Below are 72089 nucleotides of genomic sequence, written 5' to 3'. Positions count from 1 at the left end.
GCAAATAAGCTGGGAGAGGGTGGTTTCGGACCCGTTTACAAGGTAATTTTTCAGTCCCTATTGTAAAATAGAAAGTGTTCTTGAGGATATTGTTCTTTCATATGGGACTGCTTCAAATGGATTCATGGACGATCGCTTGTACTTACACAAGTATTGTTGATCTTCAGGGTAAGTTAAACAAGGGACTAGAAGTAGCTGTGAAAAGGCTTTCTCAATGATTCAGTCAGGGGTTAGAAGAGTTCAAAACTGAGATTATGCTCCTCACCAGGCTCCAACATATGAATCATGGTCGGCTTTTGGGTTGCTGCATTGAAGAAGAAGAAAAGATCCTAGTCTATGAGTACACGCCGAACAAAAGCTTGGATACCTTCATTTTTGCTTAGTTCACTTCTCTTTTAACTATTTCCATAACTGAGTTATATGCTTGAGCATGGTCAAAAATTCAGTGGATCATAATATTTGTTTGTATTTGTACATTTTTATTAAAAATATGGAACTAGATCTGGCAAAATGGAAGTTGTTGGACTGGGGAAAATGCATGCGAATCATTAATGGGATTGCTCAGGGGCTTCTGTATCTTCACAAGTACTCGAGATTGGGAATTATTCATAGAGATCTAAAAGCCAGTAATATTCTTCTGGACTTTGAAATGAACCCCAAAATATCAGATTTCGGCTTGGCAAGATGATGAGGACATCACTTCACGCACACCCTTGTATACGTATCAAAGGTAGGCCACACCGATTTCCCTGTGGCTAGGTGAGTATCCGTGATCGTGCTAAAGACCCTATGTGCATGTGCGAGCATTTAGAAGACCCCGCACTGGAAAAATGCACATAGGTTGCTTTATAGAGTGATTCAAACCGTTAGATTGGAGGGACGTGACGATTGGGCCGTTGGATCACATGATCGGGTCATTGATCGTGTAGTTTTCTTAGATTTTATCAGCATTATAGGATTTAGTTTTGTTTATGTTATGTTTGGACACCACTATGAGTGTTTTAGTTGATTTTAGTTAATCTAGGATTATTTTAGTCAAATTAACAAAACAGGGTGTTAATTGTAAATTTTTAACTTTCTTAAAGCTATAAAAAGAGGGTGGGCGTGTGACCCTCTACTCATTAGGTTTTTGTGGGAAAAAAAAAAGAAGAAGAAGAAGAGAAAAGCTCTTGCTTTCTTCTTCAATCTTCAAGGGAATTGAATTGAAGATACTTTCATGTGATTTGGAAAGGAGATTGGTGTAAGGCTAATTTTCATCAGTGGAGTTGCGAGGTCTCCATCTATCCCACATCGTCTTTTCTTTTCCCTTCCATCTAGTTATTGTCTCCAAGTTCTTTATCCTCGCATCCCAGATCTTCGTCTTCTTCTAAACCTTACTTTCCCATCCCAATCAATAATCCAAACCCTAACCCTACTTCCTATATATCTCAATTTCTGTAACCCTACTTCCTATATATCTCAATCCCTTTAATCCTAATTCACCTTAGGTTGTATTAGGCCCTCTACCATGACATAGACTATATCATATGCTAATTGGATGTCCCTACATCTATTAGATCCTAGTCACATTTTATTTAATAATCTTGTGTGATAATGTGGGTAACTTAAGCTAGGATTATGCATAATCTCTTTTTAGTTTTCATGATATTTGTGGTGGTTGAGGCAATGCTTGTGTTTTATATATATATATATATATATATATATATATATATATATATATATATATATATATATATATATATATATATATATATATAAAATTGTCTTAATTATGTTACTTGATCTCACAAGTTATTTGATTCATGCATCGGTCCTGTATCACAAGTATTCAGACAGAATGAATCCGAAGCGAAAAACAAAACAGGTTGTTGGGACATGGTAAGTATAATTTATTTCTTTTACTGTGGCCAAGCACATTCATGCATTTATTTAACGATCTGCTTTCTTCTTCTTCTTTTTTTCCACCTCCTTCTTTATATGGTTGAATGCAGTGGTTATATGCCTCCAGAGTACGCCATGGGAGGACTATTCTCAGAGAAATCCAATGTCTATAGCGTTGGAGTCTTGCTGCTAGAGATTGTTAGTGGCAACAAGAATACTAGCCGCCTTTATCATTTCGATGGAACACTGAACCTGTTAGTGGCAACAAGAATACTAGCCGCCTTTATCATTTCGATGGAACTCTGAACCTTCTAGGATATGTGAGTTACTGAAATGAATTTACTGTGTATGGTTCTGTCTTGACAGCCAAGAAAAGAAAATAATTATATTCTATATAAACAGGATTTTGGTGGGGCCCACTGTACCCCATGTGATCGACGACGGGTGAAGATGGTTGGATAATTAGAAGCAACCATCCTATGGGCAATATTCTGAATGGCCTATGGTCCAATAATCGCGCTGAAAAAAAGAAGGAAAGATTGTGACCAACAATGATTCATCGAGTTGAAATATGGGCACACAAGTTCAACCGTGCAAATCATCACCCGGTCAAGGGTTCAGAAATCACAAGATGCATCCACATGGGGACTTTTGTGTATTCAAGAAAGTGCGAAGGATCGGCCCACCATTTCGAATGCTTAGCAATGAAACTGCACCTCTGCCTACTCCAAAACGACCCACATTACCTTTAGGGAAAATTTTATCCACAATTACTCCAGGATCTTATTCAGTTAAATCTGATGACGATTTCTGTGATGGAAGCAAGGTAAAGGTCCGATTTATTTTTAAAAGACATTTTCTTTTTGACCGCAACTAAAACTACTTCACTTTGTTCGACTGTGATGTGATTGCAAATGGCAGGACTAAACAATATCGTCTTGTCAAGGTAATCCTATATCTTTTCCCAGTGGATTTCACATGTCCAAACAACCCATATTATGTCGCCCCCGAGGTACTATGCAAGCAGTTATGGGCCTGAAGCAGATGTTTGGACAGCAAGGGTTATACCATACATTTTGTTTAGTCGCGTACCACGTTTTTGGACAGGCATGGATTGATATACTCTTCTTATTCTTTCTTTTATTATTATTATTATTATTTCTTTTTTCTTTTAGCCGGTCATCTGCCATCCATCTTGTATACTCAAAACATTCTATGCTGACTGTACGCTTCGTTTTCAATGCTGGTACATTCTCGACGGACTAGATCGATGAGTTTTGATTGCGACCCTATTTTAGTACCGCAATACCTTGATACTTGTACCCTAGCGACTATGCGGGTGCTATGATTCCAACGCGGCGCGACACACCCTATTGCGATACCCAAATTAGAAGTTATAGTTTTTGGCGTAATGCAAGGTGGACCACGGAACATATGCGTATCGCGGGCCCTACTTGCACATATCTCAATGTTGTCAAATCAATCAATACATCAATCAACTCATCCATTAACTATGTCACACTCTCTCCCCATTAGTCAAAAAAGCTCATGCAACTCATACCCTGATGTTAGCCATCATTCCTTCTTTATTTTTCTCTCCATTTTACCACCCTTTTCATGATTTCCTATTTACCACAAAAACTCTCAAACCTCTCTCATTTCCCCAAAATCTTCCTAGCAAATGTGAGTGAGAAGAAAAGATGGGAGATTAGAGAGAGAGAAGAGATTATGGAGAAAAGAAGATATTAGAGAGAGAAGAGAAAGTGTTTAGATTAGAGGTTGACGGAAGGTGAGAGGAGTTTAGGGGAAGAACTTCACCATCCGAGCCGTTCAATCGACGATACGGCCCAATTCAACCATTCATCCACCATCGTAAGTGCAAGGGAGGACAAACTCTCCATTTTTCTTTGCTTGCTTTCATTCTCATGGGCCCACAAGGGTAAGACCCACCTTGTTTATGAGGTAGATGTGTATGGTGGACCCCATAGTGGCGAGGGGCCACCCCGATGGCCAAATCTCCTTCTATTGCTTTTTTTTTTTCATTCCCTTTCTCCCTTTTTTTTTTCTTATTTTTGATGGTGTTGTGGGGCCCACAAGTGGACCGCGCTGTTGGAAAGCATGTCTTGCACGCTATCACGACGTGGACCACTTTGTGTGGCTATAGTGATGTTTATTATCCATCTAACTCATGACTTAGTATACATATTTTGAATGGTGGAAAGGGCATCAAAATCAGTTGATTTAAAGCTCCTTGGGGCCGTCTTAAGCTAGCCAACTTGATAGATGGTTTGGATCTTGAAAAGGAGAGCTTGAGAAGTCCTGTTGAGGGGGGGGGGGGAGGGGGGGTGTAAGCTAAATAATAAATATTGCCTTAGTATTGAAACGTTGATTCTAACTGATTCGTATGACAACCTTCACCCAAACAAGCTTAGGTAGGACAATCTTATTTCATGAATGTGATTAGAATCAAAACCCCAAACTAAGCAAGAGTAAATAAAATAAATATTACAATCCTTCACCACTTGTACTGAAATGAAATTACAACCATTCACCATAAAAATAATAAAAGCATTCACTACAAATACCAAGAATTATAATGGTTCAGTATGTCAACAACTATTCTCAAACAACCACACCTATTCCACTCCCAAAATTGCTCTCTACGTAATCTTGGCTTTCATTATGAATAAGGTTTTCTCAGTATCACCTTAAAACTTAATACAGTTGTGATTTTACCGGGCTATCACAAACAAAGACCCTCACTGAGATTTACCAGCAATCTCAGAAAAACCAACACTGAGATTTTCTAGCTATCTCAGAAAAACCAAATACAGAAAGTAAACAGATGTATAATTATCTTCACCGTAAAAGAAGTTGTAGCCGAAGAACTTCTTTTCTTGAATGTCGAATGTTCAATGTTCAGTTTGATAGAAAAGGTCCAGGGTTCTATTAATTTTAATTAAGATTAAACCAATGATTACTTGTATTAATTCTTTTAAATCTCAATAAGAAAAGTAATATCCACTCTCTTTAGAATCAGAATGATAGAGTCCGAGATTAAGAAATTAAACAAAAAGCTATAAAAAGTAATTTATAAATACCGTTCAAATAGCTTGAATATAAATGGACCCTCTCTCACACTTGCAGATGGATTTAGATAGTCTTGAATTGAATTTTCGGATTGAGAGAGAACCTCAATATATATGCAAAGAAGTTGGTTTTCGACTAGCCTAAGGCAGTCTTCAACTGGCTCAAGCACCAGATTCTATTCCAACAGATTTCTGGATTTGAGCGGGATAAGATTTAACAAACCTTCGACTAGTCGAAGGCCCTTCGACTGGTCGAAGGAGCCAAAATCCGAACGGATTCAGTTGCTGAACTTCGAACCGAGAAACTCTAGACTGGTCGAAGATTGTCCTTCGACTGGTCAAGCAGACCACTCGACTGGTCGAAGGTGCAACAAAATTTTTGATTAACTCGATTTGTACTAGGACTAGTCGAGAAAATCTTAGGCTGATCGAAACTCAACCAAATATAAGCATAAAAACTCAATTTTAAATAGATTTTGAAAGCACCTGAACCTAAGGTCTTTCTAGGGTTTATAATACATGTATGGACTGAACTTCATTATCTTAAAGTAGATTAGATACTTGAACTTCTCTAAGGAGCTTGATCTTCTACTAGAACATTAGTAGATCTTGACTTCATGTTGTCTTTCGAGCTTGATCTTCAACTTGATCTTGAGCTTGATCTTCTACTAGATCTTGAACTTGTTTTGAACATTGATCGTGAATCATACTTGAAGATCACTGGATAATATGTTTTGACTAAACGAAATTTGACAAATAAAGTGTGAAATGTGTTTTAAACATTATAGCACTTACAGATCTCCCATGCGGACCAACTACATGTCTAATTCAAAAAAAAAAAAAAAAGAGATGGGGGCTGGATGTTCTCAGTGTCAGAGACGCCGGAACTATCCAGCGTCCAAACACCTTGGAGTTTTAGGGGAAGGGTGAGCTTTCACTTGTGGGTCCCACCAATAATGTATATGTTTGATCTATATCGTCCATTTATTTTTCCAACTTATTTTGACCGTTGGGTCTAAAAATGAAGCCAAATCGTATCTTAGATGGGCCACACCACAAGCATCGAGGGGTTGGGAGTGGGTTTCCGCTCGTGGGACCCACATTGATATATTTCTTAGATCCATACCATCCATCTGTCTCTCGGTGCATGTTATCCGTGGAGCCAAAGAATCAAGTTGATCCAACCATTAGGTGGACCGCACCAGAGGCAATGGTGGGGGAGCTGGAAGCACCCCCTCACGTCAGTCGGACGTGGGGTGGGGGAGTCTGAGCTGTGGGCCCCACCTTGATGTATATATTTAATCCATGCCATCCACCAATTTCTCCTGATTATTTTAGGTCATGGGTCAAAATTTTAGGTGGATCCGAGTCTTAAGTGGACCACAGTTAGGCAAATAAAGTCCCGATGTTGAAACCTTCCAAGGCTTGATGTAGATGACGATTGATCATAGCATACGCCTTTCGGCTTGAGATACGCCTTTTCGCCCATGACACTCACGATCATGCCAATGCTCCAGTTTTCCTAGTGGCTGGTAGCACGTCTGTATGCCCGTTTCGGTTACCTGCTCGCAGGCAAACTTCACGCCCATTATAGTATCTTGGTACCCCATATCTTTTCAGTGCATGAGTGTGCATCTTCCGAAGCCTCGGAGCGAGACTTGGATGGTCCATGCGCACTATGCATTCAGGTGACCCAAACCTCGAGACCTTGAAACCCTTGCCATATTGACTAGCATGTCACCCCGATCACGGAGGTACCATCGTGCGACATTCCGTTTGCGAGATATGCCGCTTAAAACGCAAGTGACTGAGCGTAGTACACACCTAGGTGACCTAAACCTTGAGACTTGAAACTCCCGCCATATCAATCGACATTTTGCCTTGATTGCGAAGGTATCATCATCCGTTCGTCTGTGCAATACTTTGTTTGTAAGATACGTTGACTGATGCAAAGATCTATTCACACACAGACCTCATATGGGCTTGGGCCCATAGCCCATGGCCCACTTAGAAAGCTCATTTCATGCCTTAGTGGAATATGTTAACACTCTTTATTCACTTAATCCCCACATCACCATGATTTCATGGTTCATTCATTACTAGGGGTGTACACGAACCAAGCTAGCTCGGTTAGCTTGCTCGACTCGACTCGGTTCGAAGCTGAGTTCGAGCCGAGTCAAGCTGATTTTTTGAGCTTGAAAATGAGTTCAAGCCGAGTTCGAGCAGGCCCCAACTCGAGTCGAACTCGGATCGAACCAGTTTGGTGACTCGGTTACTTTGCCACTGATGTTGCTCACCAACTGTTTGATAAAATGAGTCAACAAAATGTGGTTGGTGGCAAGGAAGGTACGTACATGAAACAAATACCCTTTTTCTCTTTGTTTTTCTTGGTTTTTATATTGCTTAGGTGTTTGATAAAATACCTGTAAAATCATTGCCTCTGTTTGTAAAACACTAGGATTTTGAAGTTGCAGTTTAGGTGTGTGTGGAAATGCCTCAATGGCGAACTCGGCTCGAACTCGGCCCGAGCTGCTGATCGAACTGAGCCGAGCTGGCCAATCAGGCTCGAGGACCGAGTCGAGCCGAGTTCGAGCTGAGGTCAACTAGTGGCCGAGCTGAGTTAAGCTGAGGCCAACTCGACTCGATGTACACCCCTACTCATTACACATGCATCATATACACAACACCAAACCCCACCCACACCACATGCACATTCTCCATGTGATATATCACCTCACTCACACCACATGCATATTCTCCTTGTGATACATTACCCTCCCATGCGTGAGTTATGACTATGCAATGTCAACATACCTTACTAACTAGCTAACCTAAGTGAACTAACTCTCCTCTCCTAACTTAGGGTTATCTTTCTACACAAAAAGAGGGCTAACCAAGTGGTTAGCCATTTCTAGCAAATTCTAGAGAAATGAGAGAAAAAGTGAGAGAAAAAGAGAGGTGGACCACTATTAGGAGAGGAAGATCCAAGCCATTCAACTTGTAGATTACTTTATTTATTCTTTTCTTTTCTTTTTGTATGTTAAAGTGGGCCCCACCATGATATTATGCTGGTGTTTGGGTGGTTGAAAACCATATCTAAGTAGGCCACCTCTTTGAGAATGTATGAAGATGAAATCCAACATTGAATCCCATGGAGGCCTACTTTTGTGTATGTGTTTCTACGAGATTGTTTTTTTTTTTTTTTTTAATAGTGTTTGTGGGGCCCAAGTTTCATGTGATGATAATATACTCGATAGAGAATTTATATACTAAATTTGAGGTCAATCTGATCAATCTAACTCTTTCATTTGATTTATGCAATTCAGACTAGGTTTGCGGTTTAGTGTAGTGATCAATACTGACACCAATTTGAACGGATTAGATTAGTGGGCCAACATATATCTGATAAATTCTAAATTTTGTGGGATGATAGTAGATTTGATGAACCACGTTTGTACTAAATTTAGAGTCAATCCGATTCATCTAACTCCTTTATCCGATTAATGTAGTTTGGACCAAATTTGTTGTCTAGTGCAATGGTCAGCATTGACACTCTCATGAATGGCTTAGATTTATTGTGTCCACATATATTTAATTAGTTTCAAATTTTATGTGATGATAATAGACTTGATAGAGAACATAAGCACCAAATTTTGGGTCAATTCGACTGGGCTAACCCTTCGTTTGATTTATGCAATTCAAACCAGATTTGTTGTTCAGTGCGGTGGTTATCACTGATACCTTTTTGAATGACTAAGATTTGTGGGGTCCACATATATTCAGTTAATCCCAAATTTTGTATGATGGATGCATACTTAATCTTTTTGTAGGACCCACTGACCGTGGACCCCACTGTGATGTTCATATGCCATCCGAACGTTTATATAGTTATTTCTTCCAAGCGGGACTGAAAACACAAATACTAGTTTGATCCAAAACTTCGTGGGCCACGTCGTGAAACCTACTTGGTGGTTGGTTCAACTTTGGGACCCACCTTGATTGTTATGCTTGGGCAGTGATGCCCACATTCATGTATGTGATCATGCTTGTGTGGCCCATAATCACGAGTCTCATTTTGATAAGATGGTGGGTCAATGTGCTAATTCTGACGTACATAATGGAACCGTTGATGTGGATCCTATCACTGGATGCATGTCAACCGTTGAATCGGCCCATTCAAGTAAGACATGTAGGTGCTAATTTTTGGACCACACTTTACATCCGGACTGGCTGCATAGTTGTTCGATGTGATAATGATGATGTTCGGTTATGTTGATGTGAGGTTATGATGATGTGTGATTATGATGATAATGATGGTTGTGATTTTATAGTTCATTCGGCCCATTTGACGTGTTGTAATGTAATAATTATGTATATAGTTAATTAATAATTATTTATTGGGCTTTAGAAGAGCCCACTTGCCTATTGGGCATTGTGAAAGCCCATTTGCTTATCAAGCCTTGTGAAGAAAGCCCACTTTTTCATGGGCCTTGTGACAGCCCACTTTGTTCATGGGACCTAAAAATGGGCCCACCAAGGTTTCAATAGTGGGTGTTCATTTCCACTACTTCTTGTAGGTGTTGTCCATTGAGCTTGGATCTAAGCCCGCCCACCTATTAGGCTGCTTAGATGGGTGGATGGCGTGGAGTCATTAACACCACATGTGGGCCTGACTGATCAATGGCCCACTCGTGAAATCAGCTAGATAATGGACAAGCAGCGTGGGCCCAACCTATGTAAAGTACTGGATAGGTTGCTATTCAAGAGGGTTTGAATGGTAGGTGTCATTATCCTACTGTTCTTAGGGTGGCGCTCATCATCATCATTCCCTGATGGTAAGGTCCACCTGAGACTAGATCTCCTATATTTCTCGGCAGCAGAAATGATGGAAGGTGTGGGTGGAACACACATCTTGGTGGGTCCAACGGCTGTCCCAAAACATATGGACAGTGAAGGTGGACAGATACATTACGGTGGCTACACCCTCTGCCCAGTTCGGTTGGGGCGGATATAAAACACATCCATCATAGGTGGGGTCCATCGAGATTTAGATCTGCTTCACTCTTAAATGGGCTGCCAAAAGGATGGACAGTGCAAGTAAAACCAGCACCATGTAGGCTCAAGTAAAGTTTCAACGGTGGGCAGTCAACCCCACTATTTACTGTGGTGTGGTCCACCTGAGATCAGGGTCTGTCCTACTTTTAGGCTTAAGGTCTAAAATGATCTCGCAAAATACGCATACATCAGAGTGGGCCTAAGGTGGTTGTCCGCCTCTCACGGACTCTTCCAAGAAGGTTTTCAACTGTGGGCCTCAATCCCCACCGTTTGTCATGGTGCGGCCCACCTGAGATCAGCCTCTACCTCAAATTTGGGCCCTGGCCCTAAAATGATACGGTAAAATAGATGGGTGGCATGGATGAGACACATACATCGTTGTGGATCCTACGAGTGGACCACTTGTTTTGTCACTGTCAGGCTTGTATCATCTCCTTGGAAAACTCACCTGGCAACCCCCGAAACCCACTTTCTTTTCTGACCAAGCCGGAACAAACCGTCATAGTCACGACATGTCGTTGATATTGATTGAGTTGGAGGTCCGATCCTTTCTCGGAAACTGATAGAAGAAATTCTGTAAGGGAAGAAAAGCGGGCCAGTTCCAGTTAGAGAGGAACGGCGTGAACGTGCAATTTTTATTTTTCTTCTAGACGAGTACGATGGCATCGTAGACACGGTCGGGAGAACAAGCATAGCTAGGAGCTACCCGTAGTGAAGAAGAAGTTAAAAAGCCATTGCCCGTTTCAGCTTTCCTTTGTCCGGTTACAGATCCTCTAGTTGCAGGGGCGGAGGCGTGGGAATCTGCCGAACAGTTCGGGCCAGTATTATCGAAGGTGGATTAGCAACTCTTAGTGGTTAAAGGAAGAACAACAAACCACGCATCCCACACAGAAAGAAAGAGCGCGGAGCCCCCGCCCGACCTGTAGGTCCGCTAACGTAAAGCGAGGTTATTGCTTTAGGCAACTATCGCTACTACTATCGCTACCATTGGAACACCTTTTCCTATAGCTTCACGTTGACGGTTGCACCCGACGCCCCCATAGTAGGTGGTTTTCAATGGTGGACATTTTTATCTCAATTGTTTCTTATAGTGTGGCCCACCTGAGATCTAGGTCAGGCTGATTTTTGGGACCAAGGCCTATAATGGCATGGCGAAACAGATGAATGGTGTGGATTCTCACAAAGCGGTGGATCCAGGTAGTATGGTATTAACTAGATATTTGTCTTTTCACTTTACACTGTCGTACGATGACCTTATTATTAGATTAAATGACAATAAATGTCATGGCTCTACGAGGGTTTCAATGGTGGGCGTCACTGTTTCATATGGTGTGGGTGGTCGGAATCTGCCTCATATTTGCCCCCGGGCCATAAAATGATTTGGCAAAGAGGATTTGAAGGTAGGTTTACAAGTGAAAAACCCCACTCACCCCATTGATGTAGACATCATCTCTTTGCATGCAATGTCATTGACGGTGACTTTCTATTTTATTTTTATTCCAAATACATAGGTGATGTCATACATGGGTGATGGACTCCATCCACCAGGTTGGCCAGCTCATGGTGGACCCAATGAGCTTCATATATCCATCAAAACAAAAGAAAAGAGAGAAATGGAACGGGAAAAGAAAATAGGAGATTATGGTCGTTGAATGGGCTTCTCCCACCATGGGGCTCATATACATAAATCACATGCACATCAAGGTGGACCATACGTTGGACAATGTGGACAGGTAGGTCTCACTTTCTGGCAAAATAGAAAGATGACATGGATATCAATATATACGTCAAAATGGAGTTCATTTGATAGGCTCGACATTAAGACAATGGGTAAATGACCCGTGCACTCACCTCAATAGTTGAATTAGAGACGAGGTGCACACAAATGGTTGAAATCGACTCTCCTTTTTCCTAACCTCCTCTAATTCCAACTTAACTCCCTTCCTTAATCTAACGTAATTTTCTTTCTCTGTATTCTTTCTTTCCTTCTCACATTGATTTCTTTCATGTAGGAGTGCAACAGAGTTGACGAGATGGATATGAGCAAGATAAATGGGTGAGGACGGTATGGTCATCGTTGAAAAGAGGGACGAGAAAATGTGGGAGGGAAATTTGATATGATTTTAATATGCAGGATGATTTTGAAGTCTTGGCCGAATATGTGCCAAAATGGATGATTTAAAGCCTTAAGAAGAACAAGTGAAGAATTGAAGTTTGGAGCCTTAAAGTGAAGATCTCAAGAGCTAAAGTACAAAAGTGGAGAATGGAAGCTTAAGTGTGATGAAGAACGTTGAAGAAGATCAACAATTATCGACAAGAGTTCAATCCCATTGACAAACCTTTGATAGGACTTGATGAGATCGAATCACATATTGAAAATTTTCATATTTTTTCAGACAGTTGATGGACAGTTTCTTTGATCTCATCAAACAACTCTAAATTTCAAAAGTTGGTTGTTAGACAATTATTTTTTTTTACTCGAGAAGAATTTCTTCAAGAACTCCCGAGTCATCCTAGCCCATGTGCCGATAGATCTAGGCCTGAGAGAGTAGAGCCATGATTTAGCCCTCTCATATAGAAAGAAGGGGAAGAGTTTTAGTTGAATTATATCTAGAGAGATGTTATTGTAATGCAGGGTCACAACTATCTCATCAAATTCTTTAAGATGCAAATATGAACTTTCATAATCAAGTCCATAAAACTTAGGGAGCATTGGATCACACCTGGTTTAAAATTAATATTACCTACATTAACTGGAAAAACCATGCAAGATGGTGTGGTTGTCCTTGCATGTTGTAGAAAATCTCTTAATGTTCTAACTGGAGGAACCTAATGTGCCTTGCTCTCATCATGTATAGTCTTAGTCGGTGATGTATCATGTTCAACATTCTCATCAAAGTGTAGCTCTTGCTTAGCCATGTTTGGCACATTCACGGGCGTAGTTTCAGATGGCTCAGGAGTACTCAGATACTTCCTAACTCGTCGATGGATGACCCATCGACTAAACCACATTCGCTTAAAAGCAGTTGTGTGTGATCACGAACCCACTTGGGCATGAACCTCGCACACAGAAAATAAGTTTTGAACCCAACCTAAAAATAAAAATTCTACTGCAAAAGTAGAAATCCTACAACAAATCAATTAACTGAAAAGGAATAAGAGAGGGACAAAGTTATCAAATTGGAAGAACTAGAGTTAGGGATGCTATAAAATAAAAAACAAAGTAACGTTAGTATTCTAGAAAAAAATCTGAAAAACTCTAACTTAAAGTTCTAGAATTAAAAACCCTAGAAAAACAAAAACCCTTGGTTAGAACTAGAATTCAGAAAATAAAACTCCTAATATAAACCTAAGTATTCGCAACACGAATTCCTTGGCAACGGTGCCAAAAACCTGATCAAACCCAAGAGTGCAATTATGAAGTATTCATTCATTCGTTTCACTAACACCCAGAATTCTTGGGCACGAATATGTTCTCAAGCTGCGAAAATTTGGGTCGTTACTCATCTCGATTGATTTGAATATGTGAACAATTGTCTCGGTTGTTTCCTCTAATGCCGACTTATGGTGGTATATCTTGACTTATTCTTTCCTTGAAAAGATGAATTAGAGGTGCTGAGAGTTGGCCCTCGGACCATTAGGTTTTAATTTGATATCGCCCCTGAGATTCTCATCATCGGGTGCATCTTGTTGGATACGGTGGAGGATTTGTGAAAATCCAAAACCGTATAGGGATCTTTTGAGCTAGTTGTGCATACCGTGTATGCTAACTGTGAGATTTTTCCTGTGAGATTTTTCTAAGTTTAGAATATTAGTTGGGTGAAGATAAACAGTAGATATTTTCTGGATTCTTTTCTTTCTTTAGCTGCCCCTAAGATGAATCTAGACAGGGATAAATTAGTCATTTCATAGAATAAGAAAGCCTATAAAAGGCAGCAGTGTAATACGTTTTCAATTCATTCCAATACAGCAGCAGTTCTCTCTTCTTCTTCTTTCAAAAGTTCCAGTTTTTGTTTCATGGCGGTTGCAGCCACACATCAGCAGGAAGTTGGGTTTTAGACCTAACAAAGTGGTATCAGAGCCCTTGATCCTTGGGCCTCATCAGCCATGAGAGCCTCATCAGACGTGAGAAGGAGCTGCTGATCCGTGAGAAGGAGGTCCTGCACCTCTACCTGTTTTGGGTGTCTACAAATACCCAACAACAAAACAAGCAGAAAAGTTCAAGCAAAAAGTTTTCCAACAAGTTTTCGGCCACAACAGGATTTTTTTTTCAAAAAAAATCTGTTTTGAAAAAAAATCAGATTGCAACAGCAAAAAAAAAAAAAAAAAAAAAAAAAAAAAAAAATGTTTTTAAAAAATCAGCTTGCCAAGCCAACGGATTGTTTTCTTTCAAAAAAAAAAAAAAAAATCAGAGTTTAAGCAAAAAAAAAAAAGTCAGATTTGAGAAGATTTTTTTTCTTTTGTTTTTCAAAAAAAACAAAATTTGTTCTTCTAGTCCATCCCTCTCTTTTATAAAAATAGAAAAAGATGGCTAGCACAATCCAGCCGCAGGTTCCTAAGTTGTCAAAGGACAACTATGAAAAATGGTACATCCAAATGAAGGCGTTGTTCGGGTCGCAAGAATTATGGGAGATCGTCACCGATGGGTATGAAGAACCTACTATGGAAGAAGAAGCCGCCTACACCAATGAAGAAAAGACTGCTCTCAAAAATCAAAGGAAGAGAGACAATAAGGCGTTGTTTCTCCTCTATCAAGGGTTGGATGAATCCACCTTCGAAAAAATTACCGAAGCAATATCAAGCAAGCAAGCATGGGATACCCTTGGCACCATCTTCAAGGGTATAGATCGAGTGAAGCGCGTTCGCCTTCAAACATTAAGAGCCGAGTTTGAAGTGACTCATATGAAGGAAGGTGAGAATATTACTGATTATTTTTCACGTTTGCTTGTAATTGTCAATAATTTGAAAAGAAATGGTGAAAAGATTGAAGATGTCCGAGTTATTGAAAAGATACTTCGATCCCTCACAACCAAGTTTGAGCATGTGGTTGTGGCGATCGAAGAATCAAAAGATATTAAGAAACTCTCCATTAAGGAGTTGATGGGATCGTTGCAAGTTCATGAGCAACGAATGCAGAAGAATGCCAGTTCCATGCCGATTTAACAAGCTTTAAAGTCAAGATTGACTCTGAATAATAACAATGGTGGACGTGGAAGTTTACAACGTGGTGGACGTTTTGCTAACAATCGCACAAGAGGTAGAGGGTGCGGATACCAACAAAGCCATGACCAAAACCAGCAGAAAAATACTAATTTCCATGGAAGAGGAAATGGTAGAGGTAGATCTATGCATGGACGAGGAAGTACAAAGAACATCCAATGCTACAATTGCAACAAGCTTGGCCACTATGCATCTGATTGCTGGAGTAAGCTGGTGACTCAAGACGAGCTATCCAACTATGCCGAAGCATCAGGCCATGAACAAGAAAGCTCCACACTTCTCCTTGCACAAGAGAAAGGAAGTGATCAGCAGGATGTATGGTATCTCGACACAGGTGCAAGTAATCATATGTGCGGCGACAAGAAACTCTTTGTGGAACTCACAGAAGGAGTTCATGGCGATGTAACATTTGGAGACTCATCAAAAACGCCTGTGAAAGGTAAAGGTAAAATCCAAATCTTTCAGAAGAATGGTGTTCCAAACTATATCTCCAATGTGTACTACGTGCCTAACATGAAAAGTAACATACTGAGTCTCGGACAACTCCTCAAAAAAGGGTATGTCATACACATGGAGAACTCTTTTCTTTCCATTAGAGATATGCATGGACATTTGATTATAAAAGTCCAGATGGCGAAGAATCGTATGTTTCCTCTCCATATAAACACAATGCTTGAGAAGTGTTTTTATGGAAAAGCAAAGAATGATTCCTGGATGTGGCATCTTCGCTTTGGCCATCTAAATTTCAGTGGCCTGAAACTTCTGTCCTCATCAAGCATGGTGCATGACTTGCCTACTATTGAAGCTCCAGAACATGTGTGTGAGGCGTGCACACTTGGGAAACAACAAAGGAACTCCTTTCCCGAGTGGAGTATCCCGAAGAGCAAGAGAACCGTTGCAGTTGGTTCACACTGATATCTGTGGACCATTAGATCCAATCTCTCTTGGAGGTAATAAATACTTTATTACCTTCATTGACGATTTCAGTAGAAAATTATGGGTGTATGTAATCAAAGAGAAGTCTGCTGCTTTTATTATTTTTAAAAATTTTAAGGCCCTTGTTGAAAAAGAAAGTGGTCTTAAAATCAAAACCCTTCGATCTGATAGAGGTGGGGAGTACACCTCAAATGTTTTTCGAGAATATTGCAAGGAATATGGCATTAAGCAACAACATACTGCAGCGTACATGCCACAACAAAATGGAAATGCGAAACGGAAGAACCGCACCATCCTCGATATGACGAGGACCATGCTGAAGGAAAAAAGTTTGCCAAAGAATTTCTGGGCAGAGGCAGTTGCATGTACTGCCTATTTGCTCAATAGGTATCCGATCAAGAGCGTCAGATTCCAGACACCGCAAGAAGCATGGAGTGGATACAAGCCGAGTGTGGCGCACCTTAAGATCTTTGGGTGTGTCGCCTACGCTCAAGTTCCAGAAGTGAGAAGGAAAAAGCTTGATGATCGTGGCGAGAAGTGTATCTTCATTGGCTACAGCGAAGAGTCAAAGGCATACAAGCTCTACAACCCACTAACCAATAAGCTGGTGGTGAGTAGAGATGTGGTATTTTGTGAGGAAGAAGCATGGAAATGGAACGAGGGAAACTCGGCCAAAGAAAAGCAGGTCGAGGTCGAAGAATATGAAGAAGAGAGACATGAGAAGCAAGAGCAGACACCCACATCACCCCCTTCGGATCGCAAAAGTCCAGGAGTATGCTCCATCTCTCCTGGAAGTACTTCATCAAATTAGAATTCATCTCCTGCACCCTTGGCTCCTATTAAAATGAAAAGCCTCAACGACATCTATGTAGAAACTGAGGAAGTGAATTTACTCTGCCTATATGCAGACCACGAGCCTCTCACATTCGAGGAGGCCGTGAATGAAGAATGTTGGAGAAACGCTATGGAAGAAGAGATTCATGCCATCGAGAAGAATTGAACATGGGAGTTAACCTCACTTCCTAAAAGTCAGAAGACCATTGGTCTCAAATGGGTGTACAAAATCAAGAGGAATGCCGATGGTAAGATCGAACGATATAAAGCAAGGCTCGTAGCAAAATGTTATAAACAGAAATATGGGGTAGACTATGAAGAAGTTTTCGCCCCAGTTGCTCGCCTTGATACTGTAAGAATGATTATCTCCCTTGCAGCTCATCATAATTGGATGATTTACCAACTGGATGTGAAATCTGCATTCCTAAATGGGGTACTCGAAGAAGAAGTATACGTTGACCAGCCTGAAGGCTTTGTCATCCAAGGGGAGGAACACAAGGTGTATCGGCTGAAGAAAGCCCTTTATGGGTTGAAGCAAGCTCCCTGTGCTTGGAATGCACGGATTGACGGTTATCTTCAAGAGAATGGTTTCGTCAAATGTCCGTATGAGCATGCAGTTTACACAAAGAAGAATGCCCGTGGTGATATGCTTATCGCTTGTTTATATGTTGATGATCTGCTGTTCACTGGGAACAGCCAGGCGATGTTTGAAGAATTCAAGCAGGCTATGTTCAAAAAGTTTGAAATGACTGATGGTGGATTGATGTCTTTCTTCTTGAACATTGAAGTGAAGCAACAAGTCGGCGGTATTTACATATCTCAGAAAAAGTACACAAAAGAACTTATTGAGAAGTTTCAGATGGTCGACTGTAAAGCCGTAAATACACCTATTACAACAGGCCTGAAGCTCACAAGATATGGAGAAGGAAGAAACGTCGACTCAACCCTATTTAAGAGCCTAATTGGAAGCTTAAGGTACCTCACAATCACTAGGCCAGATATAGTCTACAGTGTTGGGCTTCTAAGCCGGTATATGGAAGCCCCAAAAGAGTCACACTGGCTAGCTGCAAAACGAGTACTGAGGTATATCAAAGGGACTATTAAGTTTGGTCTCTTTTATCCATACAATGATGAGGCGATGTTGTATGGATACTCTGATAGTGATTGGGGTGGTGACCAAGATGAAAAAAAAAGTACCACAGGCTATGCTTTCTAACTTGGGTCGACAGCATTTACATGGAATTCAAAGAAGTAGAGTGTGGTCGCCCTGTCCACATGTGAAGCTGAGTACGTAGCAGCTTCATCCACTGTATGTGAGGCAATCTGGCTAAGGAATCTGCTAAAGGAGCTGAAGCATCCATAGGAGGAATCTACTGTTATATACGTGGACAACAAGTCTGCAATCGAACCTGCTAAACATCCAGTTAATCATGGAAGGAGCAAGCAAATTGACACAAGATATCATTTTCTTAGAGACCAAGTAAAGCAGAAATTGGCTAAGTTGGAATACTGTCACACCACTGAACAAGTAACAGATATCTTCACCAAAGCATTGCCAACTGACACATTTAGGAGACTTAGATCAATGCTTGGAATGAAGCGGATTTTGGTTTGAAGGGGAGTGTTGGATACGGTGGAGGATTTGTGCAAATCCAAAACCGTATAGGGGTCTTTTGAGCTAGTTGTGCATACCATGTATGCTAGCTGTGAGATTTTTCTAAGTTTAGAATATTAGTTGGGTGAAGATAAATAGTAGATATTTTCTGGATTCTTTTCTTTCTTTAGCTGCCCCTAGGATGAATCTAAACAGGAATAAATTAGTCATTTCATAGAATAAGAAAGCCTATAAAAGGCAGCAGTGTAATACGTTTTCAATTCATTCCAATACAGCAGCAGTTCTCTCTTCTTCTTCTTTCAAAAGTTTCAGTTTTTGTTTCATGGTGGCTGCAGCCACACATCAGCAAGAAGCTGGGTTTTAGACCCAACACATCTTGTTACTAATGGCCATAGAATCGGTCTTTACGGTCGATGTTGACAAGCAGAAGCAAATCTCGGCCTTCGTGACCTGCTCAGTTGGCCTTTGATGAGGACAAGCTAGTCTTTTACTCAGGTGTGTTGACATGTGTCTTGTAGTGACAACTTTCTTTATGCTTCACGATCCCCTCTTTTCGATCTTCCTAGAGTGGTGTTGCCTTGTGTCAACTTTCTAGCTCTTAGATCTAACATGGTTATGTTAAATGTAAATATCCTCGACTTAGATTTAGAAAATTTTCAAAAAAGCTTGATTTTCTTTTCTTTTTTCTTGATTTTTTCATTACACATGGACACTGTCACAAATTGCAATAAACTGAAATTTTTCTCAAGTCCAACCAAAATTACATGCATCTGCCCTAGCTACTTAAACGTGTGTGACCATACCTCCGCACTTGCACATGCTCGTGTATGTGCGAACTCTTGTGAGTGAGAATACATTCACCCCATACACATGCATACACGAAGACATTTAAGGAGGACGTTTACCAAGACCGCTGTAAATATTGACTTCACTTCCATGTCACCACCATTTTATATGGTGGGCCTTGACCAAGTCAAGCACATGAAGGCAAAGCCCATGAGCCATTACAAGTTTACAACGCATTCCATTAACCCTCTCTCTCAAGTCACACTCCACTACCTTACATCACCTTCCACTAAGAGGCCCACCACCTCTATCTCCTCTTCCCACCTCCTACATGCACCACTACATGCCCTCTATTACACCTCTCACCTCCCACATCCACCAATGCATGCACTCCACTAATCCTATTGCGGCCATCACCATCCACTCACCCTAGCTCACATGGGCTATTCAACTTACGACTCCAACCCTTAGCCATTTCTTTACACAAATCAAAAACTTGTAGAGAGAAAAGGAAATGAAGATAAAGAAATAGAGAAAAGGAAAGAAAGAAAGAAAAGAGAGAAGAGAAAAGAAGGAGAGAAAAGGAAAGGAAGTGACAAAGAAAAGAGAAGAAAGGAAGAGAGAAAGAAAGAAGAGGAAACAAAGGGAGGAAGGAAGTAAGCGATGTGAGAAGGAGTGGAAGGGAGGGAGTTGTTGGAGGAGGAGCCAACCACTGAAGCCGAATGGAGGGAGGACAATCGCCATGACACACAAAGGTGGGTCATCTCCATTTTCCGCTAAATTTGCTTTTTGGGGCTCAATTTGAGCCCTTTATGTTGTATATGTTATATCCAATCCATCCATCCACTTGGTCAAATTTAGATAAGATGTGGGCCGAAAATTAAGGCTGAACCAAAGCCCAAATGGATTACACCATAGGAAATAGTGGTGGTCTAATACCCACCATTGAGAACCCCCTTAGGCCACCTAATGTAAAAATTGCACCTATGCTTCCATCTGTTGGACAAGGGCCACCTGATGTACGTGTTGCACCCACGTTGTCCATTTGGTGGATTAGACCATGTGATGTATGTGTCATACCCACCTTGTCCATCTGTTAGACAGTGGGCTACCTGATGTATGGGTCGCACCCACGCCGTCCATCGATTGGACAGTGGGCCACCCGATGTATGTGTTGCACCTACATTGTCTATCTGTGTAAATAGCAAGCGCACATGTTGAATGCGTGTTACCCACGCTCTCTATCTGTTTGGACAGTAGGCCCCCTTAAATTATTTGTTTCATCCACGCTGTCTAGCAGTTGGGCCCACCTGATATATGTGTTTTACGCACACTGCCCATCTGTTTAGATGTGTGCCCACACTGACGCATGTATTCTATACACGTTGTCCATCTGTTTGGTCGTGGACCCACTTGATGTATGTACTCCATCCACACTGCTCAGTGTGTGAGGCCCACTTTAATGTATGTATTCTATCCACGCTATCCACTTACGCTGGACATTGGGACCCACCTGTTGCATGTGTTTTATGCACATTTTCCAACAATGTGGACCCATGCTAGGGCCCACATAATGTATGTGTTTTATACATGACATCCATCCATTTTTCTAGCCCATTTAAGGGAACGCGGGTTGCGCTTCCATCTCTAGCCACGAACAGGCAGTTCCGTAGGCAGGAACGGCAGGCACGGTCCACTGTATCCACATATGTATGCCATTCATCCCTTTTCTCACATCATTTTAAAGTAAGTGCGTAAAAATGACTCAAGTGAACCACACCAAATAATACGCTTGGTTGCATTAAATGCAACAGTCATCTTTAGTGGGTCCACTTGAGCGTTTGATAAGCCTCATTTTTGTGCACATACTTTAAAATGATGTGAGAAAAGGGATGGCCGGTGTAAATATATGGATACATCATGGGCCCACCCACAGAACTGCTCGTTCATCGTTAGAGACGACGGGGTAGGACACAATTTGCGTCCCATTTCAGGGCATGAGCCGAAAATCAAGGCCAGCCCGGACACACTGTAGGTAAACAGTGATGATTGAATGTCCATCATTAAAAGTTTTTAGGGCCCTTATCCATGACAAGATGTCCTCCCACGCTGTGAAGCCCACCATGATGTATGTGTTCTACCCACGGTGTCCATTTGTTTTGCTTGTGGGACCATCGGTTTTGAGCCCACAATGATGTATATTTACCATTCAATCTGTTGATAAGGTTAGGTAGACCTTGATGAAAGGAAAACACAGATGTTAGCGTGATCCAAAACCTCTGTGGGCCCACTGCAGTGGTACTGTCCACTGTTGAAACCTGTGGGGCCCACTGTCACGCTCGGAAATTCGAATTCAAGCCCGTGAATTATGTTTATTTGAATATTTTATAACAAATATAATTAAAATAGATTCAAATGCATATGATTATAAAATAAAAGGGATTTTTCCATAAGGCTGCCTGTCTTTTTAGCCATATATTAAAAACCTCCTGCTTTTAAATTATTTCGTAACTCTTGCTTATCAATTTCACTGACAGCCACCAAATGGATAGAGATATTAAGGAAAATTGACTGTACTGACCTCAAAGTTTTGGGCATATTACCTAGAAAGCTACGACATTCTATATATCATAAGAGTGGTCTTCTGACATGTTTTAGATATATTTTCGAACGAAAATGCTCCTGTCTTTGGTTCAGAAGTCATACGGTCCTAGAGTGAATAAGAAGTTACCTTCTTTTACAAAACTTGAGAAAGTAACGAATTGGCTACTCCCCCTACCACTAGCCAATGGCTGGTGCTCAGTGGTTTGTGGGCCCCACCACCATGTATGTGTTGTATCCATGCCATCCATATATTATTGCAGATCATTTTATGGTATGAGTCCAAATTTAGTATATACTAATCTCAAGTCGACCACATTACAGGAAACAGTGTTGAATGAGCTTTGCAGACCATTAAAAACTTTTTGGAGGCCATAAAAGTTCTGGATCAAGCTGATCTTTGTTTCTTCCCTTCATTTGTGTCTGTACGACCTAATCAACAGATTGGATGTCAAATAAACAGTACTGTGGGCCTTAGGAGGATTTTAATGGTGGATATCTGTGTAAAGAGTCAATCAGCCTCCCTCTTTAGCATTGATGTGTTTGACTGTTCTAATGTCCAGATGACACATTACATGGGTTGTAGTTGTCGTGATATATGGGTCGTGGTTATCATGTGATATATGGGTCGTGGTTGTCATGTTACATGGGACGTGGTTGTCTTCATTTTATAGGCTTTGACCCTAAAATAAGAACCACAACCCATATAACATGATAACCACAACCCATTTAACATAACAACCTTGACCCATCTATAATCACAACCACGACCCATATAACATAACAACCACGACCCATCTATAATCACAACCACGACCCATTACAACCACGATCCATATCACATGATAACCACGACCCATATCACATGATGACTACGATCCATGACACCACGACCCATATAACATAACAAATACGACCCATAGAACATGACAACCACGACTCATGGATTATACTGTCCATAATCCATGCCATCCATAATTCATGCCGTCCATCCTTTTTGCCATCCATAATTCATGCCACTCATCCATACTGTCCATAATTATAACCACGACCTATATAACATAACAACCACGACCCATATCACATGAGAACTACGATCCATGACACCATGACCCATATAACATAACAACTATGACCCATATAACATGACAACCATGAATTATGGATTATGTCGTCCATAATTTATGCCGCCCATCCTTTTTGTCGTTCATAATTCATGCCACCCATCCATGCCATGTCGTCCATAATTCATGTCGTCCATAATCACAACAATGACTTATATAACATAACAACCACGACCCATATCACATGATAACCACGACCCATATAACATGAGAACTACGATCCATGATACCACGACCCATATAATATAACAACTACGACCCATATAACATGACAACCACGACCCATAAATTATGTCATCCATAATTCATGCCGCCCATCCTTTTTACCGTCCATAATTCATGTCACCCACCCATGCCATCCATAATCACAACCATGACCTATATAACATAACAAACACAACCTATATGACATGATAATGACGACCCATATCACATGAGAACTACAATCCATGACACCACGACCCATATATCATAACAACTACGACCCATAGATTATGCCGTCCATAATTTATGCCGCCCACCTTTTTTCCGTCCATAATTCATGCCACCCATCCATGCCATCCAAAATTCATGCTGTCCATATAACATGACAACTCATATTCGAAAAACACCAGGCTAGCTTTGGTACAGAAGGGCATGTTACTTTTCTAACTTTGATGGACGGTAAGGATCTTATGTGCATGTATAGGTCGTGGTTGTCATGTAATCTGAGAGCAGAAAATGAGAACCACAACTCATATAACATGATACAATTTGGGAGCAGGAAATGAGAACCACGACCCATATAATATAGAATGCAATATGACAACTACGACCCATGCAAACCACGACCCATATAACATGATATTCATGACTCATATAACATAATGCAATCTGGAAGCAGAAAATGAGAACCACAACTCATATAACATGACAACCACGACCCATGCAATATGACAACTACGACCAATACAAACCACAATCCATATAACATGAGAACCATGACCCATATAACATGATGCAATCTGGGAGCAAGAAATGAGAACTATGACCCATATAACATGACAACCATGAGAGTCATGGTTGTAATGTGATACAAGTCATGGTTTTCATGTTACATGAGTTGTGGTTGCCATTCCGTTTTCCCCCGATCCACAATCCAATGTTAGATGACAACCACGATATAACGTAGATAAAAACCACGATCTAATGTGCATGTTAACCATGACCCATTGTTCGTCATATCCACGACCATTTGCTTCGGAATTAGCGCGACCCTTCGAAATCAGCACCACACTTTTTTCAGGAAATCGCATTAATGTCGCTACTTCTTCATAATCCCTTCAGAATCAACGCGACCCTTCAGAATGTTTGACGAGCCTATAAAAGTAGTACTTCGGTTTCAAATTACTTTCACAAGCCAATCGAGTCCTTCTCGCGTTCTTCCTTTATGAGTGATCCCTTCCATTTCCTAAGGGATGTTGACGATCTTCCTGAAGATCAACGGCTTCCATAGGAAATTCTGAAGACACCTTCCCAACAAAATTTTTCAACTCGCTGGTTTTCAACATGCAATATCAACGTTCTTCATATTGTATTGTAATTACAGTCGTGTTTGTCAGCAGCTTTAGCTTCTCTTCTGGTAGTGAGAGTGCAACTTTAACTTCTCTTTTGGCAGTGACTGTGTTATATGGGTTGTGGTTTGCATGGGTCATAGTTGTCATGTTATATGGGTCGCGGTTGTTGCATGTTCACCACGACCCATATAACATGATAATCGCAACTTAGACAACCACAACCCATATAACATAACAACCACGACCATAATTACAATACAATATGAATAACATTTCTCTTCAACGGGCACCCAGCGAGCTAAAAACTCTGTTGAGAATGTCTTGTTTAAGCATGACCTTCTCAACAAAGTTTTTGGTGAGGCTAAAATAAGATATTCTCAACAGAGTTTTTCAACTCGCTAGGTGCCCGTTGAAGAGAACTGTTATTCATATTATATTGTAATTATGGTCGTGGAGGACAACTATGTAGCTCAATGACAGAAATGATACGCCCCTGGTCATCAATGGAAAATCTTATGGGTCGTCGCTGTCATGGATTGTAGTTTTCATGTAATGTGGGGTCGTGGTTCTCACGTGATATGGGTCGTGGTTGTAATGAGTCGTCGTTTCCATGGGTCATGGTTGTCATTATATATGGGTCGTAGTTGTCATGTTAAATGGGTCGTGGATATGATACTTTTCCTTATGATGTGATACAAATGACTATTATATTTAAATGAAATTTATTATACATTATGAAAATATGATTCCTTGTCAAATGGATGGAATGGATCTCATATAAACATGTTCCCACTGTACTGTTTATTTGACTATTATATTTAGGCCCTAAAATGACATGACAAAAAAGGATAGGCGGTGTGGGCCCAAAAAGTCCTGGCCTAGAAAGTTTCAACAGTGGGTTCCATTGTCACGATTTATTTATTTTTATCATGTGACCCACACGAGCTCTGGATTAGGATAATATTTGAGCCCTATCCCTAAAATGACATGGCAAAAAGGATAGGCGACATGGATTATACACATACATCAATGTGGACCCCACGAGTTTGATCTTTACCCACGCGCAGAAAAAAGGGTTTCGTACACATCACTTCCTTGGCATTAAATATGATCGTAACTTCTTATTCCCTAAAAAACCGTACAACTATTGAAATAAGGGCAAGAGCATTTTGGTCCAAGTAATTTTCGGAAGCATGTCAGAAAGTCACTTTTATGATATATGGAATGACCTAACTTTCTAAGTAATTTTCCCAGACTTTGAGATCAACGCAGTCAACTTCTCATATATTAAGTGGAACGAGACAATTTTATCTTAATTCACTGCACATGTTACCATTCGACATCTCCTCGTACGTGTACCTTTCCCAAATTATTATTACGGTAGTACCGTCCTATTTTGCCACTGTTTCAGCTGTTCATGCGTGAACCTCATTGCATGAGGGGTCGACACGAATGCATAATGATATTGCAAGAATGAATAGCGATCTGTGGGCCCATCGTGATTTATGTATTTTATGGACGTTGCCCATCCATTTTTCTAGCTGTGTGCTCTCAAAATGAGGCAGATCCAAATCTCTCGTGGACCACACCACAAGCAACAGTGGTGATTGAACGTCGGTTAAGTGAGCCACACAACAGGAACCAGTGGGAAAGTATGCGCACCATTGAAATATCTTGGGCCATCATGTGCCCCCTTTAAGATCGGGATCTGCCTCATTTTTGGAGCCACACTTTTAAATGAGTTGGCAAAAAAGATGAACGGGGAGGATTTCTCATGAACATCAAGGTTGGCTAATGTAAGCGGAGGTGAGGGTTGCACTAAAACAATGTTCACAGGAGATGTTAGACATTTAAGTGCGGGGAAGAGGGTTGCCTGACGATAGGTGTCAGCCCACCGTATTGTTTGAGACAAATCTACCCCGTCCATCTATTTTCCAGCTCATTTTAGGACATGGACAAAAAAATTGAAGTAGATACAAAACTCAAGTAAGCCACGTGACATTGAAACATTGGTAGGGCCAGAGATTATTCATAACAAATCCACTGGTCCATCTGCTTTTGAGCTTATTTTAGGGCATTGGGTAAAAAATGAGCCAATTCTTGGCCCAAAAATGAGGCAATTCGAAGCTCAAATGAACCACATGACAGGAAATAGTGGGAAAGAACGACCACTGTTAAAATATCTTGGGCCATTGTGGGGCCCATTTTTGGGGGCCATGCTCTTAAATGAGCTGAAAAAACAGATGGACGGAGTGGATTTCTCATTTAAAAAAAAAAAAAAAAAACAAAACAAAACAAAACAAAGTGGGCCCAACATACCGTCGAAGTGAGGGTCGCACGGAAGTCAAGCTAAGTAGAAGTTATCAATGGGTTGTTGGACATTTAAGTCCCGGGACGGGTTGCAGCACCATAGGTGGAGCCCAGCATGATGTTTGTGATAAATCCATTCCGTCTGTTAGATTTTTCATTTTATTTTGATCCATTGGCGAAAAAAATGCGGCAGATAAAAAGCTTAAGTGGGCTACACGAACAAGAAAGACTGGAGATTGAACACGGACCATTGAACCGTTCCTGGTGACACAGATTGTTTGTGACAAATCTACCCTGTATATCTGTTAAACCAACTCATTTTTGAAAATGACGAAAAATGAGGCAGATTTGAAGCTCAAGTGGGCCACACGACAGGAAACAGTGAGAAAAAAAGTCTGCTATTGAAATATCATTAGACATCGTGGTGCCTAGTTTTAGGTTCATATATGCCTTCTTTTTTTTTTTGGATCATAACCTTAAATGAGTTGGAAAGACAGATGAACGGAGTGGATTTCAGACAAACATGAAGGTGCGCTCCACGTATGGTCAGGGTGACCGTTGGCAACACAATGAATCCAACGCAGTGAGGAGATTACAAGTGCGGTAAATCAAGGGCAGTTTTGTCAATACGACAATGCAGAAGTTGATCCGTACAGATAACTAATATCAGGCCGTTTAGTGTCTAACGGTTGAAACTGTATGCGGGTTTTGAGAAATGGTTTAAAAGCGGGAACTTTTTAGCCCATAGCTAAAAAGGCAAGCGGCCATACGGAAAAATCCCTAAAATAAATGAAAATTTCAATAAATTAAATTCCAATTTCAAAATAATATTTACTAATTAAATATCCATGGCTTTTTTCCGCAATGGCAACTGTAAGTCAAACTATCTTAATATACCAGATTGTTAATACAAATTTTCCCATTATAATAATGATTGAAAAACAAACTAAACTTAATATATTGAAGCACTGATAGAAGAGATTGCATGCTCAAAGAACTCCAACTCAGCGCTTGAAATTGTTAATTGAACGGGGTGAGCACAATCGCTCAATGGGATCACACATTCCTCCAATCCTTGATATTTTAGGATTAGCAGATAAACAATATAAACATTAATAAACTTAAGTCAATATTGACACCATGCATGCAGTGCTCATCATCAAAAAGTAACTTGTGTATTGTGGCTTATAGGGAATCCAGGCCAGAGCTTCATGTTTGTTTTGGATTTTCTAGGGTAAAGCACCCATGCATGTACTTTTAGAAAATATATGGCAGAGTACCCTGTTCCTTTTTTGTCCCAGAGCAATGCAACCCATGCTATCATTATATCATGAACGCAATTAACATACTTTACAAATCTTCCTTCCAATTCAATGTAACTTCAGCAAAGTCACAACTCATCATCGTGTCTTAAGCTAAACTCAAATTAAAGCATAAATAAATATTCACATTATGCATGTAATGCGAGGCACATCAAAAGAAATGGTGTGCATGTCATGGCTTTTAGGGAATCCAAGGCTGAGCACCATGTTCATTTCAAATCTTTCTGGGCACAACACTTGTGCATGTAGTACAGGGCAAAGCACTGTGTTTATTTTTTGTACCAAGGCAGTGCAACCCATGCAATATCCAAGTATTATGAATGCATCTTAACCAAATAAAATAAACATTCTTTATTTCCAACATAACATAGTCATGTAGCCAATTCATATCACACTTCCTTTCAACATAACCTTAACACGAATTCAATTCATCATCATATCTTTACTGTAACTCAAAATAAATCATCACATCTAGTAGTTAAAGACAAATATAAAGCTACAAGGACAAATATAAATCATCACATCTAGTAGTAAAAGACAAATATAAAGCTACAAGGACAAATATAAATCATCACATCTGAATTTTGATGTATAATTAATTGACTTGCACTCGTTTCAAGGACATGCGACAAATTAAATACCAATACGGTCTTGTTTTAGGGCTTGGATGGTTTAGGTTAGGCGATGGTTCCGTTTGGCATTAGGTTGGTGCTAATATGGGATGGACTTGGACATGGAATTGAGATTTTGTGTTCCTAGAGGGATACGATCAATCTGATTCAGCAATGTCTCAAAATGGTTCAAATAGGAAAATCTTATAATCACCCCATGTTCCATTCTAATAATTACACCTCCAAAGCTTGGATAAAAAAATGGTGATAAAAAAAAAAAAAGGAGGAAAAAATAAGATAAGATTAAGGGACACGGACTACATCCTACACTGCTAGGACAGACGATCCTGATAAAGGCTCCATGGGGCGATTGTGATATATGTGTTTTATTAATGTTGTCCATCCATTTTAACAAATCATTTTAAGGCATGATCTGTAATACCCTATATTTTTCAGTACTCAGGTGTTATCATTTAAATAAAATTTACCATGAGCATGTGTGAGAACACACATAACATATAACTTACACATTGCTTGATCACTCACGATTCATTCATCTTAATCTTATGATTTGAGATCAATCTACCCTTGATTGACCCTCAACTTCTCAACATAGGACTATACCATTAATATTTATTTAACTCGCGACCTAAATCTACCCATTGAGGTATGTGATGTCACAACTGATCACCTTGTATCAATCCAGGTACAAAGATAAACTAACCCTTTAATTTTTGTCCTAAACTGATTTTTTAAAAAAAATTCATCTTAACCATAGAACAAGTCCAATCATGCAATCGACCTCAAGATCGGCCTATAAACTCAATCATGCATTAATTTAACCATATAGTATAATCTTCATACATAGATCTGGTCATCTGACCATTCAAGTCATCATGAATCGATATTGAACTTCAGCAACCCATTGCTAGGATTCCGATGGTGATGAAAGTCCAAACAATGTTTCTTGTAAGATAAATTAAAGTGCATGTTATTAATCTCATGCATTAAGTCACAAGATCCACTGTTGAATTGACTTACATCATGGCCATCGATAATTTACTTAAAACCAGTATAAATCCAACCATAAGATTATAAAATCAACTGTTCAACTACACCTTGATGCTTCTAAGAAGTCTTAAGGCCATCAATCAATAATTTAAAGTGATCCAGTCGATTTGTACTTTAAAAATCGCCCATTATATCTTAAGATCAAATAGTACACTCAACCCTATATCAACGCAAACATTAGAAGCCATCTTTATTCATTTATCAAACAAATCTAACTGTCCATCCTAGATTACGAAGTCTGAATCACGAGATCCAACGATCATTGAGCCTATGATGTTCCAATAGACAATCTACCCTTAAAACATCCAATGTAGTAAATAAATAGTTAATTAACCATTAACTTGCACTTTTGGTTCCTTATGATCATTGAAGAGCAATTGTGAATCCATTCGGCCGTTAAATTGACAGGAATTAACAATAAAAAGCAAAGATTTACTTGATGTGATCCAATTGAGCCATGGATCTACCACACCGTTGAACTGATGACCTAATAGGGTTAAACAGAGCAGGTGGATGGAGTAGATTTTTCAGTACATCACCATGGGCCCCACTTATGCAGATCATGTGCACCCGCTGTACAACAGCATTAGAAACCCGGTCAAACGGGTTTGACCCGAGCTTCTCCAAAAAAGGACAGGTCTTCTCCTCTCTTTTCCCGCCCGACTGCGGCTTTAGCGGACAGCCATCCGTTGTTTTTAATCATGGCCCATCATCGGGGACAGGTAAATGATTTGATCCGTCTATCATGTTGGGAAGAAGATGCCAACCAAAACCCAAATGTTTTCTTTTGTTTTCATGTAAGTGCAAACACACGATCGTTGGCGTAGTGGATACATGCGTGCGGCATTTTTTGAAAACGGATGCTGCCGTTTTCTTTTCCACCTCGCTGGCAATTCAGGAGAGAACATCTCTCTCTATTCTAGCCATCCATCTCAGAAAATCCCAGCCTTTCATTCTAGGTTTCGCAGATTCCGCTCTCTTACACAGTTGGATGAATCTGAGGGAATTCCTCTCCGCCAATCCTAACCGTCTATTAGGTTAGATCTCGAATGTCCTTCGAACTCCCACAGATCGTGCTGCGGCATATAAATTCATTGCAATGTTAGGGTTTCCGTCTTCTTCGCGTCTATGAAGGAGAAATCACCCGAAATGACTCAACGTCCGAACCCACCAGGAAAATCACATCAGAGCTTTGGTTTTATCATTCCATAAGCTTCACATGATGGATCCACACAATCCAGATGCTTCGGAGTGAAGAATGAGCGATCAGATTCGAATATGCCATTGAAGCTACCAGTCGCTCCCTCGATTACCCAACAAACATCGAGTCATTGTAGTAAGTGCATCCGAGTTTTGGGGTCGAGTCTAGGCCAGTCCAGACTTTTTTGGTCACTTTAGAAGAAAAATAGGAAAGAAGAAAGAAAAACAGAAGACGAGAAGAGAGATTGGACGTGTTGCCTCTCTACCAACTCGACTCAGCTCGACCCGAGTCGAGTCAGCGTCTGGTTGGGTCCAGATCTACTTTTGGATGTGTCTTGGGTCTGGAGAAGATAGAAGGAGAGGGAAAGAGAAGAAAGAAAAGGAAGGAAGAAGATCAGGAGAGTAGGAGATGCATTCGAGGATCGATTGAACGTGAGTCTACCTCACCAAGTGTTTGGTCGAGCCTTGGTCGAGTCCAGTTGCTGCTACAGTTTATTCATTCCAGAGGGGAAGAATCAGAGGAACCAGCAATAGAGTGGTTGTCCGCCTTTCAGCACTGCCGAGTCGAGGAGATGAGTCAATCAGCCAAGATAACTCACTGAAAACTGGTGAGTTAAGTGGGTATTAAGTCGAGTCCGGGTTCAGTAGCCTTGTTGGACGTTGTGTTTAAGAAAGGGAACAGAGAAGAAGGATGAGGAAGAAGGAATAAAAGTAAGAGAATAAGAAGAAGAAGGAGAAAAGGAACAAGTAGGGTTGATTTGACCTGTTGAGTCAACTCGGGCTAAGTTTGGCTTGGGTTCGGGTCAAGAAGAGTTCCAACCATGTTAAGGTTGTTGCCTTAGCAGTTGATAGCGGGGTCAATGCAGGTCGATATCAAGTTAAGTTAACTAGGTTAAATAAGGGAATTCTAATCTTCAATCGCCACCCTTGAATCTGAGATCGGGATCAAGTTGATTCCAATCAAATGTCTATGTGAGTGAACTCCATGTATTTACATACTAAATCTAGTTTTATTAAGTTTATTAACTTTTAGATCCATACTTAGATATGGGAATTTGAATTTTCTTTGATTAGGTTTTCTTTGGGTGAGTTGATTCGAGCTTAAGATGAGTTAGGTTGAGATCAAGTTGATTCGAATAAGAGAGACCTCCCTCGAGTTGAACCCTGGTGTTACAATTTTAATTTGATTATGATTTATAGTTAATTAATTTATGGGAGAGTAAATCTCAAATTTCTATGTGTAGATTACCTCATCCAAGTTGAAGTGAGTTGAGATCAGGTTGCACTAGAGTGCAGTCGAATCAAGCCGGAATTCGAAGTTAAAACTTGTACCTATTGTCTGATCTTGCTTTTTATCGATACTTGATCACGAATCATCTTTAAGTGTTCAGTGGACCAAGCCAAATTGAGTCTATCAGGTTAGGATCTTGTTGACATCGAGTTCCACTTAATCTACCAATCATGCAAGCTTAAGAGTTTGATCTTAAGGGTGCGCGCACTTCTTAGCAACATTAGTAGGTAATTCAACTCATAAGGTGATGACCTTTCCCCTTTGACTTTTACTTTTATTGTTAATTTAAGTGATAGTTTCACCTTTCAATTTTGATTGATAATTGTTAGTTTTATTTCATTATTACTTGTGTTAGTTATTGAAATATATCCTCAAATTATATGCTCAACATTTATCCAGTATAAATACTTACATTTTGCACATGAATATATTCTCATACTTGTGGATTGTTTATTAGGCTTGAATTGCCATATCAATTAGTCAAAACTCAACTTATGTGTGTGTGTGTGTGTGTGTGTGTGTGTGTGTGTGTGTATCCAGAATTAGGATGTAAACTTGAATGATTGTGATTGCAATGGTCTCTCGAAAAAGTGGCCATATTGTCTAATGGGTGAAATGGAATTTTGTTGTGGACTTACTGTCTTTTCGATCCTTTGTGCCTATGTAGCTTTTGGGGATAATCCATTTTTATCAGATCCTTGAATGGACTATTTACCCTATGTGGCTTTGATGGAGTATTGACCCTATGTGGCTTTGATGGACTATTTGTCCTATGTGACTTTGATTGACTATTTTCATATAACCTTGTGATGGTAAGGTCCACTTGTTGAACTATGAATGACACTAGGTGAAGAGGTTACTATTAAACATCCTAGTTGTTGGAATCTCATGAGTCGGGGATGGTGATATGGGACACTATGCCCGAGTTATCGGCCTATGCTGGGTGACGAGCTCTCATAGTGACTTTTGAACTTTTTTAAAATGGTTGTTTGTAATTGGACTAATAACGGTTGGGTTAATCATTCATTTTATGGCACGTGAGTATTATTGGGTTCTTGGTCGACTATTTAGAAAGACTGGTGCATTGTATAAATATCCAGTTTTGTATGAGTTGTCACTTAAGCATATACTTGTTGTACTTTCGCAGTGATTAGTTATTGATTTCATGTGGGTTTCACCCTACTCGTGGGTTTTGTCCAAAAGCTAGCTGAATAAGCATCCACTACACTAAAAGCTCTATTTAGGAATAGCTGAAAACAGTTCCTAAACCATTTAGAGTGTCACAAAAAATTAACAATAGTTGAAAACCTCACAAGTAAAAAATTAGCAACGGTTAAAAACCGTTGCAAGTAAAAAATTAGCAATTGTTGAAAACTGTCGTAAATTTTAGAAACAACAATTTTGAAACTGTTTTAAACCCTTCTTAATTTTGGGAATGGTATTTTTCCTTATTTTGGAATGGATTTGAACACTTCCTTATTTACGAAGGGCCCATAAAAGCTGTGCAACCACTAGTAAAAGTCAATAAATTTTTTTATTTATTGGAATCTGTATTTTATTTAATATTTGAAACCCAAAGAATCTTGCAGTACAATTAAAAATTAATATTAAACAAATATTATACGACTTTACAATAAAAGACATAATATTTACAACAATAAGTTGAAAATTTTCCAAATACATTAAAACAAATCATGTGGTCCACTCCTAGCTTAGCCAATATAGCTATCTCTAGCCTATTTGTCCACACATCATTTCAACCAAGTATGAAGGGAAAATACAAATATCAGCTCGATCCAAAGCTTCTCTAGCCCTCAAGAAGTTTTCAACGACATACCTCATCGTCCCAGTGCTTTATGTGGCATGGTCCACTTGTGATCGGGATATGCCTCATTTTTTGTCTCATACTCTAAAATGATCAATGGATGGATGGTGTCGATATAACACATACATTATGGTGGCCCCACAACAGTTTTCCACGTCAACCACCATGGAGGTCAGTGGTGTGCAGCACACAACGCAAACGACATCTATTACTATCATTCATTTGTACTTGAGAAGGAAGCATGCACCTCCAAAGAGGCAATTTGGGCTCCATTTCTCGAATTTTTGTAAATGGCGACTTACAATAGATAGTGTGTGTCACCCAAATGGGCAATATGATTGCCATCATCCGATTATTAGAACCATCCATCTTATAATAGATACAGTAGGTGATTTATAGTGTAATATTTGGCCTTAAAATTGTAGGATGATATTCGACTTTTACAGTTACATTTGATCCATCGAAACAATTCATGACATTAATATATGAATTGATGGTTAGAATAATTCTTACTATGCATTTTTTCTCCCGTATGAAGAAGATGGACAGTTCAGATCATTAGACCATCTAAACACATGGGCTCTAATGAGAGCATGTATGGCGGTCAAATCCGTTGGCAATACGAAGACCGCATGTGCCCAAAAAGCAAATCCAAAAGTTAGTCTATGATTTGCTGACATGGATGGATGACTTCAAATGGATGAAATCCATCCCATCCATCAGGTGCCCCACCCAATGTTAAGCCTTGATCCCAAAAATTACAATGATCTAAAACTCAGGTGGGCCTTACATTAAAAACAGTGTAAAATTTGTTCCCTTGGTGTGGCCCATCTAAGTTTCTATATGTAGCATGATTTTTAAAATGTACCTTCATATTGGTGCAAAGAGTAATATAAATGGTTGGATGGCATATAATAATCATGGTGGGCCCCTACACAACTAACGGTGAGCATCCCATCCTAAACATTTACTGTGATGTATGGACATATTGTTTCACATGGTTAGAATGTGCTTAGTAGGACAACTTGTTGTTGCTTATAGATAGTTAAATGAAGGCAGAAATTCTGTTACATTACACAAAAGTTAACCTACAACAAGTACATTGAAATTATTGATGAATAATATTTTACATACCAAGAACCCAACGAATTGCCTTGTTGTGTGCTTGAGTTCATCCCAAGATGAACCTGCATTAATGAATAGTGACAAAATTTCAGATACATAGAGAAGATCTCTAAATAATTTATACACTAGAACATACGAGTACAAAGATTTCGCTAAAAAACTATATATAAGAAACACATGCATCAGAACTATGGTTAATCCAACAATGAAAATATGAATAAGAAAAAGGTAATTAAGATCACAATCATGACATTCGATTAAAACAAAATATAGGGAAGTTGTTCCCTCACAGAAATAAGATATGAACTGCAAAAAGATGAGTACACTGAGTAAAACGCATACATCATGGTAAGTCACATAGAGTCCAGTTATCAAGGATAGCAAGGTGTTGGAGTCACAACCTATTCGCTTTTCAAATTTTAAAAACTGACTCTTGAGAATTCGCTTTAAAAAGACTCTCGAAAGAAATTCAAAACGAGTTATTTAATACTTTGGCACGATCAACACACGTAGAGGGGGAGAGTGATGGGAGGGGAGTTATTTAATACTTTGGCTACGTATGATGGTTGATACACATGCACTTGAAAGTGAAATCTTGGCATATATTAATTCATTTTACACTATTTAGATTGTGAAAATTACATTAAATAAGCTACGATCCAAAAATTAGAATAGTTGAACAATTTAGTCGCTAATTCATAGGCACTTGTTTCTTGGAATAAGACCATTAAATGTTTTCATTTTTAATTGTCCAATAAAGGAGTGTTTGAATCATAAAGTTACTTATGCTATTTATGCTTTATGCCTTAAGTAGCTTATCTTGATTTGTATTGATTAAACTAAAGTGATTAATTAAAAATAAGAAAGCTACTTACAATTAATCATAAACCAAACTTACTTATCTCAAGTAAGTTACTTATCTACTGCTATAAGTAGAAAAAGTAACTTATTTGGTGGTATCCAAACAGCTTAAGTGTCCACCAAAGCTAATAGTCGAATAATTTAAATATGCATACTTTTTAGATTCATAATACATCTAAACTAGCATATATAATTTGGTTAGTTTAATTTATATTTTATCATGCCACATATACAATAATTAAGTAATGTCTATGGGCTTGTGCATCGCTCTAACATTGACCAGGGTTCTTATTGGGATTACAACAATAGCATGTATATGTTTCGGATTTCATGTAAGGCATGGCACACCATGGAACTAGAGTTGTTGGAACAACATGTCATGCAGGATTGTAACACCCTGAAAATCGGGGGTCGAGCATCGGCATTTCCGCCCCAAGTCTATAGCCAAACTCACGTGTAATCTTGCATATGAGTCGGCCAAATGGGAGCGAATCGGACGCTTTAGTGGAGCGTGCGGTAAGAACTATCTGTCGCAGAATATGCGTAGGCACCACAACTTCTCTCCCTGCCCCACTTGGTATAGAAAATCTATCATCAGACGGGTGCACTCGCTGCGGTTGCTCCACCTGGGGTACACGTTATACGTGAAGATGTGGTGGAGCAGGCGGAAGTCGTCAGTCATATTGGTTGCTAGGAGGCTGATGTTTAGATTCCAATGGGCCAGTTGTCCACAAAGGAATCGCGTGCGGCGATCCCTTTCACGTGTCCTCAAATTCTTCTTGCTTGCATGGGTCTCGCCAAGCGGCATTCTCATGAGTCGGGCTATCAAGCCAGTATCAATTGTGGCCTCCCGATCTCTACCGACTGGGATCTTGAACTGTAAGGGCTCCAGCATAGGCTCTCGAATGTGGGCGTAGAAGGCTCGAACTGTGCCCACATTTGCGTGGTACTCACCCTCGAATATGGGACCCCACACGACCTCGACCAGGTGGTCCATCACCAGATATTGCCCAAAGAGTCTCTCATCTACATGAGCTTCAAAAAGGACCCTGCGACCATGAAATCTTTCATGAGACATATCCATCAGAAGGATCCTTTCGAGGGGAGCCCTGGGATTAAGCTCCCGCTTGGTCCTTATCTCTCGATTGACGCTTGCACTTGCGGTGGCGCCTCTTGGCCTCCTTGAACGAGTAGGGCGACTAGGCCCGGCTTCATCCACAGGAGCCCTTTTCTTTCCCATGATAGAGAGAATGGTGGAAATCGAGAAAAAGGTCATCACAAGCTCGAATAGAGCCATTGGAGTTGGAATGATATGTGGGGAATAAGATGAGTTGCTGGACTTAGAGTTATATGAGACACAAATGAGAGATTTGTGCACTCAAATCGAAGGAAAAGAGATAGATAGGAGAGGGCTTTGATGGAAAACGATGGAGGGGTGTGTGTATTGAAGAAAAATGGGAAATGGGTGGATGGATGGGAGATTTGAGAGAGAAACAAGAATTTTTGAAAAAAAAGGAGAGCTTGGAGGGGTAGGTTATGAAGAGGGAAAGTATTGGGAGGGGTTTAAACCAACCCAACATGCATCAGTGGGCCACACAACACCTTAGAAGCGTCGACTCGAACCGGCCCGCCCGGCCAGGTGGCGAGGCCTCGTGGAATCGGCGAGGCCCTCGCAGACCACTGGATAAACTGGCGATGGCTCGCCGGTGGGGCGAGGTCCTCCTGCCCCCTGGACCCTAAAAACATGTGGGCCCCATCCTGGGTCCCCCTTGAGGTGTCTCATTTGGCCCTTGACTCCCTCTTGAGTCGTTTCGGGTCATTTCGAGTACTTTCTGATGTACATTCGCATTTATCGATTGTTAAAGGCTGGGATGGGGTAAATCGTGGTATAAACCCGTCAATTGACGGTCTAGGGTTGATCCAAGGTCATCTCAAGCGATCACGGATGTGTACAGACCCGATCTCAGCGATCGTTTTCGGTAAATTTTGCCAATTGGCGAAACTAGGAAACCTAAGCTTGTCTCTACATTTTTCTCGAACCCACCTAGGTCTAAATGCGTCAGCGCATGTCGTGTGACCATAACCCCGGTCCGGTTTAATACAAATCATGCTCTGATACCAACTTATAATGCCCTGAAAATCGGGGGTCGAGCATCAGCCTAACTCCTGAGTTCCAACGGATCACTTATGCAACATGGATAATGATGATTAAATGTTATCCGTATTAGTGCATTTAACATGAATGAGATTATACCAAAACAACATATCATACTCCAAAGACAGTTACATTATGCAAGCGGAAGACTGTGATAAGTATATAAAATATGTAAGTGATTGTGAGTCTCCCAAGTATGATCATGTTACCAGGTCGAATAGTTACAAGTATTATTTCAAAATACAAAATGTCAAAATGTGGTGGTCCACTACAAAGTATCAGCCCTGAAGCCCCGTTGATTCAGAACGGTCTACGTAAACCCGCCTGAATGCTGCATGTATGAGAATGCCTCCTCATCATCCTCAAAGTCTAGCTCTGCCTCGCAGGCTGCGCCATCACCTGAAACTACAACAGAGTCTGGTTGGTGTTTAAAATACCATCCCATAATGTGGGAGTGAGTGATCAACTCAGTGGAGCTATAAAGCAAAGGTTAACATGTTATCAATTCAGTTAAGCAGTAATGATAAAGCAGCACAATCAAACATCCCTATATACTCTGATTAATGCAAGAATGGAATGAAATAATGATGCATGCCCTCGCTTACTCTCTCTCAGCGACTTCATCTCACGATCGCGGCATGCAACCCTTCCTCAGTGCTTGACCTGCTATGCCAAACGCACACATAATGCGGTGCATGAACGTGATTACCGAGTTCTTATTAAAGCTTTTTCATACAGCAAGATTGGGAAGCTAAGGTACCTCCCTTATATCAATTCAGAACGATGATCCATTCTAGTGTCGTTAGTCCTAGTAAATCTCATATGATGTTATGGCTCTAGGTCACTGCAAAGGGCTCGTCACCTTATTAGTGCAGGCCTAGTATGTACTCTTGTTGCTCGTAAAGGCTCGTCGCCTCTACGTGGTTTTAGAGTATGCTCGAGGTCACTACAAAGGGCTCATCACCTTATCAGTATAGGCCAACAGCTCGAATACAGTGTCTCATACCACCGTATTTGGCTCACGAGGCTGTGATACTCACTGAATACTACGGGGAGGCTTGTCGCCCTAGCGTAGGTCGACAGCTCGACCACGGTGTCCCATACCACCATGCCCAGCTCATGAGTCTTAACGGATCGAGGTACCATGATTTAACGGGTTTTCACTAGTGAGTTTGGTACCTTAGATTCAAGCAGTAGCATCCATACATGGTGAACATACATCAGGTCAATCGAGTTACTTGACGAGCTCGACTGGTACGAGTGCACATCGAATTGATCGACATGAAGTGCACGAGCACTCCGTGTGGCCTAACCACTGTCGACAACCGGAGTACGGCTCGGACTCATCGAACACGTCCTGTGGGGTAAAAACAACCTCAGCCATCAAATCAGGGCCTGTTACCGAATACCTGGACTATATCATAGTCCCAAGCGCATTCAACTTCAGCAGATAATCATATGAGAAAATCAAGGCAGCAATGAATCAATAATTCAATTCATACAATCATTTGAGTATATTAGGAAATACAACTTAAACATGAATTCACGGATATACATTCCATACCTAAACAGACACTATAGTATAAATACATGGAGGAAATCATACACATAATAAGGTAGTTGAGAATCATATCTCAACAATCATATAAAGTACAATTTACTAACTACTAGTTCATTCGGACATTTTTATAAAAACTTAGACTACACTTTTTAACATACACGACTTATGTTAGCCATAACATGTATTGGGGCAAATCCTTTCACCAAGGAGTTGTTACACATACAACTAGTATAAACACATGACAATTAATCATGGCAAACACACTTTCAAATTCCATATATATACGATCCTTTCTACAAATACATGGAATACACTAAACTCAATATAGTTCATATATATCTGAAATGTGAAACAAACATCGCAGTTGGCATGTGAAATAGCACCCACGTCAGTAATAAATCATTAACCGACATTGAAAGCCTTGAAAACCATAACCTAAACGTTTATAATCCGCACTTACGCCGATAAACAAGTATCGAACTCAGTTTGTATACCGAGTCTTTGTCTACGGCACAACGGCAACCTACAGTATGAAATAGGTTAGCTATTTCATGCTTTACACTATTTGAAATCCTAAAACAAATTAAGGTTAGGTTTTCTTACCCAAGTATGTTGTCGAAAATGCCAGATTTGTGATACAGATAAGGTGGCTAAGTGTGTGGAGCAACGGGATCAAATCCTAGGATGAATCTCTAACTCTCTCTCTCTCTCTCTCTTTCTCTCTCTTTCCTTTCCTTTTCCTCTCCTCTCTTTCTTAGGGTTTAAAATTCGTATGGAATATGAGAGAGAGGGTTTGAAGGCCCTTACATAGGCCCAAAACTATGGGAATGGCCCCAGGGCCATGGTATACTTAGGTTATGTCCAAAGATCGGCTGTTCCGATCTAACGGAGCACTTCTGGAGCCCCCTTTTCTGCATGCAATCGGACTTAAACTCCCTGACATTGGATCTAGGTCAGGCTAAGTTTTCGCTCCAATCGGGTTTACAGATCGACCGTGGTAGACCAGTTTCAGTTCAACGGTCACCGTCACTCGATCAGGGCCACAAGTACATTGCCATGTATGGGAAATTTTTCCTGATCCGAGGGTGTATTTGGGTCAGATTCTGACGGTCTGAATCCTTATATTTAGCCCGTAAGCGACACGACTCAGTTTACTTAAATTCAAATTTTATTTCTAAAAGATATTCACGTTTCTCACACACTTTGCTCCGGGCTCAAGTTGTGCATTTCTAGACACAATTAAGACTTAATTTCTGAGGAGTTGTCAAGTCTAGTAATGCAGTCATAGCCATATAGTTTTACGGTTATCGAACTTTCGACGTGCAGTCCAGGTTCGATACGGAGTTTCGGTGTGCTCTCGAGAGCAACCAGGTTTAGGGATGGATTCTAGATTTCAGGGTAATGTAGCGTCAATGATTCTGCATGGTTTGGGTCTTGCAGATCATATTTAAAGGGATTAGTGCTAATTTCATAAGTACTCTAGTTTAGCACTTGCTAATATTAACCTAATTTCTAAAGGTTTTGGTCCTGGGTGATTTCTGCCTGAGGTGGTAGTCGGGTCCTTGTACGGATTTTTCTGAGACGTTACAAGGGTGCATGTTGTGTCTCTGAGTTTCAGTTTATATAGTTCAACAACAATAAAAGGATGCTTCAAGCAAGTTCCAATCTAAAGACGGTATCACTTAACACATATTTTTTAGTCAATTTCATTTCACAGAATCAGCTTATTGTGCAACATTGAAGGATGTTTCACATAGCAAGTAGCATAGTAACATAAGGTGCCTTTTTTTTTTTTTAGGGGGGGGGGGTGGCATGTCATGGTGTAGAGATGATATACATCATCACGCCATCAGATACCTAGTTTGAATTGCAATCAATATAAAATTGAATATGGACCTTATTTTCCAAATCTCAATCTTGACGCAGCAGAAAACTAAATCCACATCTTTAATCTTGCATACACAGTTGCAGCAAAATACTTAAAAAAACAAGATACTAAAAGCCTGGACTTACAAGTGGTTATAGCAATTTACATTTAAATCCTCCATAAGTCCTTTCAAGATGTGGTTAACAAAAGGATTGTGAATTGATTGTAATTTATTCAAATATCCATCATAAAACTATCCATACTCCTAGATTGCACATTTGCCAACATAATGTTCTTCACATTTGTAATTTCCAAGCTTTTAGCAAATGCTAGTTTAGCATAACCAAAATAAGAAATTCCATATCCTCAAGAGAACTGCAGAGAATTAAAACTTTCAAGCAAGCATGTAAGAAATTTCACAAGTCTTTAGCCGAAGGGGTGAAGAATGTGAATGGCTTTAACCATGATAAACAATAACAAGATTATCTAAAATATGAGGAAGGAAAAACATATTTATACATCTCTTTAGTAAGGAAAACTAGCATTGCACACATGTTGCTTGGAAATGGCATCATCTAGATGTTAAAGCTCAATTCAATTATGAAGGTTTGTTTCCTCAAGCTCCAACAATGCTTTCTGGAGGTTTATGTGTTCCTAAACATCATTCATTGGTTTCATGACTCAAACCATTAAACCAAGATAGATCATCATCCATTGGTTTTTCCGCATTTCAAGAGGTCAGAGAAAGAGAGTCGAACCAAACTAAAAGCATGCCAGTCTCCTCAAAATCACATCTCTTTGACATTTTAACAAACAACTCGTATGCATTTTTTTCCCAATACTAAGAGAGTTAAGAAAAAACAAATAGAGAAACATGAAGACATGATAAAAAAAAGGCTAGCAAATGAATAAAGAGAGTGTCAATGATATGAAGTCTCCCATTTTACCAATCGATAATCTATTCCTTGTATATTTGTCACAGAAAAAAAATACAAATTTCAAGGTCAAGAACCACACGAACCTCAGACAATTCGATCTACAAAGTAAAAGCATACCTCAACTAATGAACAGTGACATTCGCCCAGTTGTTCCCTACACCGGACTGCCCAAAGATGAAATTATCGGGGCAAAAGATCTGGCCATAAGGACCTGATCAGATGTTATCCATTGTACCGAGCTCCAGAAACAACCGTGGTCGGGCTCGTTGTAGTAGACATTGATGTGCTCAAGCTACATATCCGAGTTGCCATAATGGCGTTCGGTCAGTTCAATGCCCTGCTCGGCGCAGATGACTTCTAATAACTTGGCTTTGATTTGGTTGCCGCACTGGCCACCTTGGATGTGCAGGATCTCACACATCTTGGCAGGAATGGACGGTTGAGATGGAAGGTGGGGTCGAGATTGGATGGCACTACAAGAAAGTAGGCCTTTAGCCTAAATTTTTTAGCCTCAGTTCAAAAAAATGAGGTTAAATATGGATTTTAGCCTCAGTTGTAAAGGAACTGAGGTTAAAAATTTACTTTTTGCCTCGGTTGATGAGAAACTGAGGCTAAAAGTCTACCATTTTGCCTCGGTTGGTGAGAAACTGAGGCCAAAAGTTTGTCCTTTTGCCTCGGTTGGTGAGCAACTAAAGCTAAAAGTTTGCCCTTTTGCCTCGGTTGTTGAAAACTGAGGCTAAAAGTCTGCCCTTTTGCCTCGATTGGTGAGAAACTGAGGCCAAAAGTCTACCCTTTTGCCTTAGTTGGTGAGAAACTGAGGCCAAAAGTTTACCCTCTTATCTCGGTTGTTGAAAACTAAGGCCAAAAGTCTGCCCTTTTGCCTCGGTTGGTTAGAAACTAAGGCCAAAAGTTTACCCTTTTGCCTCGGTTAGTGAGCAACTGAGGCCAAAAGTATGCCATTTTGCCTCAGTGGTGAGAAACTGAGGCCAAAAGTCTACCCTTTTGCCTTGGTTGTTGAAAACTGAGGCCAAAAGTTTGCCCTTTTACCTCGGTTGGTGAGGAACTAAGGCCAAAAGTCTACACGGTGGTCCCACTTGTGGATGGATCGGATTTCCTTAAAACACCCCGTCCATGAGAATCTCGAAAGAATTAATAATTTTTAAAAATTTTGACAATTGTGGAAAAATTGAGAATTTTGAAAAAAAAATTTGAGACAATTGTGAAAAAATCGAGAATTTTGAAAAAAAAATTAAGAGTTTTGAAAAACATTTGAATTTTGAATTTTCTAAGAACTAAGAATTTTAAAAATTTTTGAGAACTTTTAAAAAATTAAGAATTAATATTTTTTTTGAAAAATTAAGAATAAAAAAATGATAATTATGAAAAAGTATGAATTTTTTTAAAAAATTGAGAATTTTTTAAAAATTAAGAATTTTGAAAATTTTTGAAATCTTTGAAAAAAAAAATAAGAATTTTAAATTTGAGAATCTTAAAAAAAATTTGAAAATTTTAAAAAATTGAAAATTTTCAAATAATTGAAAATTCTGAAAAAAATTAAGAATTTCTAAAACTATTAAGATTTATTTTTTTTGTTGTTGATAATTTTGAAAAAATCAAGAATTTTATTTTATTTAATAAATTTCAACAAATTTATAATCTTGAAAAAATTTAGAAATTAAAAAAAAAAAGAATCTTGATTTTTTTTCTTTTTGAGAATTTTCATAAAATTGATAAAATTAAGAATTAATTTTAGTGCAGGAACCCAAAATGAAATAGATCCAAATCTCATTTTGGGCCCTGCAAATGAACGGATTCGATTTCCACCTTGCCAGCCACGTGTACCGTAAAGAGATGAGTAAGTATACCATGTTCCGTTTCATACGGATCCAATCTATTATCTCCATGGCTTTTATTCATTTTGAAACTTGGAAGCTCGAAGCAGAGCTCTCTCTTAAAATCCCTAAGCTCCGAAAGGAAAATAGAGCGAAATCGCATTTTACTTCCGCAATTCTATCTGTCAAAATCCCCAAGCTCTGAAAGGAAAACAAATCGAAATCACGTTTAACTTCTGCAATTCGATCCTTTACAATACTTAGAAACGTCGATTCTGTCCTCCACACAAGCAATCTCCTCGCCGATTTCAGGTACTCGTTCTCTCTCTCTCTCTCTCTCTCTCTCTCTCTCTCTCTCTTTTTCTATTGATTTCTCAATTGAAATCCTCTCGAAAATCAGAAATCGGGGCAGAAATCTCTCATTTTCGTGCGTTTTCCCCAATTGGCCATTTAAAATCCAATTTCCGCGTTTTTTGGTTCGATCTGAGGAGTTTTTTTTTTTTACAGAAATCTTGCTCAGGAAGTGGAAAACCATGTCGTTTCTAGCTCATTTGCTGGATTTAAGCAGTTTCTGCATTGCAATATCAGCGATTAGGGTTTGGTATTCGATCTGAGAGAAAAACCTTGTTCTCTGCTGCGAAATCTGCATTACAATATCAGCGATTAGGGTTTATGTATTTAGATTTTAGAGATTTATCTTTGATTTATGTAATATCATGCATTTGAAATACATTTTGAGATTTAGTATCTTCTGATTTGCTGAGATTTAGATGTTAGTTTATCATTTAGAAGAATCATGGTGAATCTTCACCCGAAGGGGATTTTTGATACTCCAATTGTGTGTGATGCTTGATACACAAGCATAAAGAAATTGTACATGTGGCTTACATACACTCAAAGTAAACTGCTTAAATGACAGATCTTTATATTGGAGCTCTTTTTCTATTATTCTTTTTGCCATATCCTTAATTGAGGGTTGGTTACACCTACGGCTCACACTTCCTAATGCTAGGGAATGCAACATGTCCAGGTAATATTGGAGAGGGTAGAGCATTTTTCTCAGTCAGTTTCTGTATACAAAGATCAAATATTTCAAAAAAGAGCTCGTATTCAGCAGGTAATTGGCTTGTTCTTATTCTTATTCTCATCATCTTTGTTTATCATTATCTGACAAGCTTGAAACTGTCATGCTTCTTGTTTTTGGTTGTATCCACAGATAACTATGATTTCTTTACTGATATATGGTTTTGGACTTTTGGTTCGATGTCAGCACATAAGTGCTTGATGAAATGTGTCTACATCTGAAATTTGTGGTTGACACTTTGTTGCCATTTCAATGATGAAATTAATGCGAGTCCAAATCCATGATACACTCACTAAGCATGATGTCAACTCTTTTATCTTTTATTTTTCCTTTCTTTTTTCTGTCATTATCACTATTTAGAGTCTGATAGTTGTACATCTCAGCACTCAAGTTCTGCATGAATGCACCATGGTTAAGTTTCATTCTTGAAACTTTCTCAATTGAGGTTCTCGAATGTGATTTTCAAAGAGGATTGAAGGTTTTCTTAGCAAAACTGGCCAAGTGTATACCCCTAAGAATGCTCTTCGCTGGCAGTCTTAGCATTGTGAAGAATGATTCAACACTAGATGCGGACTATCGAATCAAAATCAGATCACAGGCATGATTGATGCCCACACCCATTGCATACTGGAATTATACACTGATGCGTTTGGCAATGCTTTCACTCAATACAAAATTGTATATTTATATGGGTTGCATGGCTAATTCGTACTCGTGGAAACTACATTGCATTCAGATCTGCTATTTCTTTTATAAGAATATTTTATTTTGCAGTGATTTTATTGTGAGTAGGCGACTCATGAGCACCTACAATGACTGGTATTCCAAATTCCGAACTCAACCTGCTGCAGTCAGCATTTTGGATATTGTAAGTTCTTTATAACAGACTGGGAATGTATATGAATGTTCTTATTACATATTTTCCCTTGAGCATCAAGTAGCCCTGTTCCCTATCTTATTTCTTTCCTAGACCTGTAGTTGTAAAACAATCTGTTTGTGCTGTGCAGTTTGTTGAATATGGGACTGAGGGAAGCATTGTACTGCTCCAAGCCTGCTTAGATCAAGTGAAATTTCAGAGCGAAGACTTTCAGTCAAAGCCAGATCTTCTATCAGCTATCTTTAGATACTTTTTGGGTAGACCAAATTTCGCCACAGTTTTCTGTGAAGCACTGAGAAGTAAAGTGATGAGTGAAGGATTTCTAGAAGGTCTCTCCAAGCAATTGCATTTGTCTACACCCGAGAAAATTGTTGTTGGTCTTGCTCTGTCAGATTCAGGAAATACAGATTTTAGAATCAGAGGTAAGTTGAGTTGATTCTTATACTGTTTTTATATTTTCTAAATTAGTTGTGCAGGTTCCACTTTGAATTGTGGCTGAGTCCAATTGCCCAACTAACATGTATTATGCATATTTCTATAGATAGCTATCTTGTATGATTTTTTTAATTATTTTTTTTCAACTTTCAATTGCAAGGGTATTACTTAGCTTCATGAACTCTGTAATTAAGGTGATTAATAAAATTTTATTCTATCAGCCAACATAGTTCTAAAACTTGCCATGTCAGTCTAACTCAGTCGAATTTTGGATCACCATAAGTACTCGATAACCAATTTAAATGGGAAAATTTAAAGGGTTATTCTTGAAATTCCTTTTGGAGGTGAAAGCATTTTGCTGTTATTCATAATTTGTAATATGGTAAATTATGCATGGTTATATTTGTATTTGAATTATTATAATAGCTTAAAATGTTATTTAGATATACAAAGTCATGTCCTGGTCAAGTTCTCCAGTCGACCCAACCCGACACTGTTCTTTCATGTCCAATGCCCTTCTTGTCTTTCTGAAGATCTCCTGTTCTTTTTGCTTTAATCAAGAGCATCAAGTTATGTCTAGGAGATTTGACATTAGATGCATTTGGTTTTGAGTTCTGAACCCAGTAATATGTTTAGTTGTCATGCTTTGTAATGAGACATCCCCCGCTTTTTAAGAAAATGTATGATTCTCTGCAGATGAACAATCTAATTTTGCAGAATTGCTTTCCTTGGAAACAGAAGATGAAGAGAAAAGACATTAAAGAAATATTCAAGATCATCCACTATTCTTCGGAATCACATTTGGGCTGTTGGCTGAGATAATAAATTCAGGGTAAATCCACCTTTAGCTTTTAGAATTATTAGTTATTCATGCAATATAACATGAAGTTGAAGATCTTTTCAAATCATCCAGTTATTTTCTTCCTTCTATATATATATATATATATTTGTCAGAGTCGAATTAATAAACACTGTGTAGTATAGCAATCATTAGCAGCCTGTGTGGGTGTCATTTAAGTTGGAGTTTCTCTCCAATTCTTTCCTTAATCATACAGGTCTATAAAGCTGTTGATGCATGTAAGAATGTTCTGACAGGTTTGCATGACAGCAAGATTGCCCAAAGGGAGCTGGATCGGGTTAGTATTTTCCCTTTGCTCACCTCACCTTATCCCATTTTTCTTGCAATACTACCACAATCTTTTGTTTAAGGGGCCAATTGGAGCCTTTTAAAATCAACTAGATTCCTTTTGAAGCATAGGTTTCCTCTAAGCATGCATCGGGTTAGTTGATTCGTTGTAGATACCTTACCATGAGAATTTCAGTGACAGTGTAAATTTGCGAAAAAAAAAAAAAAAAGCTTTCATTTTAAATTTTTTGGTATTTAGGACAAGCCAACCTCTCAAAAGGACACTTGATTGTTCAAAGTCCAAACTATACATAGATCTTAAAAGTGGAAATGATTATATGCAAGTAGGAGATTATTAAAAATAATAATAATGAAAAAATCCTCATAGGTTATTGACATGATTAATAGAACTAAGTAGGAATTTTTTTTTTTTTTTAAATCCTCATAGGTTATTAACATGATTAACAGAACCAAATAAATGGGTTCAAATCATTTATACAGGTTATGAGATTCAATAGCATTCTTGAGTTATTTATTATCACCATTATGTTAGCTCAACTTGCTTGCTTTTTCTACCTCAGCGATCACAACAGCCATCACAATTGCAGAGATTCTGCAGAAAAAAGGGCTGGCTATTGAGAAGAGTAAGCCCATCTTGGGTTGTTGCCTATCATGTTCCCTTGTCAACACTTGCGAATTACAAGTAATAATAATCTGTTTTTCCATCATGAGCAGGGATTTTGATGTCTACAGTTGACATGAAGGATGAATCCAAGGGCCGTCTCATTCCAAAAGCGAAGGTTGGCACTGTTAATGCTAGTGTTTAATATTTGTCATGTCAAATTAATCATCCTTACTACCTTCTTCTTCTTCTTCTTTTCTTATTTGAAGTGATCAATGTCAAATACCCATGCTTTTTTAACCAGCATGGTTGATTATTTCTGCAGTTTTATCAAACCACCCCACTCTGTGTCTTTCAGAAAGACACAAGCATATATAATTCTTCTCTTTGGCTACACTACTTACTTGATCTCAACAACTAGACTCCCGTTTACTTTTTATTTTTGGAAGTTAGCTGTTTGCATACACTGATGTTTGTAGTTGTAATGTTTTTGTTCTTACTTGTTATAGATTGAGGTATTGCAGGGGAAGACTGAGAAATTCGATGATCTGATGGTTGCTGTTGCTGCCAAAGGAAGGCAGTTGAAGACAATAAAGCATGATGGCAAACCATAGCTCTGGAGTTCCATCATATTCTGATTTTCATTTCTTTTTTCCTCCTAGTGTCCTGTTTAAGTGATAGAGGTTAGGGAATTTTCAAGTAGAGCTGCTGCTGTCATTAACTGGAAAGCGCAGAGTTGAGAGAGGCACTGTGCGAGTAGACATCTTGGGATCATTTCATTTGTATGGCTTTTTTCTTTTCTCCTTTTATGGGAGTTGTTGATGATACAGACAATCTGTTGTTTGGTGGTCAGACTGCAATTGTATTGTTTGAGTCTTGTTTCTGCATCTTCCTTTGACTGATGCTGACTGATTGACAGCAAACAGTAAAAGCTTTAGTGATCTTCCATCTGAAAGTTACCTAAACTGAGACTACAACTCCCGTGGCTAAAGGATTTAGCCTCGGTTGTTGAGAACCGAGGTTAAAAATAGATTTAACTTCAATTGGAAGCAACTGAGGCTAAAATTTGGATTTAGTCTTAGTTGGAAACAATGGAGGCTAAAATTTTGATTTAGCCTCATTTCGAGAAAACTGAAGCTAAAAAGGTTCTTTTAACCTCACTTGAAGAACCGAGGCTATAAAATTCATTTTAGCCTCGGTTGCTAAAATTGAGGCTAAAGCCTTTAGCCACGGGGGTTTTAACCTTGGTTTGGATAACTAAAGCAAAACTCAGGCTAAAGGCTTTAACCTCAGTTTTTAACCTCTTTAGCCACAGTTTTGAACTGAGGCTAAAGCCCCCTTTTCTTGTAGTGTGGTGAGATGGAGATCTAGGGGGGAGAGAGAGTACTTGAAGAGGACACAAAGAGAGACAGAGAGAGCTTGAGAAAGAATTTGGGAGAGAGAGAGAGGGAGAGAGAAAATCATGGAGAGGGGTAGAATGTGTTGGGAAGCAACGATGAGGGAGAGGGAGAAAAGATGGCTAGGGTTTCGAAAGACAGCAGATTAGGTAAGGGAAGCGGTTTACATTCGAACGCTGATTTCTTGTGAAGATGCTGGGTGGGGCCCACTGAGATGTTTGTGAGAAATCCCCCCGTCCATACATTTTGTAAGCTCATTTTAGGATATGCGACAAAAAATGAGGTCTATCCAACACTCAAGTGGGCCACACGAGAGGAAATAGTGGGTATTCGGTGAGAACCATTGAAGCATTCTTATGTCCATAAAAGTTTTGTATCATGCAATATTTTTGATGTTTTCACTTCATCCCATTGGGAATGACCTTATAAACGGTTTGGATAGAATATAAACATCAAGGTGGATCCCAAAAAGGTTTCAACAGTTGGAATTTCTCTTCCCAATTTTCCCTCTTGTGTGACCCACTTGAGTTGTGCATCCACCTCAAATTTGGTCGCACCTCCTAAAATGAGTTCGCAAAACAGATGGATGGAATGGATTTCTCACATACATTATAGTGGGCTCCACCCAACATCCTTGCGAAGGAACTTCCTACGAAAGGCTTTCATAAGAAATCTGCCTCCCTTGTGTCAGAAGCGAATAGGCTGGTGTACCACACACCAACAATCTAGTTAGTGTGTTGACGTCAGCAAGTTCCATGGGTCCCATCATGAGGTATGTGTTATATCCAAACCATTCATCCACTTGGCGAGCTAGTCGTAATGCTTGAGACAAAAAATAATACAGATGTAAACATCAAGTGGAACACACTGCAAAAAGCAGTGGGGGATTGAATGTCTACCATTGAAACCCTTTTGGGGTCACAGAAGTTTTGGATCAATATGATATGTGTTTTTTCCTCTTCATCTAGGTCTTTGTGACCTTATAAACAAATTGGATGGAAAATAAACGTTACAGTGGGCCTTACGAATGTTTTAATGGTGAAAATCATTATCCCCACTACTATTTCTGATGTAGTCCAGTTGAGCTTTGGATATGATTCATTTTTTGTCTCATGCTCTAAAATGATCTCGAAAAATGGATGAACAGTATGGATATAATAAATACATCATTTTGGGGCCCATGTAACTTTGATCTCGTTTTGAATCGTTCATACAACTCTAAGCTTGAGTAGCATCAATGCTCGTCTTCACACGACACATACCCACACCAACCATATGGCTAGTGTGTGGTACACCAGTCAATCCGCTTCCCCTTGCATCCTATAACTACTCTTGCCCGGACGATCCAAAACTTCCGTAGCTCCGAAGAAGGTTTTAATGGTGAGCATTTAATACCCACTTTGCGGTCCAATTAAGCCTTAGTTTTGCTTCGTTTTTAAAATCATGCCATAAAATGATACAAGAAAATGGATGAATGACGTGGACAAAACCTTTACATTACGGTGGGCCCCATACGAGGCGAGGGTAGGACCTCTGTTCCGTGGGAATTGTTCAAAATTGGTCCCATCAGGAACGACCTAAAACTATTCCTAAACCAAAGATTAGGCCGTTCCTAATCGGTAATTTTGGTGTAGTGATCCCCAGGCTTATGTGCATTCACATATCCATGCATTTAAATAAGATTACATCATGAATTATTTTGTATTTTTTTTGTTTAAAATTATATTTGGCCAATTTGATGGTGTGTAATCTTGAGGGGAATTTTACCTGAGATAGTCACTCATGCTTTGAACATATAACCGTACAGATGATGCAGGTGATTTGAAAGATACTTATGTTCAAACTGATGAGGAGCAGGATACAAATATCAGGGATGTTTAGTTGTATCTACTCTAACTCTCCAAGAGAAGTTGTGCAATCTTGTAGCTCAAGTCTAACTACATTTTATTCTCTTTCATGTATTAAATTATTTCATTCCTATATTTGTTAGTGATGAGACATTAGTTTGTATAAGTGTAAGACCCGTATCCTAACCGTACTGTTCCGTAAGCCTTCGCGGTCCTCCCAGTCGAATTCCAGCGACCCACGATCTGTTATCGTCGTTTGCGCGTAACCCTGAGTCGTATCCCGTATTCTAGAGTCAGGATCAACCCAAGACTTGTACCCTTGTGACCGCACCGTCGCCACTGTTCCGATGTAGCGTATTACGCGCCGAGGCGATACCCGGGTAGGAAGAAGTGGGCCCGCGTTCAATTCGAGAAAAACGTCGCGTGTTGCGAATTCCAAGAGAATCTCTACAATATGTCCCATCAATCACATCAATCATAAGTGAAGTACATCTCATCACAAGCCATCACTCACCCCTACCTCTCCTTACCTAAAGTCAAGGCAACCCATGCTTAGCCTTCCCTTTCTTACCAATAAGTCAAAAGAGCCCATACCTTTCATCCCATCTCCCTTACATCTCCTCCCTCTTTCTCATTTTCTCATTTCAAGCAAATCCCATGAGAGAACCCACGTCCAAGCTCCATAGGAGAAAGCTAGTGTGGCCCACCTTCCTACCACCCGATCCCACCATCCTAAGCCCATTTCAACCGTTTAAGTCCATCCATTGGAGCTCTGGTGTACTTTGGCGGAAGAAGGAGGAGAAGATCATAGGTGGGTGCCTTCTTAGGATTAGATTTATATGTTTTTGCTTGGATTTGATGATTTGAGGGCCCATTTGTGATGGAACCTTTCTTGATGTATGCATTGTATCATGGAGGAGCTCATAGTGGTGGAGCTCCTCCCATCATCACCGTCTCTTTCTCTCTCTCTTTTGATGTGTGGCCCACCATGATCTTATCCACATTGTCCCATTTGTGGGGCCCACCTTACCAACATCTAGCTGTAGGCCATCTGCCTGTCTGCTTGGACAGACCTGGACAGAGGAGAAAATACAAATGTTAGCTTGATCCAAACGGTGGTGGGTCACCACGTGGACCCACCATGACATATGTATTTTACCCTGGCTGTCCACCATCCAGACAATGTTGGACGTGGACCCCAGAGTGGTGTGAGTGGTATCCAGCGTCCGGATGTGGCCCGCATGATGTACGTTTTGGACCCACACCGTCAGCCTATTCTGCTAGCGTGGGACCACAGTGTGTATGCGTTATACCCAGCCGTCCACATCACGGTGGGTCCCATGCAGCAGGCAGCCGCTGCTGCCCAATGGCGTCAGCAGGCCAGACGGGCCCTGACCATGATGTACGGTCTACATCCACACCGTCCACTGCTTGGACGGTGGGCCTCATCAACGAATGAAGTTTATCCAGCATCCATCCACCTGGACGCTGGTGTTTCTTTCAAAAAAAAAAATATAATAAAATAATAATAATGATGGTGATAATAATAAAATAATAGTAAAGTATATTATATTATATGTCATATACCATATATATATGTAAGTGGTGAGCCCCACGTGGGACCCACCTTACTTCATGCATTGAATCCGCACCATCCAGGTGCTGGATCACTGCTTTGTGTCTGTCCCATCCCACCGTCCAGATGGGACGGTGGGGCCCTTCTTAGATGTATGAGTTGTATCCTCACCGTCCACGTCGACGGTGAGGCCTACCATGATGTACGTGGCCCCCCTTTGTGATATGTATCTCAGCCGTCCGTCAACACGGGATATGCGATCCCCACCGACTTATGTGCTTCATTTATACCGTTCATCAGTGACCCCGTGATGCCATCAGGTTCCGTGGACTCCACCGTGATTCATCTGTTAATCCATGCCGTTAATCCAGGACGTTAGCAAGCTCGGTGGACCCACCTATGATGCACGTGCTCCATCTGTCCGCCCACCGTTTGGACGCTTGGCCAGTAGCCCAGCTAAATAGCTGCTATGGTGACGTCAGCAAATTCTGTGGGGACCACAGTAATGTATTTGTGTATCTACACCCTCGACGTGGCCCCCTGGATGATGTGCTATACATCCACGCTGTTCATCTCTTTTCATATCAATCGTCCATCTGAGCCGTGGACCATGCCATGATTTATGTTTTGCTCCACACCGTCCACCCTCCTGATGCGTGGACAGTGGGGACTACCCTGATAACGGGACCCACCTAATGCGAGCTGCCCAACTGATGGGCCACACATGGGACCCCCATCATGAGGAATGTGTTATATCCCACTATCCATCCATTGGACATGGACCCCACCATGGCAGCGTGTGGGGCCCACCTTGATTTTTGATGTGTTGCATCCACGTCGTCCAATCTATGGACAGTGGATGTGGGTTGTCTGGTATACCTCACACGTGGGATGTGGGCTGGCTGGTATACCTCCCACGAGTAGTATAGCTGCTGTGAATAACGTCAGTAGGTTATGTGGCTCCCACTTTGATTTCATGTATTTTATTTTCACACCGTTCATGTGGCCCTCATGTGATGTACGTGTTTGATTCGAGTTGTCCATGAGTAAGGCCCATGGGGATATATTTATGGCCTATGGGCAAGGCCCATTGTGATATATATTAGGCCCATGATACGTGATCCATTTGATGTATTTGAGACCCAAAAACGTGGCCCATTTGATACATATGAGACCCATGTGTAGGGCCCACATGTTATGTGTTTGAGGCCCATGAGCAGGGCCCACCTATTGAATATATGAGGCCCACTGGTGCGGCCCATGTGGTATGGCTAACTCGATATACATGAGGCCCATTGGTGTGGCCCGTGGATGCGATCCACTTGATGTATATTGAGGCCCATGGGTCGTAGCCCATTATAATGTATGTGAGGACCATGGGTCATGGCCCATGGTGATGTATACTAGGCCCATACGATGCGGCCCACTTGATATGTATATTAGGCCCTTGTGTGAGGCCATGGGCCCACCATACGTTTGGCTCTAAGTGGGCCACTCCTTGGGAGCAATGTTGGTTAAATGGCCACATTGTTGGGCAATGATGGTTTAATGTCCACGTTGTCATGACCGATTGCCCATTCCGATCGATGTGACCGATTTGCCGATTTTGATTATCGATCGATCCGATTGTCGTGACCGATTTGTCGACTCTGATTATCAATCGATTCCGATTGTCGTGACCGATTTGCCGATTTGATTATCGATCGATCCGATTGTCGTGACCGATTTGCCGACTCTGATTATCGATCGATTCCGATTGTCATGACCGATTTGCCGATTTTGATTATCGATCGATCTGATTATCGTGATCGATTTGCTAATTCTGATTATTAACCGATACGATTGTCATGACCGATTTGCTGATTCTTATTATCAATCGATCCCGATTGTCCTGACCGATTTGCCGATTCCGATTATCGATCGATTCCGATTTGCCGAGGCCAATTGTATAGGTTGATTCTGATTGTCGAGGCCGGTTTCGAGTGTCGAACCTGATTGTTGAGGCCGATTTCGATTGTCAAGGCCTATTGTTGATGCCTACATGATGCATATGCGACCCGTAGTTGAGGCCCATTGTAATGTATTTGAGGCTCATGGGCAAGGCCCATTGTGATGTATTCGTCGCATATGGGCAAGGCCTATTGTAATGTATTCAAGCTCCGTGGGCGTGGCCCATTGTGATACATTCTAGGCCCTTGTATGGAGCTCGATGTGATATATGTGAGGCCCATGAGCAAGGCCCGCCTATTGTGTATTTGTGTCCCTTGAGTAAGGCCCACTGTGTTGTATATCGGGCCTTTGCGTGAGACCATGGACCCATTATATGTTTGGATCCATGAGGGCCATTCCTTGGGGGGCAATGTTGGTTAAATGTCCACATTGTCGAGGTCGATTGTTGATGTCGGTTGCTGATACCGATTATGAGTATGTGACAGCATAGCATCATGATACATGCCCATACGCATCATCTGCATGTTTGTTATGAGATGTGGTTGATCATTGCATATATCATTGGCATGTTGTTATGAGACTCCTTGATAGGCGGAGGTTATCTCACATGAGCACGCGGTGTGCGCAGGATTGATGCATGACTGGATTGTATGACTCATGCATCTCGCATTATGATTACTGTACGCCCTGGCGACATCAGGGTCGTAGCCTCCACAGGCATATCGTGGATAGCCAAATGGGACACCGGAAATATTTGGTTCTAGCATACGGGCGCCATAGATGTCCCTGGGTGAAAATTCCTAAACCTCCGTGGCCAGGAGACGCCCCAACGTCGAGACCGAGTGGATACATGAGCGCCCGAGTGCCGAATACCAAGAGGCCGCGTCTCCCATTGTGTCGTGGTCGGTTGGGAGGGGGTGTGGCCTTACTCACCCGAGGGTAGGAGGCAATACTAAGCTGAGTTTGACCAGCTTGTGAATGGGTCCGCTATCGATGTGCCGGATAGGTATTGGTAGACTATTAGCAAGACAGATAGTGAGGTTTCTTACGCTCACTTGGACTGTGCGGCTGGGAGAGCGGCAGTGCCATTTGGAGTGTACTAAACCCCGGTAATGATCCCAGAGATGAACCGTACTGATATGTGGATTTAGTGAGCAGGAGTTACATACTCATTCATGTATTCATTCATTCACTATCTACTCGGGTTGGTGGTACGCAACTAGTTGTTACGTGTGCCTTCGCAATGGCCAGGATTTCGGTTGGGGCGCGCGACTAACCTGAGATCGGGAGTCTACCACATTGAGTCTGACTATCCAAATTTAGGTATGGGACTGGTTTGGATAGAAGTCTCTTGTGATGGACCCCATAGCCTGCGATACTACGTACTACCATCCCGACTTCACACTCTAGCATGGTCATTCCATCCGCACCGCATATTGCATTATATCCGCGGCATACGACATCTTGGGTTACTGTGCTTCTGCATTTATATGGTCTAGATATGGCTGACGTATTTGTGAACACATAAGAAATTATATACCCCATTGCATTCTCGGCATTTGATATTTGGCTCTTTATGACTCCTCATTTGCGTAGCTATTATATATTGCGTATTCTGATATTGATTGGCTCATGGACTTGTTCGTATTTCCGCTTACTCTGTTATCGTATGATTTATGATCTTGCGAGTATTTTTGTTTACTCTGATAATTCCTGCTCTTGTCAGTATTTCTGCTTACTTAGATAATTCATGATCTTGCTAGTATCTTTGCTTATTCCGATATTGTACGATTTATGGATTACCAGTACTTCCAGTTTGTATGATAATGGCATTGTATTGAATACTTGGCACTTACCTTGTGCACACACTTACACTACCCTCTAAGCTTTCTATAAGCTTATGCACAATAGATGCGTGCAGGTGTTTTTAGGTTGCAGCAGCGTTGAGCTTGGAGCGTGCAGTTGTATTCTGGAGCTTTGATTTCGATATATGTATTTTCCCTTTCAGCATTATACTCAAATGATTATATTAGTGGATATGCGATGATGATGTTGCCTTTGTGAATTGGGTAATCTTGTGGTTATGCTTATTATGAGTTAAATGTACAAAAAAAAAATCCTCCTTGTAGGATCCCAGGATCGGAATCTGGCGTATGGACGCTAGGACCTGAGAATGGGGTACTACGGAGGCTGTCGGCACCGGATTCGGTGATCGGGATTCCTGGGAATCCGATTTCTGGGTTTGGGGCGTGACAATAAGCCTTATGGGCAGTTGCTCATATATTTTGAATATATATGTAGACTTTTCCTTTATGCTTGATTTATTTTTTTTTTCGCTGAAATGCTCACTCTTGAAAAAAAGAATATGTGAAATTTGGACTATCTTTAAAGGTTAACACTCGGGATTTTGGAAAATGAATACTAAACTCGAGTTACGAAAACCAGGATATTACGTGATCTCTGAAAAGGTGCAAATATCGGCTCAAATGGGCTAAACCACGTGAAGCAGTGGTGATGATTAAGCCACCGTTTAAACCTTCCTGGAGCTCACTGTGATGTTTATTTACTATCTAACCTGTTCATAATGTCACATAGACCTGGATGAAGGGAAACCACAAATATCAGCTTGATAAAAAACTTCCATAGCCTTGAGAAGTTTTCGACGGTAGGCATTTAATCCCCATTGTTTCCTATGATGTGGTCCACTTGAGCCTTGGATCTGACTATTTTTGGGATCACGCCTTAAAATGATTTGTTAAAATGGATGGACAGTGTGGATAAAACACATACAACATGGTTGACCCCACAGAGCCCCTGTCAGGATCGAGTTTGTCCTGATAGGGGTAGGACGCAATCTGTGACCAAGATTAAGATTATACTTCTCCCAACCCGACCTTATAGAGTGGACGGTACCCAGGGCCGACCCATCCTCTATAGCATCCAAGCAAGCATCAAAAGGGTCAGAAAGAGATGGAAAGCGACAACGAGAACAACCACGACGAGGTTCCCCTCTCTCAATATATACATTTAATTTAGAAGAAGCAAGTAAGCATTAACCAATATAAATGAATAAGATCTATTGAAAACTCAAGAAATTCGAAGAGAGAGAAAGAAGAATATATGAAGACGATAAAGAATCGATCGGACCCTGAAACCAGCATGACCGAGCTGTATGTCGAAAGCGCCCAACTGAAGGAAGAAAAAGAGGAACTTTAGGCCAGAAAGAAGTGGTTTGACCCATAATTTCTATTTTAGTTACTCTACTTCTTCCTCCAGTCTCGCTCTCCCTCTCCAGAATCTTTATTGGCTGAGATGTTGCATTTCACATAGAAAGCAATGGAGTGGGGTTTATATAGATGATACAGATTTTGTTTTCGTTTCTCTCATTAACCTTTTTTTAATGGAAATCCTCTCTAGCACATGCGAGTTAAACGGAGGTAGATTGCTTGCACCAGGAAGCAAGGAGGGGCCCATCGTGATGTTTGTGAGAAATCCACTCCATTCATCTTTTTTGTCAGATTATGTTAGGACATGGGCCCAAAAATGAGACGTATTCAATATTCAATTGAGGCACAATAGGAAAAAGTGAGGATTGAACGTTCAACGTTGAAATATTCATAGTGCCACAGAAGTTTTGTATTAGTCCTATCTTTGTGTTTTCGATTCATCCAAGTAAGAATGACCATATGAACGGTATGGATGGCATATAAACATCACGGTGGACCCAGGGAGGCTTCAACGGTAGGCATTTCCCTGCCAACTTTTTCATGTTGTGAGGCCCACTTTAATTTTGAATCTACCTCATTTTTAGACTCATGTCCTTTATCTAAAGAAATGGATGGGCGAGGTGATTTCTCACAAATATCACAATGGGCACTGCCTAGCTTCCTAGCACAGGTAATCCTTGTTCGAGTAAAATACCCAACGCTATAGGTCTCACAATATTTTATATTTAAAATCTACTCCATCCATAAGTTCCATCATCTATTATAAGCCTTACAACAAATAATTAGTGAGATCCATAACTAGTCTGGCCCCACCACGAAGAAATAATGAGCATGAGATGCCAACGATAGGTTTTCCTATGGGGCCACAATGGTGTGCATCTATCATCAAATTCGGTATTCAATTTTAACCTACCAAGATGAAGGTAAGATACAAAATTAGCCCATCCAAAACTCAAGCGAGCCACACTACGCATAATTGGACATTTTAGTAGTAATTTTACATTTTTCCCATTGGTGTGGCCCATCATTGTTTTTTAATTGTCTGATATTATATACGTATGGTTCAAATAAGGGCTCCCACTTGATGGACGGGGTGGATTGATATATACAACATGTTGCTCACACAGATTATACACCATCTCGGTCCTTCTTGGGGTGAGTCGCGACTAATTTCACTAGTCCATTTTAGCAGATGATTATGGATTAGGTGTTTTACTAGTCGTGATTAATGATAAAAATATGCGTTGTTGCTACATGGCCTCACAAAATGAGATGTTTTGGTGATTTAAATGGTCCATTTTTTTTTTTATTGTTACTTTCTTTTAAAATTATTTCTGATGGTTCACTTTCAACGAGATGCATACACCGTCAAAATCATCCCTTCATCATAAATCTTCATCTGTAGACATTCCAGTGTTAGCACCCCGAGCATGAATAGTTTGGATCGTCGAAAGATCTTTACATGATAGCCTCATTGGAATGACAAATGGTGGGGATCTGGTGACATGGATGACTTCCACTAGGGCCCACATGTGGAGATGGTCCTATAATTAAAGTTGTACATCCTTCTAATGCTTTGAACGGGTCATAACCCAAGGGAAACGATCACGTACATGCCAACTTGTATCACCACACACAAATACACGGATCTCTAACACAACCTAACTCATAATCTAGGTGGGCCACACCAAAGGGAACAATGGGGACATTGGAGAGGGGGTGCTCCAAATGGAATGTGGGGTCATCCATGTTGGTTCATCTAATCAAGTTCAAGTGCGGCCCCACCAGGATATAAGAATCACACCAGAACTCAAAATATTCCAAATTTTAGGTAGTCCACAAAAAAAGTGACTAGATAGGCTACAGGAATGATTGTACAGTGCTAACCCACTTAAGCATTTATTTGATAGCGATGATTCCTGGGATGTGCATTGACCATGAGGAGTATCACCTGATGAAGGGTTTGGATTCTTCATATACAACATAGTTAGGGTCTACTCAACTTGAACCTGTGGTAATTACCATGTGCTTGAATGCATGTGTTCACTCAACTCAAAGATATGGCTCCGGCTCCATGGCTTAATGGTTGATGGACTCTGTTTCAACACTGAGATTATGAGATCAAGTGCCCTTGTGGCGTCGGTGTGTGTAAAATTTTTAAAAAATGCATGTGTTCAGTCACCATGATATAATAATAATGCATAATGGTAGATAATATCTATTGATGTATTCAATTGAATGTAGGCCATTGAAAATTTTAGGTTCTTCATCTGTATACATCATTGGAGTCCTCTCAGTTTAAGTTTCTTATTATAGTCATCCTATGAATAGTTTCAATCATTTGACCCCCTTCTACCTTTTGGACCCAATGAGGGTATACGTTTAGCGCATCCAACACATATATAATTTGCCTAATATTGTGTTTTTAATGGGCCACATATGAGAGAATAAACTAATAATTTTATATAACTATTTAGACATCAGTTGATACTCACTTAATGGGAAAGCAAGGAAATGACCAGTATAAAATCACCCTCAACGTACAGTCTATTCATCTTGGATATTTAATTATCATTTTGATCTCAAGAAATATAGCTAGACACTCAACCACTTTAGGTGAATGATCAAGCCTAAATATTGCATATTTATCCTCTCGACTGCATTAGTTTTCATGCATTCAAGTACTTAATTGATCTAATTAGATAAGTTTTCTACATGCGGCGTGATTTTGGATCTAAAGATGAAATCATGCTTAAAAAGATGATTTAAAGCTTTTTTTTTAAAAAAAATAAATAAAAGATCAAGCTCAAAGGTGATGATGGATTGCATGTTTGGATAACAATATTGAAGAATTCAGGTACCAAATATCCAAGATAACCAAGCATCAAGGATTGAAAAAAGTATGAAAAATTACACAGTCCAATAACAAAAATAATTGACTATTTCATCCCACCTGAGGTTGGTTCAGTCCACTGAAGGTGCCCAAAATAGTCCAATAAGAAGTAGTGATTTTCATAATTAAATTTTTTTGATACTTAAGTGTGATCTAAGTGACATTTGGTGCCACCAAAGGAGGGTTCGGTGCGACCTGAGGGATATAGAGACTTCAGACATAATTTGGAGAAATTCGGTTGCAACCGAAAGATAGGGTCAGTGTAACCGAAGGTTACTATCGGTGAGACTGAAGCATAACAAAAGTGCAAAAACCTGAAGTCGGTGCGAAATTAGTGTAGATTCTTTCTATTTAAATGGATGTTTTATGTTATTCTAAGTATGAATCAGGGTTTGAGAGAAAAACTAAGGGGTGGCAGAGTTTCCACGGAGTCGTCCTTCTTTTCTGATCCTTTAGTTTTATTTTATCATTTATATTTTCTTTTGTTTTAAGATGTTAGCCATGTTAGGCTAATCTCTTAGGTAAGGCTAAGAAATGAAGCTTGTAGTTAATTACGATATTTAGTTATTTGATTCAACAATAATGATTTGAATGATTATAGTAAATTGAATTGAGTTATATTTTACTTTTAATCCTTTGAGTTGTTTATTTATGAAATTTTTATAAACTACAGTTACAATGAATGCTTTGATTTATCAATTTCTTAGCTTGATTAGAGAATGAATTAATATGTATAATTGATTGATCTATTATAGACTTTGGTTACATAATACTCTTGATTCCTTGTGATTGAGACCGGAGTATTCCATGAGAGAATTGTTCAATTGAATTTATATTTTATTGGTGTTGATGATTGGTTTAATAAAATTATTTTCTGATTGGATAGGATATGACTTCGATTCCAATTGAGTTATAAGAGTTAAATCAGTGACTTAAATATTGTGATTGTTATAAGTGGATTTCTGGATTATTAGTTTTTTATCATTTGTTTTAAATCTTTAACCCATTCATTATATTAAAAACTCAGATAACCTATTTACCATTATATTAGTTCTAAGTTATGTTTCTTATTCCCTGAGGATTCGACGTCGGTCTCACCGAATTATTACTACATCGTAACCCTGCACATGGGGTTATCAACCCTTGGGTTTGATCAGTGAATATATAAAGAGCTTCATAGAAAACCTAGCCAAAAAGCTGATCCATGTGATCATTACAAAGAAGACCAATTGTGTCATAGCTCCATCAAAATTAAGCTTCATATAACCAACTAGAGGTGGGTACCATATAACTAGAATCGGGTCGGAGTATTGTTTAACAACGCTATCAAGGTTCCACATGTAGAGCAAGTTTTGTTCATCCAACGAATGAGCAGTCTTTAAGGTTTGTTGTGTTAAAAGAGCCCAAACATTCAGAAATAATTTAGCCAGTAACATTTTAATTGTCTAAAAACTCTACTTATTGAGATCTTCATTGCTACGTTCCAACTAAACATTCCATAGTGTATGGAAAAAGAGCTCACTAGACCTACATTGAGAAGCCTTTCCATTCATAGCAGCCATGCCAAGAGATGAATGCATCCCAAAATTGAAGGATGTGATAGTTAGTGATCCCCAAGATGGAGAACCAACACTACCATATACCACTAATAAATGAAGAATACATAAATAGGTGGTCAACTTATTCATTGGATGTACTGCTGAGTGTTATGAGTGACGCACATGCCATTAGAAATTACTAGGAAATTACTTATGTGGAATACAAATATTTCAAATTATGGGCATTAAGTTGATGTCATTTAGATGCATGTAAAGTTTTTAAGTAATAATTTGATTACAGCTAATTGAATTACATGTGTCATTTGATAGGGTTTATTTACCTATAATAGGATTACAAGTTATAATTGAATTACAGCTTTTAGCTATAATCTAAAAACATCCCAAAAGGGCATGTTTCATGTTACAACTAAACATATTACATACAACAAATATATTTGTTGAAACTTTTTTATACAGGGAGAATTGCAACACGGCTTTGACATTCCCATCATCCCCTCCTTCCAATGGTTGAACCTATGGTTCAGTGATATAAATCATTGTGCATTTATGGCCCCTTATATATGGCACCCACTGTTCACGTGGGTCTACTGTATCCTCTGTATGTGTATTGTCCATCTATGTTCAAGGAATTAACGGTCACGATCTAGCCCACTGTACATGTGGAGTCATCCATCTATGTCCTATTGTACACATAACCATGCATCATGTGTGGCTCGCTTTCTAATTCATCTTTATACCTCTCCTTATATCATGTACCTCTCTTTTGTATCATATATGGGTTGATCATGCATGTATGTCTAATTGTACATATATGGCCATGTATACGTAGGTTGATTGTGCATGTCTGTCTAAATGTACATGTATGACCATGTATATATGGGCAGCATATGTGGGGGCCATTGTAGCACACTGCATGCACACGTTAAGTAATAATTAATTGTTTATATTTAATAGTTTCTCATTATAAAAGTGAATTTTAATTAGTGGGCTCATTTCTGTGGCCCAACCAAAATCATTCATCATAAATGAAGACTTTATATGTCATTTGATTATTGTAAAGGATTTACCATCTAAGCTCTATCGCGTGTGAACATCCAATTATAGACTATATATAAACAATTTACAAGTTATCCAAACATAAACAATTGTTTATTTATAAACAGATTAGAACTTAAAGTTATTCAAGACAGACTACAAACTCTTTACACTTGTAATCCGATTGCCTGTAATCGGATTATAACTTAAAATTTTTGCATGCATCCAAACAACCCCTTAGATGCATTGGGTACTCTTGTTTGGTTATTGAATCCTTATATTGTTGGACATTTATTGGACAACTATAAATGGAAAATATTCGGTGGCCTTTAACAAGTGTTCACGAATCAGAAGATATAATTGTTTAACCAACCTGAATTCTATATAGCTTGACTTCACTACAAGAAAAGGGGGCTTTAGCCTCAGTTCAAAACTGTGGCTAAAAAGGTTGCCTCAGTTATCCAAACCGAGGTTGAAACCCCCATGGCTAAAGGTTTTAGCCTCAGTTTTAGCAACCGAGGCTAAAATGACTTTTATAGCCTCGGTTCTTCAAGTGAGGCTAAAAGAATCTTTTTTAGCTTTAGTTTTCTCGAAATGAGGCTAAATCAAAATTTTAGCCTCCATTGTTTCCAACTGAGACTAAATCCAAATTTAGCCTCAGTTGCCTTAAACCGAAGCTAAAACTATTTTTAACCTCAGTTCTCAATAACCGAGGCTAAAGCCTTTAGCCACGGGAGTTGTAGTCTTAGTTTATGGAACTGAGGCAAAACCGAGACTAAAGATGGATTTAGCCTCTTTTGGCATCAACCGAGGCAAAATTTAGTTTTTGACCTCATTTCTCTATCATCCAAAGCTAACAATATCATAATTAACAAATGATTGAACCTGTGCATATTTCACCCATTTAACATTCATCAAGACAACAATTCTGCACAATATCAACAAAACAATTAATGGTCTATTTAATTTTTTCAAAACAAAATACAAATGCACATGAACTGCCACATAGCCTTCCACATGAACTGTTTCAGTATGGTCCCCTTCTAGACCGATCAGATGTCTTCCTTTCCTAGCCACATCTCCTGGCAGATGTCTACAACACCAACCTCACTGGCCATGATCACGCGTCCACTATGTGTGATGTAAAAGCGACCAGGGCGCAATCCATTCCGGTCCAATGTCGCTCCAAGATAGCGGCCATCAGTAACTGCATTTATACAATAAATATAAGTTCAAAATACTCATGTCACATGCAGAATCATTAAAGCATGAAGCAATTCCAGCACAAAGTTTACATGATATAAGTGCAGGTCCATCTCATGGCTCCACAAGAGCTGAAAAATATTCGAATAAGGCTTTTCTATCACGATCCATGTTTTTAACATTTTGCCACGCCTTAGGTATCATCATCATGATAGGTTTAAGTAGACTTCTGCCAGCATGAACCATAAGCTCCAAGACGCCATCAAATGTTCCTAAAACAATCACAGATCCAATTCAGAAAACTCCAAGCTTGAAATATGCAATTAAACATGAGTGCATTCATATTTAAATCTGTGTGCAGATAGACACAATCACAGGAAGCAGAGAGACAGAACTTGGCCTATGCCCACCAACACACATCTATTAAAAAATGCTTTGTAAGCATAAGGTCACCTGAATCTGAAGAGCTGGCATCAATGATGGGTAGAAGCTTCTTCATCTCATTCTTTGACAAGCCCAGTTCCTTGCATTTTAGAAGACCATCACCTGAAAAGTGTTTGTTAAAAACCAAGAATGGACCTGTAAGGAAATCAAATAACCACGGCATCAAGTCCAAGTTCCATTATATTTCCTTTCATGAAAATGTAAAATTGTCTGAGAAATAAAAAACAAGTTTGGACGGGTAAAAAGAAAAACACTATGGAGTCACGATCCATTCGTAAGATGGCTGAAACCACTTTGATTAATAACGTAACATACGCTTATTGAATGAAGAGAATATATTTTCAAACATGCAAACATCAATGGAGTGGTATAGTAAGTCACTCTAAAAAAACCAATCAAACTTCAAATTAGTTAAACCATTCGAACTTCAAATCAGTTAAGTCTGTGCGCACAGATGCACTATTGAACTGACTTGCATCCACTCTCACCATCCTTTATCTATTCTCTCCTATGTATCCTAAATTTCCTCCTCTACCATCCTTTATCTATTTGCCTCCACATTCTGCAGTATCCACTCTCACCTCTCCTTCCTTCACATTGTTCCCCCAAAACAAAACCTTCCTTGACCTCCATGCATCGCAATCTCATAATTGGTCTTCAATTCTCAATCAATGGATGTAGTCAAACAGTTTTTCTTCCTATATTAGAACTTTTTGAAGAATGTATGGGACGGTGACTCAGAAACAGCCTGAACTTATAAGCACCTGTTATCCATCACCCTTGTCGATGGGCAAACATTCATCATCTTCTCAACGTTTTACTTGGAAACATCATAGCATGATGTGAGCCAAATCTCTTAGAAGCAATAGATACATGAATAATATATGGATTCTAATGTACAAAACCCTCAAAGGAGATCTAAATAGCAAGGTTATGACAAGATCAAGCCAAACAGTCTTTTTTAACTGATTTTCAACAGGTGCATTCATTTGAAGTCAACAATCTGACCTTAAAATAGCACTTAGCCCCTTCAATTTCAAAGTGCACAATCAATTGCATGCTAAGAAGGCATTCTATGTTGAACTTGCTACTTCAATATTGTAGTCTTCATGTGGATGCGAAATAAATCACAGAGCATGTGCTCACTCTTAAACATGAAATTTATGAAAATTTCTAGATAGTCAGAGAATATAAGAAGAAAGAACAAGAACAAGAAGAAAACAAGATATGAGTTGTACAAGATTTTTAAAAAAAAAAAAAAAAAAAAAAAAACACAACAGGCACTTGAGAAACATGCGACTACTGTGCCAATAATCAATAAGAAGAAGAAAATACATTCGAATTTGAACTTAATTGCAAAACAAAGAAGCTACTGTACAAACCAAGTTCTGAAACATATGCACAAGAAACATGGAAGCTAGTCCATGTGGAATCAATAGAAATAAAATCATAAATTAGTAAGGAAAAATATCAATCAAGTCATATAGCACGATACTTCCACGCAGAATCAAAAGAAAATCACATACAAATCATATCAGATCCTTATCTTTCATTTCTAAATTTCTCAAATCCCACAAAGACAGTCATATCTCAATTTCTAGATATTTCACGTGAAATTGACAGTGATGCAAATAAAAGAAGAAAAATCTTCATCAATCGATCTAAAAATTCTCAAATTCTATTCTAATCAATTGAACCAAAAAAGATGTGAATGACCTCAAACAGATGTAAAGATTACCTGAACATTGAATTTCTAGGGTTCTTTTTGTTGTTGAAACTTGAATGTCTGCCTAATATTTTCAGAAATCATCTGAAATATGTTGAAAAGCTCAAACCAGAAAAGGAAAATGGCTATCTCAGTTATGGATGCATATGAACAAAATCGACAGCAATGTGATAAGAAGAAAATAGAGAAAGGAAGGAGATGGCACGAATTCTCAGTCATTGAACTAGAAACAACATGTTCTCAGAAACAAGAAAGGCAGTTCAATACCTCATCAAAGGCAGCACCAATCATTTGAAGTCCAACAGGAAGGCCGGCGGGTCCACCTTCAATCAATCCACATGGCAGCACCAGTGCAGGCAGTCCAGCCAAGTTAACATTCACCTGCACCAATAATAATATCACTTATCTTCAGAATAAGAAGAGACCTTACAGAAGATCTCTTCATAATTGTGTTGTGAATCTTACTCACATCATAAAATAATAGGAAAGTTTGATATGCCGTACATGTTGTTTTTGACCTGGATTGTCCTACTCTACCAAGGGTATCCACGTTTTTTCTCATGAATCAAAAGTACCCATTCTCCGAAATTTTCTAAAGGCACTTGCCAGAGTGCCTCAATAGGGCCTTTTCTTTGCCTTTCAATACAGTGGAGATGGTTGAAATGAAAAAGAAGGAAAATAAATAAATAAAATCAAAACTCCAAACAATGAGATCTGAAAGGAAAACAGATCTATAATTTTCCATTGCATCATCAGAAAAGCTACTAATATGCTAGATCGCCTTCCATACTAACCAAATAGTACATCTCCTCTACTCCATTTCAGTAAAAAGACAATAGAATAAAATTGATAACCATAATCCAAACATGAAATATACGAACAGATCTACCATAAAATCAAACCACTACATGCATTAAAACCTAACCCTAGATCGTTCCGATCTATCAGATTTAGCAAAATCTCCCAATAATAGCAGAGAAAACCTAATCTAGAGATAGGGAAGCTCAAATCTCAGTAAGAAAAGATAACAAAAAGCTGAGATTCATCTAGCGTGGGAAGTAGATTGTGACCTACCTGGCCTGCACGGAAATCGGTGCATATGCCCCTGGTTTATCTAGCGTGGGAAGCAAATTGTGACCTACCTGACCTGCACGGAAATCGGTGTATACTCTCATGTTAAGTAGCAAATAAGTTAAGTAGCCATCATTACATTTTAAAGGTTTATGGATTACATGACAACTAATATCAATTTTCTCTAATCATGTGATGATGAAGAACTCATATGAGCTGCATTCACTTACCATGATTTAATGCTAGATGCAGCATTTTGTGAAATGAAAAGGCACAATTATAGGAGGAAATAACAAAAGAAAACCCATTCACAAAAAACTAGTACAACTCAACCATTTATTGTAAACATGCAGAATAACATAACACAAATTTAAATATTTCGAGATTATTGCAGATAGCAAGGACTCAGAAGCAAACAATTCCTTCAAATTTGGTTACCTTCAACTCGTCTTGAGCCTTCTCCCCAGTCCAAAACTTTGGCTCCTCCAACATTAGCTCCAAATGCAGAACGAGAATGTAAATTGCTCAAGGTAGAAGTTGCAATCACTCCAATCGTATCAGATCAAAGATCTAGACCTCGAAAGAGGATATCTGAGCCACTGATGCGTGCAAAAACTTTCTTTTAAGTAAAATCCCTAGATCTGAAAGAACACAACAAAAAGCAGGAGAACTCTCCCACTTAAAAAATCGACGATCAGAACCTCAGAAATCGTAAATCTTTTAAAATCGAAATGTCTCAATCAGGCAAAAAAAGAAGCACAGATCAATTGATATCACTTCCGATAAGGTAAACACAACTTCTATATATATCATCGATCGAAGATCTAGGCTGAGGAAATCACAGATCTTTACAACTAAGAGCTTCTGCAGCTGAATCTGCTTCTATTTCAGCCGATTGCAGATTTTGAGTTCAGAAGACACATATTTTCGCATCTACGAGCTTTTCGGGTATGAATCTCTCGATTAAAGATCAGAAATCGCCAGAAAATGGAAGGAGAGATCGAGAGAAAAGGGGCGGAGACTAGGGTTTCAGCTCTTTTTCGAGAAACTGAGATCGAGAGAAAAGGAGCGGAAGGAGAGAAATGAAAAGAATCGAGCTTACCTTGAACTGATTTGGATCTGGATCTGAATGATAAGGAGGTCTTCTAGCAGCTCTCCTTCTTCCAATTGAGAGAGAGAGAGAGGGAGGGAGAGGGCGAGGGCGTGGATCGAAGCAGAGAAGAGGAGTGAAGTATGGTTGTGGGCCATTGTTTTATCATTTCCATGGTTGCTATGGTCAGCTTATTAACTGAGAAATGCTGGTGTATTCCTTCGACTGGCCTCACACGTGGAATCAAGGCTCACGTGTGTGAGATTAGAGTCACTCGTCAGGCAATCCCTAGTGTACGGATACGATATCTAAAAAGAAGGCCGATATATCATCAGTGCCACACGTTACAAGGATAAATCACTACCATTTTCAAAATGGTGGTGAACTATCGCAACAGTCCAGCTCTCCACAAAATTAGATCATGAAAATGATTTATACCATGACCAAATGTATGGTAATTACCGTAACCTCAAGTTGTGATATGGCCCACCTGAGTTGTGGACAGGAGTGATTTTTAAGATGTACGGTCCAAATGAGGAGTGAATTCATCAAATCTAATTGGTCTGGATGAGTGATGCATAATTCAGGTGGACCACATCAAAGGGAACTGTAATGGACATTGGGGAGGGTGATGGCTAAATATCCTAATTGGTGGTTGGGATCAACCTAACTAAATCAGGTTCGTTAATGGGCCAATCCATGGTAAGTCTAGATAGATGAACGGTCTGGATATCAGATGGTGCAGTTGATAACTATGGTTTAGATGGTAGACCTTTAGCATCGTTTATGTAACTGAGACTAAAAAGTTGACTTTTTGCCTCGGTTCAGGTAGACTTTTCACCTCGGTTCCTATGCAACTGAGGCTAAAAGGTAGACTTTTTGCCTCAGTTCCTAGCAACTGAGGCTAAAAGGTAGACTTTTCACCTCGGTTCCTGGCAACTGAGGCTAAAAGGTAGAGTTTTCGCCTCGGTTCATATGCAATTGACGCTAAAAGGTAGACTTTTTGCCTCGGTTCCTGTGCAACTGAGGCTAAAATGTAGACTTTTCGCCTCGGTTCCTAGCAACTGAGGCTAAAAGGTAGACTTTTCGCCTTGGTTCCTATGTAATTGAGGCTAAAAGGTAGACTTTTCGCCTCGGTTCCTATGTAACTGAGGCTAAAAAATAGACTTTTTGCCTCGGTTCCTATGCAACTGAAATGAAAGATGAACTTTTAGCCTCAGTTCCTTAGCAACCAAGGCTAAAAGACACATTTAGCCTCCATTTTTTTAATTGAGGCTAAAAAATTGTGGCTAAAGGCCTATTTTCTTGTAGTGCTTGACGACCTAGCCTCCACATATTAGTTAGTTTAATTCTTGTCATTGTTGAATATACAAACAAGCATCATGTCTAAGTGCCTACTTGTATATTGTTAGGTTCACACCTTTCCACTTGCCAGGATGGGTAAGACGTGCTCCATGTAAAGATCCATGCAAAGCCATGAAACCTCAGCAAAATTTTTTAGCTTCGGTGGGACTCGAGGTTAGTGGACCCCTGATCTATGAGGCCCACCCTGACGTATGTGTATTATATCCATGATGTCCATTCACTTCGCTAGCTCATTTTATGGCATGAACCAAAAAATTAAGTAGACCTAAATCTTAGGTGAACCACACCACAAGAAACATTGGTGATCAAATACCCACCATTAAAAACTTCCTAGGGCCCACCCTAATGTTTATTTGGCATCCAACCTGTTGATTAGATCACATGGACCTTGATGAAGGGAAAGGCACAAATATCAGCATGATCCAAATTTTTTGTCGCCCTAAATTTTTTAATGGTTAATCACCACTTTATCCTACAGTGTGATCCACCTAAGATTTAGATCTACTTCATTATTGGGTTCATGACATAAAATGTGTTGGTGAAATGGATGGAAAATATGAGTATAATACAAATACATCATGGTGGTTCCCATAATCAGGGATCCATTGACCTTGGTGATATGGCAATCTACCAAAGCTACGTCCAGCAAAATCCACACCCACAAGGTATGCCTTAATTGCATATGTGAAATATGGAGATTGAATTGCAAAAAAAAAAAAAAAAATTTAATATGTGTGTGTGTGTGTGTGTGTGTGTGTGTGTGTGTGTGTGTGACCAACTCTACCACAAACTCATGCATTTATTTATCATATATCATCAAAAAATTATGTGAACTAGAACTAACTATGGTGACAGTAATAAGGATAATATGATATTATTACTGGGGAATCCTGGTT

At 39.6% G+C, this 72089-nt stretch overlaps 1 protein-coding gene and 4 long non-coding RNA genes across 13 annotated transcripts in view; 3 read left to right on the top strand and 2 right to left on the bottom strand.

Moving 5' to 3' along the window:
• LOC131227335 (uncharacterized) overlaps positions 1 to 710 on the top strand; it is a 4356-nt gene extending 3646 nt beyond the window's left edge. For all 5 annotated transcript variants that reach the window (XR_009162208.1, XR_009162211.1, XR_009162210.1 and 2 more), the window contains 2 exons: positions 1 to 42; positions 168 to 710. The exon at positions 1 to 42 is cut by the window's left edge and continues 157 nt beyond it. This is a non-coding gene — a long non-coding RNA (uncharacterized LOC131227335). The remainder of the gene's footprint in view (positions 43 to 167) is intronic.
• Positions 711 to 35410: 34700 nt separating this feature from the next.
• Positions 35411 to 43295, bottom strand: LOC131227916 (uncharacterized). Its single transcript, XR_009162603.1, has 2 exons — positions 42952 to 43295; positions 35411 to 35514 (listed from the first exon to the last, which is right to left on the bottom strand). It is a non-coding gene; the product is annotated as an uncharacterized LOC131227916 (long non-coding RNA).
• A 1467-nt stretch (positions 43296 to 44762) lies between these two features.
• LOC131227167 (uncharacterized) lies at positions 44763 to 47895 on the top strand. Of its 3 annotated transcripts, none has more exons than XM_058222903.1 (5): positions 44763 to 44978; positions 45697 to 45783; positions 46543 to 46618; positions 46758 to 47049; positions 47759 to 47895. In XM_058222903.1, exons 3-5 carry the CDS (start codon positions 46550 to 46552, stop codon positions 47821 to 47823), a joined length of 426 nt encoding a protein of 141 aa, XP_058078886.1. In that variant the 5' UTR covers positions 44763 to 44978; positions 45697 to 45783; positions 46543 to 46549; the 3' UTR covers positions 47824 to 47895. The 3 variants fall into 3 exon arrangements, with proteins under 3 accessions (XP_058078886.1, XP_058078885.1, XP_058078887.1); XM_058222902.1 differs by having other exon boundaries at positions 46525 to 46618; XM_058222904.1 differs by having other exon boundaries at positions 46525 to 46618; positions 47801 to 47862.
• A 209-nt stretch (positions 47896 to 48104) lies between these two features.
• Positions 48105 to 49697, top strand: LOC131227125 (uncharacterized). Its single transcript, XR_009162074.1, has 4 exons — positions 48105 to 48198; positions 48770 to 48832; positions 48924 to 48988; positions 49320 to 49697. It is a non-coding gene; the product is annotated as an uncharacterized LOC131227125 (long non-coding RNA).
• A 15473-nt stretch (positions 49698 to 65170) lies between these two features.
• Positions 65171 to 68072, bottom strand: LOC131227038 (uncharacterized). Of its 3 annotated transcripts, XR_009162045.1 has the most exons (5): positions 67935 to 68066; positions 67658 to 67769; positions 65951 to 66076; positions 65590 to 65769; positions 65171 to 65501 (listed from the first exon to the last, which is right to left on the bottom strand). It is a non-coding gene; the product is annotated as an uncharacterized LOC131227038 (long non-coding RNA). The 3 variants fall into 3 exon arrangements; XR_009162046.1 differs by lacking the exon at positions 67658 to 67769 and having other exon boundaries at positions 67935 to 68072; XR_009162044.1 differs by lacking the exon at positions 65951 to 66076 and having other exon boundaries at positions 67680 to 67769.
• Between the last annotated feature and the right edge of the window lie 4017 nt (positions 68073 to 72089).

Source organism: Magnolia sinica, chromosome 15 (assembly GCF_029962835.1).
Source record: "Magnolia sinica isolate HGM2019 chromosome 15, MsV1, whole genome shotgun sequence".
Classification (NCBI taxonomy): Eukaryota; Viridiplantae; Streptophyta; class Magnoliopsida; order Magnoliales; family Magnoliaceae; genus Magnolia; species Magnolia sinica.
Note: the sequence above shows the minus strand (reverse complement) of the source record. Positions and strands in the feature narration are given on the sequence as shown.

What these genes read in the sequence shown, in the direction of transcription:
- LOC131227167 (XM_058222903.1), top strand. Translation starts at nt 46,550, where the DNA reads ATGAGCACCTACAATGACTGGTATTCCAAATTCCGAACTCAACCTGCT. An exon ending in CAGTCAGCATTTTGGATATT is followed by an intron (nt 46,619 to 46,757) that starts GTAAGTTCTTTA and finishes TGTGCTGTGCAG; the next exon opens with TTTGTTGAATATGGGACTGA. An exon ending in TACAGATTTTAGAATCAGAG is followed by an intron (nt 47,050 to 47,758) that starts GTAAGTTGAGTT and finishes GATTCTCTGCAG; the next exon opens with ATGAACAATCTAATTTTGCA.